This window comes from Rhinatrema bivittatum, unplaced genomic scaffold, assembly GCF_901001135.1.
Source record: "Rhinatrema bivittatum unplaced genomic scaffold, aRhiBiv1.1, whole genome shotgun sequence".
NCBI lineage: Eukaryota > Metazoa > Chordata > Amphibia > Gymnophiona > Rhinatrematidae > Rhinatrema > Rhinatrema bivittatum.
In genome coordinates this window covers 57704-129560 of record NW_021820345.1, presented here as the reverse complement: position 1 = coordinate 129560, position 71857 = coordinate 57704, and the positions used below count along the sequence as shown (strand labels likewise).

At 48.2% G+C, this 71857-nt stretch overlaps 3 protein-coding genes across 3 annotated transcripts; all 3 read left to right on the top strand.

Annotated features, from left to right (window-relative positions):
• The first annotated feature begins 11897 nt into the window (after nucleotides 1–11897).
• Nucleotides 11898–29487, top strand: LOC115081543 (oocyte zinc finger protein XlCOF6-like). Its single transcript, XM_029585978.1, has 2 exons — nucleotides 11898–11953; nucleotides 25557–29487. Exons 1-2 carry the CDS (start codon nucleotides 11920–11922, stop codon nucleotides 27815–27817), a joined length of 2295 nt encoding a protein of 764 aa, XP_029441838.1. The 5' UTR covers nucleotides 11898–11919; the 3' UTR covers nucleotides 27818–29487.
• A 25461-nt stretch (nucleotides 29488–54948) lies between these two features.
• On the top strand, nucleotides 54949–58151 carry LOC115081544 (gastrula zinc finger protein XlCGF57.1-like; the record flags this gene model as incomplete). Its single annotated transcript, XM_029585979.1, has 2 exons — nucleotides 54949–55003; nucleotides 56821–58151. Coding segments are annotated over exons 1-2 (1365 nt in total), but the record flags the coding sequence as incomplete, so codon positions are not given.
• A 63-nt stretch (nucleotides 58152–58214) lies between these two features.
• Nucleotides 58215–60656, top strand: LOC115081547 (gastrula zinc finger protein XlCGF8.2DB-like). Its single transcript, XM_029585981.1, has 2 exons — nucleotides 58215–58787; nucleotides 58953–60656. The coding sequence occupies exons 1-2, from the start codon at nucleotides 58215–58217 to the stop codon at nucleotides 59415–59417; spliced, it is 1038 nt and encodes a 345-aa protein (XP_029441841.1). The 3' UTR covers nucleotides 59418–60656.
• The last annotated feature ends 11201 nt before the right edge of the window (nucleotides 60657–71857 follow it).

Genomic DNA, 71857 nt, shown 5'->3' with positions numbered 1-71857 from the left:
AAGGAGACTCCCGACTCCGAAATCCGCAAGAACAGTTCCCTACAAGAAAGAGCCTGCAGTTCTGAAACATGACGCGCTGACGAAATGGCCACTAGGAACACCATCTTGAGAGTTAAATCCTTCAACGAGGACTTCTTAATGGGCTCAAAAGGTACTGCGCAGAGACCACGGAGTACCAAGTTCAAGTTCCAGGAAGGACAGGGCACCTGCACGGGAGGGCGCAAGTTCCTAACTCCACGCAAAAAATGAGCAACATCCGGGTGACACGCGAGAGAGAACCCTTCAATCTTACCTCTCAAGCAACCCAGAGCCGGTACCTGAACTCTAAGCGAACTGTAGGCCAAACCTTTCTTCAAACCCTCCTGCAGGAACGTAAGGATGTGCCCCACTGAAGACCGTCGTGGCGAGATCTTCAAGACAGCACTCCATGAGTCAAACACCTTCCATATTCTAGCATAAGTAAGTGTAATCGAAGATCTACGTGCTGAAGAAGAGTGGAAAAGACCATGTCCGGATAACCTTTCTTCCTCAACTGCCTCCGCTCATAAGCCAAGCCGCCAGACAAAAGCGATCCGCCAGATCGAAACATACCGGACCCTGTTGAAGGAGATTCGGAAGATGACCTAATCGTAGTGGCCCGTCCACCGCCAGAGTGATGAGATCCGCGAACCACGGATGCCACTCCGGAGCCACGAGAATCACTAGCCCCCGATGGGATTCGATGTGTCTCAACACTTTTCCCACTAGGAGCCACGGAGGAAACACATATAGGAGGATGTGAAGAGGCCACGGAAGCACCAGAGCATCCACGCCTTCTGAACCGTGCTCCCACCTTCGGCTGAAGAACCGCGCCGCCTTTGCATTTAGCCGAGTCGCCATCAAGTCCAGGTGTGGGACCCCCAATGCTGGGTAATGAGATCCATCGCCTCGGCTGACAGCTCCCACTCCCCTGGGTCTAGGTGTTGCCGACTGAGGTAATCCGCCTGGACGTTGTCCACGCCTGCAATATGGGTGGCCGTGATGCGGGACAAATGACGTTCTGCCCAGGCCATCAACGACGACGCCTCGGCCGCCACCGGACGACTTCTTGTGCCTCCTTGCCGATTGATATACGTCACCATGGTCGCATTGTCCGACAGAACTCGCACCGCTCGACCGCGTAACATCGGGAGGAGGAGACACAAAGCCAGCCGTACTGCCCTGGTCTCCAGTCAATTGATGGACCAAGTGGCTTGATGAGCAGACCATGTCCCTGCACCGCTCGGGACTGACAAACAGCCCCCCAGCCGGAGAGGCTGGCATCCGTCGTCACTATTATCCAAGACGGAGGCTCTAAGTCCACTCCTTGCAGAAGATGGTCTGGAATTAGCCACCATGTGAGACTGGAATGGGCCGGCTCCAGCAATGGCAACTCCAGGTCGTAGTCCTCGGACCTGGGATCCCAACGAGAAAGAAGCGCTCTTTGCAAAGGTCGCATATGCGCAAAAGCCCACGGTACCATCTCCAGAGTAGATACCATATGACCAATGACCTGTAAATAATCCCAGGCCGTAGGTAACGGGAGATCCAGCAGGTTCCGCACATGCGTCATCAGATTGTTCATCCGTTGATGTAGCAGAAAAACCTTGCCCACCAAAGTATCAAATCGGGCACCCAAGAACTCCAACTGTTGGGTCGGTTCTAGCCGGCTCTTCGCGAAGTTGACTACCCAACCTAACGACTGCAGTTACTGTACTACCAGCTGAACCGCCCGTTTGCACAATGCTTCCGACTTTGCCCGGATGAGCCAATCGTCGAGATAGGGATGGACCAGTATTCCTTGACGGCGTAGGAAAGCTGCTATGACCACGAAAACCTTGGTGAACACTCTTGAAGCAGTCGCCAATCCGAACGGAAGGGCACAAAACTGGTAATGGTTCCCTAACACCTTGAACCTCAGGAATCTCTGATGACGCTCCCGGATTCCAATGTGAAGATACGCCTCGGTTAGATCCAAAGAAGCCAAAAATTCTCCCTTGTGGACAACCGCAATAACAAACCGTAGCGTCTCCATGCAAAAACGAGGAACACGCAAAGCCTTGTTTACACGCTTTAAATCCAAGATCGGCCTGAACGTGCCTTCCTTCTTTGGAACCACGAAGTATATGGAATACCGGCCAGTCTTGCGCTCGGCCGGTGGAACCGGAAATACTGCCCCCAGTTTCCGCAATCGGTCCAAGGTTTGGGCGATAACCCGCTGCTTTTCTGGAGAACCGCATGGCGATGTCATAAAAAGATCCCAGAGGGGACGAGCAAAATCCAACTTGTAACCGTGCCTGATCACATCGAGGACCCATTGATCTGAAGTTATCTTGACCCATTCCTCCCAAAACCGGTCCCCGATGAACGGAAGAGAGGAATGGGTCTGCGCGCCTTCATTGCGAAATCTTGTTGGGGGCAAAACCTATTTTCAGTGCTAGAGGATAATACATCATCTTGAGGGCAGGTCCTAGCTACAGGATTGCTTCCTTCCTCATCAAGCTGATGCTCTCTTTCCAGATATAATGTATGAATCTGAGCTCCCAGTCTGCCAGTCCCAATATTCCTGAGAGTGCAGTCCCAGCTGATCCTGAATCCTGCAGTCTTGTGTGCAGCATCAGCTCCTGCTGTCAGTGTTGGGCGAATGAGGCAAAGGGCAGCAGTCAGAGGGGGCTCTCTCTCACATCCTCTCTTCCTTACCCTCTCCCTGATCCTTCCCAGCCTCCCTCCCTCCTGTGCCTCCTCACCCTGCTCTGTCCCCAGAATCCCTCCCTTTTCCCTCCTCCCCCCTCCTCCTTTCTTTTCCCCTGCTTCCCCTCCCACTGCTCCCCAGTCTCTCTGAAAGGCTGCAGAGTTACCCATTTTGGTTTGTATGAACGGAACTAGACTTGGCTTTATTAATCAGCCAATTGACAACAACCCACGCCCTAGGACTACATTTCCCACAATTCCCAAAAAACTCTGAGGAAAGCCAGTGCAAGACTACATTTCCCAGCGTCCATCCCAACTAGATGGGCCATAGGGTTTTTTTCTACCATCAACTTTGTGTTTCTAAAAGTTCCTTATGCAGCGGCTTCAGTTCCCACTTTCTCTTCCTTGGTGATGTCACTTCCTGCTGGAAGGAGGCGGTGCTTCCTGTACAGAACGTGGTGCTGAGTCCGAAAGCTGAAAAGCCTGACCGTGCGGGGAGGGAGCCGGGGCTGGAAATCCTGCTCTGGAGAAGGGGCGGGAGAATGGCTGCAGGGCTTTCTGCTCAGCAGGTAGGAGGGGGCAGGGGATGCAGCCTGGGACTGTTCCCATCCCCCCAGCCTCTCACTGAATCCATTCTTTGGGCTCCTCATTCTCTGCATCCGCTCAGGCTCTTCTTCCTGCTTCTCTCCCTCATACAGCAGCAGCTCCTCCTGCTTAAGGAGCCTCTCAGTTTCTGCTTCCTGTGACTTCTTTACCTTCCCCCTCTGCCTCCTCCTCTCACCTTTGCCTTTTTACACTGAGAGTTTGATGCTCCCAAGGGCTTGTCTGGGTAACTTTTTAGTTGCCTTTACAGAACTAGAGATATAAATTTCTCCCCCTACTCTCCTGCAAAACTTTGTTTGGGTTGCTCATAACTCATTATTTGTAGAAAAATTTAGCTGGTGGAGGTGCTCTGGGTAGGATACATTTTAGCTGGAGAGACTTGATATTCAGTGCTACCTGGGTAAAGTTAATCCGTTTGGAGAAATCGCTGTCCTGTAGTAACCCAGATAACTCTTCCTGGGTGTAGTTTGTTCTTTATTTTGTTTTTTTGTAGGCCAGAAAGGAGAAAAGTGCATGGGGGTAATAACTTGCTGGTGTAGCGGTTACTACCCTTAACCTGTAAGCCTTTATACTTTATTTATTTAATACATTTTATATACTGACTTTTCATGCAAGCATATCAAATCGGTTTACAGCAGTTAGCAATTAATCATTTAAAATTATTTGCATTTCCAAAGAAGAAAGAAGTAAATACATTATTTCCTAGCGTGTAGCAGATGGACTTAGGACCAATGGGTATAGTGCACTCCTGATAGCAGTTGGAGACGGATCAGATTTCAATCTGACGTCAGCCCTTAGTACATATACCCCTGCAGGAAGTGCAGCTCTCCAGTATTTTCCATCTCCATAGCAGTTAGGGACTGTCTGCACACTCTCATAGCTTGAGAACCAAATTCAGATAAGAAACTAAATTTACAGGAGAATCCTACCTGAAGACGAGCCCCGCTCTCCTGCGGTGATACCATCAGGTCCCTCCCCCAGTTGAGATTCCCGAGGTGATTTCCGTGGTCCCTTGGAGGTGAGCCTCGGTCCAGTGGCCGAATCGTGGCAGGGTCCTAGCCCCCGATCTTCGGGCGCGGCTGAGAGGCAGCAGGTGCACCTTGGAACGCAGCGGTGAAGGTATTTGCTCTCCCCCCCCCCCCCCCCCCCCCCGCAGACGGAGACGAAACCAGGAAGCGCCGAAGACAAGGTAATGTAGAAATCTTCTGCTTGATTCCGGTCTCCAAGGATCGAGGAGGAGCACAGGTTCACCAGCCGGGACCTGTGCCACCGGGTTGATCCGCTCTATAACAGGGCCAGGCCCCGGCTATTCCAAGGGTCTACCCACGTGGAGACCATCCGAAGGGAGTCACCATATTGCCCGCGTGCCTCATCATCGCCAGCTTGGGCCTCTTCGCAACGCCGTCGACCGAGCGCCACAAAACCGAGCTGAGTGCCAAAGCACAGTGTGCACATAGGCTTACACGCACTAATCCTTGTGCGCATAAGTTGCACGCAACAAGGGCCGGGCGCACAAGAATATTCGCACCCTGTACACATACCGAGCTGTGCGCATATCTACCCAGACGCACAGCTACGCGCATATCTCACGCTCAGCTTAGGCACACCGGAGCGCATAAGAATTTACGCGCCGACAGCCCATGGCACCCCCAGAAACCCCATTAACCGCACCTGCCAGAGGATAAGACAAAGAGAAACCAGTGACCCTTCCCCAGGTTCTCCGGGGCAGAAGTTCACAGTGCTTCAAACCCTTACAGGAGCAATTATTAAGCTCCCCGTTCCACAGGGCAGGAACCAGTCCTTTCGGAACAAGCACAACAAGAGGAAAACCAGCTCGGGTACAGGCCCCAGCCGAACCCCACAATGAGATTCGGCTGACCCGTCCAAGGAAAGAAGCCATAGGGGCAGACTAACCCTAAACCGAAGTGATTGGTAACATTGTTACCAGAACCTCGGTATATAAAAAATGTTAAATAAATAAATTAAATAAATAAATATTCTACCGCAGATGGGTCGAGAGAATTTCGGACAAGTGGGGTCCTAGCCATCATTCGGGAGGGGTACTACCTGGATTTTCTACGAACCCCTCCGGACAAGTTCATGGAGTCTCCCTGCCACAACCTCTTCAAGAGGGCGGCAGTGGAAGCTACATTGTCCAGATAATGGCCCTCGGGGCCATAACCCCAGTACCGCCTCCCAAGAAATAAATACTGGACATTATTCCATTTATTTTATCGTTCCCAAGAAAGAGGGAACATTCAGACCCATCCTGGACCTCAAGTCGGTCAAACCGCCACCTGAGGATTCCCCGCTTCCGCATGGAAACCCTACAATCTGTGATAAGGGCGATATAACCGTGGGAGTTTCTCACATCCCTGGATCTTTTGGAGGCCTACCTACACATCCCAATTCATCAGGAACACCAGCGCTATCTACGTGTCAAAATCCTGGACCATCACTACCAGTTCCGGGCACTACCCTTCGGGTTAGCCACAGCACCCCGGACGTTCACCAAGATCATAATTGGTGGTGGCGGCAGCACTGAGGAAGGAAGGAATCCTTGTACAAACCCTTACCTAGACGATTGGCTGATCAGGGCGAAATCCCCAGAGGAAAGCCGCCAAGCAACCAACAGAGTCAAACTCTACTGGAGAGCCTAGGATGGGTGATCAACACAAATAAAAGCTGTCTGCAACCCTCACAGGTCTCTAGAATACATAGGGATCCGGTTTCGACACCAAAGAAGGGCAAGGTCAACCGGACTCCCACAAGGAGATCAAAACTGTGGAATCTGTTACAAATCCTGCTGAGCGAACCTCGTCCCAAAGCATGGGATTACCTGCAAGTCCTCGGTCTGATGGCATCCACTCTGGAAGTAGTGACATGTGCGCGAGCTCACATGAGACCCCTGCAGCGCTCACTTCTATCACGTTGGAATCCACAGTCTCAGAACTACACCGTACATCTATCACTCCCGGGCAGAGTCCGGACCCAGCTACAGTGGCGGCTACAGGTCAGCCACCTGAGCTGGGGAACAAAACTATCGTCCCTAACCTGGACCCTGCTCACCACAGACACCAGCCTACGAGGATTGGGAGCACACTGCGAGGAGTTTTACCGCCCAAGTGCAGTGGAATGCAGAAGAGTCTGGATGGAACATCAACCGCCTAGAAGCGAGGGGCAGTCAGACTAGCCTGCCTACGATTCGAGCACAGACCCGGAGACAAAGCAGTCAGAGTAATGTCAGACAATGCCACAACAGTGGCCTACATCAACCGGCAGGGGGGAACCAGAAGCCAGCAGGTGTCCTCTGGAAATAGACCTCCTAATGGCGTGGGCGGAAGTAAACTTCCAGGCGATCTCAGCCATCCACGTTGCCGGGAAAGACAACATCACGGCAGACTACCTCAGCAGGGAAAGTCTAGACCCAGGAGAATGGAGGCTGTAGTCCGCAGCCTTCCAAATGATAGTGAAATGGTGGGGGGACACCGGACATGGACCTTCTGGCAAACAGATCCAACGCCCAAGTACCCAGAGTCTTCAGCCGCAGGTGGGAACTGCAGTCCCAAGGGATCGATGCCCTGGTACAGACCTGGCCACCGGGGACCCTATTATACGCCTTCCCACCGTAGCCCCCTATTAGGCGCAATCATTCACAAGATACAGCTACACAGGGGACTAGTTCTTCTGGTGGCTCCGGATTGGCCAAGAAGACCGTGGTACGCAGACATGAGAAGACTGCTGGCAGGGAAACCTCCCCCCCCCCCCCTCCCCACCTCTGCCTCCACACAGGGAACTGCTAAACAAGGTCCGATCCTCCACGAGGACCCAGCTCAATTCTCTCTTATGGTCTGACCATTGAGAGGGCTCGCCTGAGAGAGAGCGGATACTCGGGGGCTGTAATCGACACCCTCCTCTAAGCACGCAAGTTCTCCACATCGTTAACGTACATAAGGATTTGGAGAGTATTTGAAGCCTGGTGCGAAGACCACGACATCAAGCCACACTCATTTAAAGTTCCCGAGATCCTGGAATTCTTACAGAACGGACTCCAGAAGGGACTGTCCCTCAATTCCATCAAGGTACAGGTGGCCGCGTTGTCCTGCTACGGCTCCAGGAGCGAGGGGCGACAGCATAGCTTTTCACCTGGATGTCACTGTTGAAAGAGAGAATAGTGAACTATCTACAGTCGGGAGAATTGATGGACCAGAGGCAGCATGGATTCACCAGAGGAAGATCCTGTCAGACAAATCTGATTGACTTTTTTGACTGGGTAACCAAGGAATTGGATCAAGGAAGAGCGCTCGATATCATATACTTGGATTTCAGCAAAGCTTTTGATACGGTTCCGCACAGGAGACTGGTGAATAAAACGAGAAGCTTAGGAGTGAGTGCCGAGGTGGTGACCTGGATTGCAAATTGGTTGACGGACAGAAGACAATGTGTGATGGTAAATGGAACCTTCTCTGAAGAGAGAGCGGTTTTAAGTGGTGTACCGCAAGGATCGGTGTTGGGACCGGTCCTGTTCAATATCTTTGTGAGTGACATTGCGGACGGGATAGGAAGGTAAGGTTTGTCTTTTTGCGGATGACACTAAGATCTGCAACAGACTGGACATGCCGGAAGGAGTGGAGAGAATGAGACGAGATCTAAGGAAACTGGAAGAGTGGTCGAAGATATGGCAGCTGAGATTCAGTGCCAAGAAGTGCAAAGTCATGCATATGGGGAGTGGAAATCCGAATGAACTGTATTCGATGGGGGGGGAAAGGCTGATGTGCATGGAGCAGGAGAGGGACCTTGGGGTGATAGTGTCTAATGATCTGAAGTCGGCGAAACAATGTGACAAGGCGATAGCTAAAGCCAGAAGAATGCTGGGCTGCATAGAGAGAGGAATATCGAGTAAGAAAAGGGAAGTGATTATTCCCTTGTACAGGTCCTTGGTGAGGCCTCACCTGGAGTACTGTGTTCAGTTCTGGAGACCGTATCTTCAAAAGGACAAAGACAAGATGGAGGCGGTACAGAGAAGGGCGACCAGGAAGGTGGAGGATCTTCATCGGATGACGTACGAGGAGAGATTGAAGAATCTAAATATGTACACCCTGGAGGAAAGGAGGAGCAGAGGTGATATGATACAGACTTTCAGATACTTGAAAGGTGTTAATGATCCAAAGACAATGACAAACCTTTTCCGTAGGAAAAAAATCAGCAGAACCAGGGGTCACGATTTGAAGCTCCAGGGAGGAAGATTCAGAACCAATGTCAGGAAGTATTTCTTCACGGAGAGGGTGGTGGATGCCTGGAATGCCCTTCCGGAGGATGTGGTGAGACCAGAACTGTGAAGGACTTCAAAGGGGCGTGGGATAAACACTGTGGATCCATAAAGTCAAGAGGCCACCAATGAAGAGTGGGTGACTCGCCAGAATGATGGCTACTGCCTGGAGACAATACCCTTATTAAATAAACATACACATGCTTACTGTGACTCCAACATCGCTCTAAGCTTCAACATCAAGAGGAAATGTGGAAAAAGGATTCACACTCACAAAGAGGGGAGTAGCTGGCTTGTTACGGCGGTTACTACCCCCAAATCAAATAAGCCTGATACTTCACTTTCAATGCATATACAGCATAGTTTCTCTGCTTCAACGGCAGGGGAGAAAAAAAAACTGATACTTCACACATCCAGCAGAGCTCTCTGCTTCAACGGCAGGGGAGAAGAAAAGAGGGTTCGCACTCACAAAGCGGGGAGTAGCTGGCTTGTTACGGCGGTTACTACCCCAAACCAAATGTGCCTGATACTTCACTTTCAATGCATATCCAGCATGGCTCTCTGCTTCAACAGCAGGGGAGAAAAAAAGAAAACTGATACTTCACGCATATCGAGCATAGCTCCCTGCTTCAACGGCAGGGGAGAAGAAAAACAAACCAATAAGGGCTGTATAACATAGTCTGGGTAAAACAAATAAGCATGGGTGTAGCTTGCTTATTGTGGCGGCTACTACCCCTAACTAATCAAGCTAGATATTCACTTGGATGCAGCTCCATCACTGCTCTCTACATTAAAGGTGGGGGTGGAAGGGAAATAGAACCAAGAGCTAAGAGAAACAGATAAGTATGAGAGAAAAAATGTGTGAAGCTTGCTGGGCAGACTAGATGGGCCATTTGGTCTTCTTCTGCCGTCATTTCTATGTTTCTATGTGTCATGCTTCCTGAAAGGAGTCAAACACATTCGCCCACCACTAAAGTGGCCGGTGCCTCTGTGGAATCTCAATCTCGTTTTGGATTTCCTAGCGGGAACCGCCTTCAGACCCCTCCGAGGCCTGTCCGTCCGCCTGTTAACCTTAAAGACGGCGTTTTTCCTGGCAGTTTGTTCTGCCTGCCGCATCTCGGAGCTACAAGCACTGTTCTGCCGTGAGCCGTTCCTTAGGCTCACCCCGGGATCCATCCAGCTACGCACGGTCCCTTCGTTCCTTCCCAAAGTGGTCTCACACTTCCATCTTAACCAGACCATCTCGCTACCATCGGCGGATGACTTTGAAGAGTTCGAAAGAAGCCCGTAGTCTATGCCACCTCAACATCGGCAGACTCCTATCCAGGTATCTGGAAATGTCGGAACCCGTACAAAAAACGGACCATCTTTCGTCCTTCACAGCGGAAAGAGACAAGGGGAAGCGGCCTCGCAGGCAACCATAGCCCGCTGGATCAAGGAAGTTATCAAGGCGGCCTATGTAGAAGCAGGCAAGACACTGCATCTATAGGTCAAGGCCCATTCTACCAGAGCCCAGGCAGTATCCTAGGCAGAAACTAGAATGCTGTCACCCGCCGAGATCTGCAGGGTGGCGACATGGTCCTCCATCCATACCTTCTCCAGATTCTACCGTCTGGATGTTCAGGCTCGGGAGAACATGGCATTTGCAAGAGCAGTACTAAGTGGGTCACGGGCAGCCTTCCACCCAGTTCGAGAGTAGCTTTTATACATCCCATTGGTCCTGAGTCCATCTGCTACACGCTAGGAAATGGAGAAGTTACTTACCTGATAATTTCGTTTTCCTTAGTGTAGACAGATGGACTCCGCATCCCACCCTTGGCTGCCGTAACGCATGGTCTTTCAAATGATTCAGGGGTAAGCCACGTTTTCATTTACCTAGGGCATCCATCCTGCCGGGTGTCGACGCTTTCCGGTTCAGTACACTGGCGGTCTCCAGCTATAGTCAATTCAACCAGTTCAAGTTAATCAAGTTATTCAAGTTATAATGTTTAACCAAGTTATGAAGTTATCCAAGTTAATCAAATTAGTCAGTCACACATATATCCACAATGCTTTTCGAGGAGAATACTGAAGAGCTGCACTTCCTGCAGGGGTATATGTACTAGGGGCTGACGTCAGATTGAAATCTGATCCATCTCCAACTGCTATCAGGAGTACACTATACCCATTGGTCCTGCGTCCATCTGTCTACACTAAGGAAAACGAAAATATCAGGTAAGTAATTTCTTCATTGGACAAGTTCTTGGAGGAGAAGTTCATTACCTGCTATTAATTATGTTGACTTAGAAAATAGCCACTGCTATTACTAGCAACAGTAATATGGAAAAGACTTAGTTTTTGGGTACTTGCCAGGTTCTTGTGGCCTGGATTGGCCACTGTTGGAAACAGGATGCTGGGCTTGATGGACCCTTGTTCTGACCCAGTATGGCATGTTCTTATGAGCAGTTTGTACAGTTTGGCTTTTCTAGAGAATACTTGTAGGCTGATATTTCCTGTTCTCTGTAAGACTCACGTCAGTCATTTCAATAGTTGTCTGTAAACCGAAGTGCTTAGTGATTTTTGTCTCTAGAACCTCGGTATATAAAAAATGTTAAATAAATGATGTTGGGACAGGGCTATATGTTCTTGATGTCAGCTTTTACTCTGTCTCCACCTGCTGGTAGAGATGCATAACCCATTTGTGTGGATTGACCTGCCTGAATGTAGATGAAAGGAAATTATCAGGTAAGTATTAATTTCTCCTTTCCTTTGCCCTGCAGAGAATGAAACCAAACAGCTGTTTGAGATTTGGGGCACGATCCCTATGTGCCCATGGTTTGCAACACCCCTGAATACAGAATTCGTACATCACAATGGGAGATATGTCACTGCCCAGGACACCAAACTCTTCCTGTCCTGTTCGGATTTAGCACAGTGAGTCCTCCTGATGGAATAGAACCAGATGTTCCTGATGTTCTGGATAATGCTCTTATAGCTTCCTTTTTATTATAATGTGATTTATCCACACAATGACATTTCATATTCTGTGTCTCTGGTATTAGAGAATATTTTTCAGTTTGATTTGAAAACCCTGGGGTCTATGGAGGGAACTGATTCTAGGGACAACAAATCTGGCATTTCCTGGGGAAGAGGGGTCCTGGTATCCTCTTTTCCATGATAAAATGTTAGGAGAATAAATCAGGCTGAGATCTAATGCACCCTGAGCCCCTCCACGTGTCTCTGAGTGTTTCTGGTTTGTGTTTTAGGTGCCGGTGACGTTTGAGGACATTGCTGTCTCTTTCTCCCAGGAGGAGTGGGGGTATTTAGATGAAGGGCAGAAGGAGCTTTACAGGGAGGTGATGAAGGAGAATTATGAGACCCTCATCTCCCTAGGTAAAAATTGCATTATCTGCATGTTTAGCGGACTCTAGGACTGATTTACTGAAGGTCGTTTGTGACTTTCCTCCTGACTCCAGCTCCAGCATTGCTCTGTGTCTGAGCTGGCACCTGAGATTGGTTGTTTGTCTCTTTTCACGTGTACGGCCCCTTGTGAATCAGTCTAGGAATTTATCTCAGATGTGTTACGTGAGGCACCTGCTGGGGAGCATCCACAAAGTTTCTCAAGAGACTTAACTGAGCCCTCAGCAGCAGGCCCAGGACTACTGATCCCACCTGCCCGGTTACAGAACTGAATGGGCCAAATTTTAAAAGCGTTACTGGCACTAAAAGATGAATACGTGGCCGCATGTGAGCGACATGAATTTCAAAAGCTGCTAATTACTTGCTCGTGCTAAAAAAGGGGCGGGGCCAGCAGTGCAGTGTGTAAATCCGGCAGCCACTGCTCGTGGCACGCTGTTAGCTGCGTCTATTTCCTGTTTCTCCTGATGAGGTGTAAGTCTGCAGAAATCACTTTTTTAGGACTAACACAATAGGGTGAGGGGTCTTGCTCAACTGGGGGGAGTGCAGGATGAAGAACTGGAAGCATCTGGATGACCCCGAGAGAGACTGGGCAAGCTGGTAGGCTAATGGGTAAAACTGGGACTGGCTTTAACCTGAGCATGTTTTAAAATCCTGTTCCCTGTAAGCGTTAAAGCCGACAAATTCTTAAGGAAGAAATGTGCTTTACATCTGCTCGAGTACATATGCTAGGCCTATTTTACATCATACCCACGTACTTGTGCACGAGATTTAAAACTCTAGCGTATCTTTGCTCACTGGCTCCCACGTGCACGTACAGTCGCTTACATTCTTGTTTTACAATTAGCTGAACATGAACAGCAGTAACAAGAGGCCTGAGCTTGCTTCATGAATGTCATTACCCCATGCACTGATACAATAGGGAGGTTTCAGCTTGTCTGCATACTTCTAGCTGTCTCAGGGCCATTTTTCCCTTCTCTCCTACCTACGGATCCATTCTCCTTCCTCTTCCTAACACTAACCCTACCCAATCTCATTCCCCACTTCTGTCCATTGAGAACATCAGTTGCCTGTCAGCCTCCCATATTCTTCATATCCTCGGCCATTCTGTCTTCTGCCTTGTCCATTGCTTTACAAAGTTTTCTTCCTCTCATTAAGCCATCACCTTTCACGCTAAGAGAATCTTCCTGTCTTTACTGTCATCACACCGGCCCTTCTCTGGATAACTCAGTCCTGTCCCTCCATGGTAACTCTCTTCCTTTCCCTCCAAGCTTATCCTACCCCCACTCTCCTCCCTCTTCTCTCCCTCTCAGGTTTTATTTATGGAGTATTCGCTCTGTTTTCAGCAAGCTGCTTATATTCCTGACCTCTTATCTCTCATTCTCTCCATCTCTCGCTTCTGTGTTTATCCCGCTGTTATTTTTTATATTCTTTTTTTTTTTCAGAATAATTTTTTTATTGGCAGAAACACAACCAACCTGCCAAGTAAAAAACATAACGTGACAAAAAGCAATCCCACACAATGGGGGAACTACAACAAGAAGGCATATGATATTCCCAGATAACAGTAGCCGCCTAGGCCAGTAGATGCTCTCTGCCCTTATCTTATTTCTGAATTTACCACCCCTCCCCCCTCCTTCCCACCCTCATACACCACAACCATCCCACTCATACTTCAGTCACACCGGGCCCCCCCCCCCTTGCTCAGCCCCTTCCCCCCAGAGACCATATTGTCAATCCAATCATTAGTATACCCACTCTCCCGCAGACCGGCCTGGACTGAGGCCGGCAACAATAAGACACATTGAGTCCAACAAGCACCATACAGTTTGTCAATCTTTCGATGGCCTTTCAAAAAATCCAAACGTTCCATCTGCAAAACCAAGGCCATACGCTGGAACCACTCGACTGAAGTGGGGGCCGTCACGGGTTCCGCCCATCCGGACAGTATGGTGCGGCATGCCAGCATGGCCGCAATGCGTCCAAAGCGGTCTTTTCATCGGCTGACCTCGGCAGTGCAGGCTTGTGGGCTAGAGAGAAGAAACTTCCCCGTGATAGGCGGCGGCGCTCCAGTGCACGTAGAAATCACGCCCACCACCGTGGCCCAAAAAGAGTGGAGAGTAGGGCAAGAATACAGTCTATGCACCAAAGTGCCCTCCTCTTGGCCACATTTAATACAAAGAGGAGAATCAGTACTCCCCATCTTGAAGCGTCGCACATCGTCACAGTTTATCCGCTCAAGTATGCGAAACTGTACTTCGCGCAGTCCAATGTCCGGTAGCTGTCGGTGTACCGCTGCAAAACAGTTCACCAAATATTGCACGGTAATGGGTTCTCCAAATGTAGCAGTCCATTTTACCGCCAGCACATCCAATCGCGGGTTGAGACGCAGCGATCTGCCAAGCGTAGCCCAACCCGTTATGGTATTGGCAAGGTTAGCCGTGTCAAATATCTTGTTAGCATAGGAGCATTCCAAGCTCACCCTGTCCGATGTCCAGTGAAAGGAGGTCAAATAGTGCCTGGTTTGCAGATACGCAAAAAACTGATGAGTCGGTAGGCGATATGTGCGAGCCAAAGTAGCAAAGTCCAACAGTGTATGAGTGTCAGTGTCATAGAAATGAAAGGCAAACATCGCTCCATTAGACGCCCACTTATGAAACAAAGCCCCACAGTCCCGTCCCGGCAGAAATCCCACATTGCCAGTCAGGGGCAATAGTAGGGAAGCCACCCCAACCAAACCCCGCTGCCCCCGTAACCACCGCCAGGCCGCAATGCAAGGAGATAGCAAAACTCTAGGGTATGCAAGCCTGCGACGCTCCGTGGCACTGGACTGGATGAGACTCAGGGGCGACCAAGGGGCAGCCATACCAGATATAAGCCCCTGTGCACAGAATTTATAGTCCCCCCCGTAAGCCCATTCCCCTATGAAGCGCAGCTGGCATGCAGCGTTGTACAAACGAAAATCAGGCAGGCCACATCCCCCTTGATCTCGTGAGTAAGTCATAGTCAAATAACTAAGACGGGCTTTCCGTCCCCTCCAAAGAAAGTGCTGAATGGCCGCATACAACCCTTTTAAGTCCTTATCCCGCAACCAACAGGGAACCATAGACAGGACATATAATATCTTAGGGGCAATGATCATTTTGATGAGAGCGCAGCGACCAAATAGGGACAAGGGAAGCAGGGCCCAAGCCTCCAGCTGTGAGCGTATCCGCTCCAAGAGGCTAGTAACATTCAACTCATACAAATGCCTTAAATCCCTTGGAATCCAAATACCTAAATATTTCAGCCTATCTGGCGCCCATCGGAATGGAAAAGAGCCCACCCAGGAAGATTGCAGCTGGGGATTCAAGGCCAATGCCTCCGACTTCCCAAAATTAAAATGCAGACCCGCCCCCGCCGAAATTGGTCAAATAGATTAATAATGACGGGAACACTGGTTTGTGGCTTGCCAACGAAAAGCAAAATATCATCAGCAAAGAGAGCGGTATGAAGGGACTGTTGGCCCACACGCAGTCCCCAAATCTGAGGCTCCTCCCTCAACCGAATGGCCAATGGTTCCAGAGCTAAAACAAAAAGCAAGGGGGCACCCCTGCCGGACTCCACAATGCAAATCAAACGGGGAGGACACTGCCCCATTCAATAAAATAGTAGCACTGGGGTTGCTATAAAGAACCTCCGCCCACTGTACAAAAGCCCCCTCAAAGCCATACTGGCGCAGCACCCAAAAGAGAAAGTCCCATGACAATGAGTCGAAGGCCTTCTCCGCGTCAAGACTCAGAACAACCGCGTCAGCCCCAGCAGAATAACTGAGAGGCCATCAGGCGGCGCACATTCCGAACCCCGTGTCGACCCCGGACAAAACCAGTTTGATCGTCCTGAACGAGTTTAGGAAGAATCACATTAAGTCTAGCAGCCAGAATAGCTGCGAAGAGCTTAATATCTACATTTATCAAGGAGATGGGTCTATAGGACCCTACCTCCTCCGGGTCCTTACCTGGTTTTGGAAGAACAACTATAACCGAGTGATTGAGCGCAGGGGAGAGGGCCCCCTCCTCCAACAGTGCATTATAGAAAGCCACTAGTGGTGAAAGCAATTGGAATTTTAAGATTTTATAAAACTCGGAGCCGAACCCATCCGATCCCGCTGCCTTGCCCAACTGAAGAGAGTGGATAACCCGATGCACCTCCTGGTCCGTAATGGGAGTATTGAGAGCATTCAACTGATCGAGAGTCACCCTCAGCCATTCGATCGGTTGGAACAGAGCCTCCCGAACCAGCGGATCGCTGCAACGCTCCGCATACAATTGTCGGTAGTATTCGAGAAACCTAGCCTCAATATCCCCAGAGGACGTTCGACGTACGCCCCGGCTGTCTTTTTTTTTTTTAATTTATAATTTTTATTGCCATGACGAAACTACAAAACAATGTGGAAACAGGAAGTACAAGAACAAGGAGTACATGGCATGTTTACAATGATACAATGGGCACCCTCCCCCCCTCCCCCCCTCCCCCCCATCATGCTACTCAAACTTGTGTGAGAAAATATAGAAGTCCAATATAGAAGTCCAAGAAATCAGGCTTGCATTGAATATGAAGAGGCTGTCGGCAGATGCCCGGCATTACTGCGTGCATCCGTGCAGTCAGGAAGGATAGGAAAGTGGTGGCAGCGGGATCGCCCTCCACGAAATATAGGGATTCCATATGTGATAGAATTTAGCGAGACGGTGGCATTTAAATGCAGTCAAGCGATATAGAGTACACGTCTTGTCCAAACGTGACAGTATCTCAGTGGGCGTAGGCGGATGAGCCCTCTTCCAGGAGAATGCAATTTCCATAGCAGTTGACGTGCATACCAGCTGGATAAATGTCTGCGCCGGAGGTGGAAGATCCCCGTCTGGAAGATGAAGAAGGGCCTGAGCGGGTTGGAGAGCGATCGTCCGGCCCAGGATCTCAGAAACCATGTGCGAAACATAGGACCACACTTTCTGTATCAGAGCACAGTCCCACCACATGTGATAGAAAGTGCCTAGATGGCGGCAATTACGCCAGCAGTTGGGGTCGTGACTAGATGAGAAGCGGTGGAGACGCAGCGGGGTATAATGCCACCTATATAATAACTTGTAGTTAGCTTCTGATATCCGAGCAGAGACTAGGCCTCGTGACATGCGAAGGAAGACAATGTCCCATTCCTCATCAGATAAGGATCTGCCCAGATCCGCTTCCCATGCTCGCAGGTGCGCTGGTTTGGCCGTAGGGCGGGACGCCAGTAGCTTGTAGAGTTTAGAAACCAGACCCCTGATTAGCTGGGTAGAGGAGCAGTATCCTTCAAAAAGGGAGCGCCGTGTCGACAAGATCCCCTGGGATTGTAAATGAAGTAGAAAGTGGCGCACTTGCATATAGGGTAAGAATTCAGCACTGGAGAAGTGAAAAGTGTCCTGCAGTTGAGTAAAGGAACAGATTGCTCCTTGGTGGAGTACGTGGGAAATTGTGGAGATGCCTCTCGTCTTCCAAGTTGAATATGCGTGACGGGGAAGGCCCGGTGGAAAGAGCGTATTATGGAAGAGGGAGCTCTGTAAAAAGTAGAGATCCGAGCCCACCAACTGGCATTTCCACTGGCGCCATACGTTGAGAGTGTGGCGGGCGCAGAGGGTAAGAGTCAGTGGCGACCTCCAGGTGTTATTGGGTTGCCAAATCAGCGCCGACAACGGCATAGGAGATAGCCAAGCTTGCTCAAGTTGAACCCAGGGCTTGCCGTCGAGTGGGCGATGCCAGTCGATAAGAGGTCGTAGTTGGGCAGCCCCGTAGTACCAGAGTAGATTGGGGAGAGCTAAACCACCCTGCGCTTTGGACTGGTACAGAACCATTCGTGCCACGCGAGGGGGTCTGCTCCTCCACAAAAACCGTAGCAGCTTCCGTTGCCAGGTTTTCAGAATGTCCGGGCGGATCGGTATAGGTAATGTTTGGAAGAGATACAGGAAACGAGGTAGAACATTCATTTTGAGGGTGGCAATCCGCCCCAGCCATGTCAAGGGTTGAGAGTTCCAGCGGATAAAATCCTGATCAAGCTTTTGGATAAGGGGAGAATAATTAAGCTGAAATAAATTAGAGAGGTCTCGACCAATATTCACACCTAAATATTTCAATTTAGCAGTAGCCCATTTAAATGGATGGAGAGTTTGGAGAGTCTGAGCCAAATCCGGAGAGCAAGAAATGTTGAGAATTTCAGACTTATCCCAGTTTATCTTGAAACCAGAGACAATGCTGAAACAGGCCAGTTCGTCTTCAATTTCCTTTAAGGATTGCAGAGGATCACTGACGGTAAACATGATGTCGTCAGCAAATAGTGACAATTTATATTGATGAGAATTTAAGGAGTACCCTTGGACCCGGGGGTTATGTCTAATACGTATGGCCATGGGTTCGAGAAATATGGCAAACAGCAAGGGTGAAAGGGGACACCCCTGTCTGGTACCTCTCTGAACTAAGAAGGGATCTGAATAAGTACCATTGATTTTTAGACAGGCCGAGGGGGAGGAATAGAGAGCCTGAATCCAATTAAAGAAAAAAGGACCAAAGCCCATGCGAGTGAGGGTCCCAAACAGGAAAGGCCAATGGACCATGTCGAACGCCTTTTCGGCATCAATAGCTAAAAGAACATGAGCCTGGTCCTGTTTGGAGACGCCCCAAAGAATATCTATAATCTTGCGTACATTGTCGCAGGCCATCCGTCCAGGTATAAAGCCGGCTTGGTCCGGATGAATGATCTGGCCAATAAAACCATTCATGCGGTCGGCGAGAATTTTGGCTAATAGCTTGAGATCTAAATTGATCAGGGAGATGGGTCTGTATGAGGCACATAAGGTGGGATCTCGGCCCGGTTTCGCAATAATGGAAATACCAGCCTTGTTGGATTCAGGTAGTAGGGCTCCCCCTTCACGAAGGTGGTTAAAATGGTTCTGAAGGTGTGTGACCACCGCCGGACCATAAAGTTTGTAAAATTTAGCCGTGAGGCCGTCGGGGCCCGGAGCCTTTCCCACCGTGAGATGTTTGATAGCCTGGAGGATTTCAGGACTCGTAATTGGAGCATTAAGAAAGTCCCGCATAGCCGGGGTCAGGGAGGGGAGATCAATAGATTGCAAGTATTGTTCGATATCTGCACTCCGGATTTGAGTTTCAGCTGCATATAATTTTTTATAAAAATTAAGAAATTGGGCCGTGATATTTTTATTGGTAGTTTGCAAATGGCCCTGAGCATCCTTAATCTTAAGAATGTGATTTTGACAAGAGACTTTCTTTAGCTGGTGTGCTAACAATTTCCCAGCTTTGTTGCCCCCCTCAAAGTAACGTTGGCGAGTAATATTCATGGCGTGTGCTATACGGTCGACCTCTAGCCTATGCAGATCCTCCCGGGCTTTAGTGAGCTGAGCAAAAATCCTAGGAGAACCCTCACTGACATGGCGGGCAGTCAGTACAGCGATTCGGTCCCGAAGGGTGGAGCAGGCCACTTCTCTCTGCTTCCTGAGATAAGAGGTTCGGGAAATAAAGTGACCTCTGATGAAGGCTTTAAAGCTTTCCCAGAGGAGAACTGGGGATTGCACCGCGTGTGTATTGTCCTGGAAATAATCCAGAATAGTCTGTGTGGAGGACTGTATATATAGAGGGTCTTGTAGGATGGAGTCGTTTAATCTCCAAAAACGGGTGCCGTGATCGTCTCCCTGTAGTCTGAAAGTTAGACGTATGGGAGCATGGTCCAACCAGGAAATAATGCCCAGGTCAGTGTGTGTAACCGCATGATATAAGGATTTATCCAGGAGGATATGGTCAATACGGGAGTATGAGTCATGGGCTGGAGAATAGAAGGAGTAAGAACGAGAATGAGGGTACGTCACCCTCCAAGGGTCAATCAGTTCATGAGCCTCCATCAAATCTTTAAGAGCTCTGATATGAATCGGAGACGTGTGAGAGTGGCCTTTAGAGTTGTCTAGGGATGGGGATATAGTAACATTAAAGTCGCCTGCTAACACCAAGTGACCCACTGTATGTTGAATGAGTAAGGGGCATATGGTTTGGAAAAAAGTAGCCTGCTCCCGTGGTGGTGCATAGATGTTAACCAATGTAAAATCACAATCATGAATAGTAATACGTAACAATAGGTAGCGACCCCCAGGATCCTTAAGACAGAATTTACATTCGAATACAATATGAGAAGCAAATAATATGCCAACGCCAGTATATTTAGCATTTTTAGATGCCGGGGAATAGTATTGATGGTTAAATTGGTGGGACTTCATAAGGGATTCATATCGGGTCTTGAGGTGAGTCTCCTGTATAAAGACAACATCAGGTTTAGAAGAAGCTAATTCTCTGAAGAGCAGGGCTCGTTTTTGAGGCGAGTTCAAACCTTTTGTATTTACGGAGAGAAGGTTTAGATTCGCCATAATCAGAGATAAGAGGAACATAGCGCAGACTGTAGGCGCTCAAAATAAGAAGGCTGAAATGGAATACCATCAATGGTAACCCCCGCCAATACATAGAACAACACAATAAATGAGCACGGGCAGCTGAGGCTGTGTAGCAAGCGTAGCAATAAAACATATATAGTGAACACAAACAGCAAGCAATACCTGACATGAGACTGCACAATAAAGACATTTTGAGTAGCATGAGACCCCTGAGGACTAAAAAGGGTCCTCAAAACAGAGCAATCACCTGCCTTAACCTCCATGCAGGCGCTAAACACCCCCTGTGTGGGGGGGGATAACGACACAACCAGATTCTAAAAATGAAAAATAAAAACAAAAAAAAAAATGGTGGAGAGGAGTAACACCCTCTCCCGCTTCCGCTATTATAGCGGGACTCATAAGGTAAAACCAGAAATTAGCAGAATCAACACACCCATACAAACATGAAAAGATTGATGTGTGGACCCAGTATTACGCTGTTGGTAGAAAAAATACAGCTATGAAAAAGCGCAAAAGGAGAGCACTGAGGAACTGATAGCTTTAGATGATCCTACAGCATGCTCAGCAAAACGACTCTTTAGAAAGAGGCAGGAGCTTCAGGTTGGATCACGGCTGGGAGAGGGAACTCCCAGAGTGGCGACGGAGCCTACTATTGCGTTTTCCCACTCTCTGCCATGCTGGGACTGACAGCCGAGAAGAGCGATCTCCAGATGGCTTGGGCATGGTTGAAGAAGCGGCGAACCCACAGGAGGAAAGGTGGGGTACGGCTTCAGACGGATAAATATATTTATGAGTTGAGCCTTCCATATTGTATGACAAGCCGAAGGGGTGCAGCCATCGGTATTTTATGTTTTTGCTGCGTAGGAAGGTGGTGATTTCACGAAAAGACTGCCGGCTTTGCAGAGTGGCGGCGGAGAGGTCCGGGAAAATAAGGATGTCGTGGGTCTCCCAAGCCCGTGCGTTACGCGCCCGGGCCGCCTGCGCTACTTGTTCCTTGATATTGAAATCTGCAAAAGAGACAATGATGTCTCGGCTGCGATTTGGTTGCGGAGCTCTCAGGGCTCTGTGCGCCCGATCAAGTCGTATGTCTGAAGGAACGTAGTCGTCCGAGCGGTTTGACTCCCTTAATACATGAGAGCAGAATTTAATTATTAATTCCGTGCAGTTCTCGGGCCCCTCGGCCTCAGGAAATCCTCGGAATCGAAGATTATTGCGCCGCATGCGGTTTTCTAAGTCCGCTATCTTGGTAGTGAGGGCCTGGGTTTCGGAGCTCAAGGCAGCACAAGATTGTTTGTTGGCAGCGGTTATCTCGGCCTGGCCCTCCATGCGAGTGTCCATTTCATCCACCCTGCGCCCAAGGCCCGTAAGATCTTCTCTCATCTCCTCCATCCGTTCATACAGTTCCTTACGATAAGTTTTAATATCGGCACGGAGGAGGGAGAACCATTCGCGGAATTCCGCACGAGTGGGGTGAGTCGAGTCAAGAGCAGGCAGCGGCTCGCCGGAACTGCCGGCTAAGTCCGAGTCGGGAGAGCTCGGATCAGCGCCATCTTGATCCCCTACCTCGCGGTCAGGCATATCTGAGAAGGCCCGGGCTCCTTCTTTCGAAAAGGAGAAGCGCTGGAGGTCAATATTTTTCTTTTTGGCCGTCATGCTGGTTGTTAACGCCGCCAAAGCAGTACAATTAAAGCGCGTGCTGCCTCGGATGGGTGCGGATTCCGCTGCTTTTAGCGGGAGATAGTGGGAGCTCCCAAATTATGCGTCCATCTTGGTATGTGACGTCAGCGCCCCCCCCCCCCCGCCCCGGCTGTCTTTAATACTGACAATGGCCTTCCTCTGGCCCCTAGGTCGAGCCAAGTGGGCCAACAACCGACCGGCCCGATTGCCATATTTATAAAGTTGGTATTGATAGTATTTGAGTGATTTAGACGCCCTTTGATGGAGCAAAGAATTGAGCGTGGCTCGCGCCTGGTCAACTTGACCCTTAGCGTCCGGGGTCATATCAACCACGTGACGCTGTTGTGCCGTTTTAAGGACCTGAGTAAGACGGACTATTTCAGCGTTCCGTTGACGGTTCGTCTTGGCCACGTACGCAATGATTTCCCCACGCATCACCGCTTTCCCTGCCTCCCACAAGGTAGCCGCGGTAATATCCGGTGTAGAATTATGTGTGACATACTCCTTCCAACACCCTTGTAAGTGGTCCCGAAACTTCTCATCATGGTACAAGTCAGGGCGCATACGCCATGAGAATAGGGGCCTCTCTCCCATATCACTCCGCAGCAAGACAGACACTGGGGCATGATCAGAGATTGATCGTACACTGATGGACGCCTCCTCCACCCTGGCAAACCACTTATCGGACACCAGCAAGTAGTCCAAGCGGGAGTAAACCTGATGTGGGTTAGAATAGAATGTAAAATCAAGTTCACCAGGGTGAAGAACCCGCCACACATCTAACAGCTGAAGTTCGTCGCACAAAAATTGAACTCCCAATGAGCAGCCACGGGCTTCGGCCGGTTTGGGCGGCTTTCTATCCAGGAGATTATCCGCTACAACATTAAGGTCACCTCCAACCACCAACACATGATCCAAAAACTCAGTAAGCAAGCCCGCCAGGGACGAAAAAAATTCCTGAGAAAAAACATTGGGCCCATAAACATTACAAAAGGCTATCTTTTGGTGACCTAAAACCCCAGCTGCAATCACGTAGCGCCCCTCTTTATCATGACAAGTTCTAATGAGGCGAAAGGGCAGGTGCTTATGGATAAGGATGGCCACTCCCCTCTTACGAGAGGTGTAAGATGAATATATGCATTGACCCACCCACTACAGTTTGAGTTTAAGGTGTTCCGCATCATTCAAATGTGTTTCCTGAAGGAAAACGACTTGTGAATGCATGCGACTAAACATAGTTAATAACTTTTTCCGCTTAACCGGGGAGTGTATACCATCTACGTTCATGGTGGTAACTCTAACCTTCGCCATGGCGTGCTATGACCCGCACAAAGTTTATGTGAGCCCAACATGTGGGCTCTAGTAGCATACACCACCTCCCCCCATGGCCCCCCAGCCTAGACCACAAGGAGATATGAAAACCAACAAGAAAGTTGTGACACCCTGGTCCCTGGACCCGTCTCTCCCAACCCCCTACCTCCCCACCCCTCCTATCCACCCCCCCACACAGTGTCTCACCCCGAACCCACATGCACACCCACACACACACCCCCACGCATACCCAGAACCGCTCAAGGAGGTACAGAGGTATCTCACCCGCCAACTCCAGTGGGACAAGAATACCCCCCTCCGTCCCGCCCCCAGCCCCACGATGCCCCCATCCAACGTATAAAGTAAACAAGTTCAATGCAACAGAACACACTCTCAAACACCAAGTCAATTGAAACAAGTCCATGAGCCGAGTATCATCCATGGGTACTCAGGTCCCCAGCAAAGAAAAAAAAGGAGAATTTTTTGTTTTGTAAGCCCTGCCATGAAGTGAAATAAAAAGGAGAAAAACAAAAAGACTGGTGCACGGCGGAATAGAGCCAGTGATGATAGTCACTCCAACTGTAAGAGCCAGTCCATATTAACTTCAACCCCCCCTCCACGGAGTGGGGGCCAGCCAGCACACAACCGCAACGGTTGAAAAAGGATGTAGCTTGAATCCTGTGTGATCCCTAGCCCGCTCATTCCCCTGCTGCCCTAGGTAGGCCAGCGATGAATCCATCGGCTTCCTCCTTGGTGTTAAAAAAGAGGACTTTGTTATTATGATACACACGGAGTTTAGCAGGCTACAGCAGTCCAAATTTTATGCCCCTCTTATAGAGCTCCGAGCAAGCCAGCGTCATCAGTTTCCTTTCGAAGCAGTAGATGCTGAAAAGTCATTGAATAGTAAAATCCTGTGACTGTTATATTCCACAAGATCCTTTTGCTTGAAGGCTTGCAGCATTTTGGTCTTGTGATCCCAATTCAAGATCTTTGCCATCACCGGCCGGGGTCCCGCAAGGGCCCGACCCGGTGGACCCGCTCACATTTCAGCTCCCCTGGAGGCAAGTTCAGGCCTATTTGGGCAGGGAGCCAGTTCTCAACCCAGTCCAGGAGCGCGGTATCCTTTACCGCCTCCGGAAGCCCCACAATCTTAAGATTATTGCGACGCCCACGATCTTCCAGATCCTTCTACCTTATCTAGCAGCTCTCTTTGTTGTGTGCGCAGCTCAGCCACGTGGCGCTCGGCCACCGCCATCCGATCTCCATGATCGGAGAGAATTTGTTCCGCCTCATCAAGGCGCTTAGACTGGCCCTCCACAGCCGCCTTGAGGTCCTCCATCGTGGATTGGATACGTATCAACCGGGCATCCAGAGCCGCAGTCACACTTTGGGAGATCTACATCAGTGCATCTTCCGACACCGCTTCCAAAACTTTCGCGCCCGAGGGGGGGGAAGGGGCCGCCGCCATCTTGGGACAGCAAGGTCGTCGCACCGCAGCCTTGCGGAGGTTTCTCTGCCGCATCCCCCGCGCCTCCCACTCCGGTCAGGCCCGCTGCAGTCGTCCCAGGTAAGCTGGCGAAAGAATTTGGGGGCGTTCCGCCGCGATTTTTGGGGGCTTTTTCGCCGAGGCAGGGAGCGGGACTCCGGAGCTCAAAACCCGTGCTGCCGGCACCTCTACGTCATCGCCGGAAGTCCTATTTTTTATATTCTGTTACAGTTTTCATCTCCAACGCTTCCATGAGGTAATTCCAGGCATCCACCACATTTTCTATGAACAAAAAATATCTCCCCCCTTGGAACTTTATAACATGACCTTTGCTCTATAAATTATTTTCCATTCAAAAGAAGTTTACTTCTTGAGCATTATTACCTTTCAGGTATGTAAGTGTCTCTATCATATTTCCCCCTTTCTCCTCTCCTCTAGGTTATACATATTTAGGAGCTCATCTCATAAGGCTTTTGGTGCAAACCCCATTGTTAGATGTTTTTCATGGTCACCAGTGGTTGGTCAAAAATGTGCAGCTCTATCACTGTGCGACACTGCCAGAGCAGTGATTATAGGATCAGAAACCCAGATCCACTTGCATGGTCACTAATGCATGATTAATGTCTTCTTCTATCACCAGCAAGTGTTGAGGTCACACAGCACATAAAGGAGGAGAATCGAGAAGAATATCCTATGGAAGAAGGACTGATCCCAAGAGCATCAGGAACTGTCTTTGAAAATGTTTCACAGGGGACTGAGAGAAGAAACACAAGGATTAGTCAGCAGGAGTCAGAGAAGCAGAGAGACCCTGCAGGAGGCTCACAGGATGGAGTCACTGCATGTGAGATGGAGGTCAAAGTCATCCCTGAGCACCAGAGACATGTGAGCACAGAGAGCCCCTTCCTGAGCAATAACAGTGATCAAAATACTTCTGACCTTCACCAGAGGGAGGGGAAAGGGAAGAAATCCTTTCTGTGTGACTTCTGTGGTAAAAGTTTTGGTAAGGAATCGCATTTACTATTGCACCAGAAATCCCACCCCCTCCACACACTATTTCTTTGTAACAAATGTGGCAAAACCTTCAGGCAGAAGAAAAATCTAAAAGTGCACCTAAATATACATAAACCAGAGCTCCCCTTACCCTGCAGTAAAAGGAGGAAAAGTTTAATTAGTAAGTATAAACTAAAATTACAACGCACAATCCACACCGGAGCACGACCATTCTCATGCAGTAAAGGTGGAAAATATTTTTTAAGAAACAAAAACTTCACCCATCGCCAGCAACTCCACACTCAAAACAAACCGTTTACCTGCATGGAGTGTGGGAAAACCTTTACTCAAAAGAGTATGCTAATGTTGCACCACCGCATCCATACAGGTGAAAGACCATTCTCATGTAGTGAATGTAATAAAAGATTCACGGTGAAGGGCACCCTCACAAGTCACATGAGAAGCCACACCGGTGAGGGACTATTCTCATGTACTGAATGTAATAAAAGCTTCCCTGTGAAGAGTGCCCTCACAAGTCACATGAGAATCCACACAGGGGAGCGACCATTCTCATGTACTGAATGTAATAAAAGATTCACTTTGAAGGGTGACCTCACAAAACACATGAGAGTTCACACAGGGGAGCGACCATTCTCATGTACTGAATGTAATAAAAGCTTCCCTGTGAAGAGTGCCCTCACAAGTCACATGAGAATCCACACAGGGGAGCGACCATTCTCATGTACTGAATGTAATAAAAGCTTCCCTGTGAAGAGTGCCCTCCCACGTCACATGAGAATCCACACAGGTGAGCAACCATTCTCATGTACTGAATGTAATAAAAGATTCAGTGTGAAGAGTGCCCTCACAAAACACATAAGAATCCACACAGGGGAGCGACCATTCTCATGTACTGAATGTAATAAAAGATTCATTGAGAAGGGTGCCCTCAAAAGTCACATGAGAATCCACACAGGTGAGCGACCATTCTCATGTACTGAATGTAATAAAAGATTCATTTTGAAGCGTGACCTCACAGGTCACATGAGAGTTCACACAGGGGAGCAACCATTCTCATGTACTGAATGTAATAAAAGATTCACTTTGAAGAGTGGCCTCACAGGTCACATGAGAATCCACACAGGGGAGCAACCATTCTCATGTACTGAATGTAATAAAAGATTCAGTGTGAAGAGTAATCTCACAAGTCACATGAGAATCCACACAGGTGAGCAACCATTCTCATGTACTGAATGTAATAAAAGCTTCCATGTGAAGAGTGCCCTCACCGGTCACATGAGAATCCACACAGGTGAGCGACCATTCTCATGTACTGAATGTAATAAAAGATTCAGTGTGAAGAGTACCCTCACAAGTCACATGAGAATCCACACAGGTGAGCAACCATTCTCATGTACTGAATGCAATAAAAGATTCATTGAGAAGAGTGCCCTCACAAGTCACATGAGAATCCACACAGGGGAGCGACCATTCTCATGTACTGAATGTAATAAAAGATTCACTTTGAAGGGTGACCTCACAAAACACATGAGAGTTCACACAGGGGAGCGACCATTCTCATGTACTGAATGTAATAAAAGATTCATTTTGAAGGGTGCCCTCACAAGACACATGAGAATCCACACAGGTGAGCAACCATTCTCATGTACTGAATGTAATAAAAGATTCATTGAGAAGAGTACCCTCACAGGTCACATGAGAATCCACACAGGTGAGCGACCATTCTCATGTACTGAATGTAATAAAAGATTCATTGAGAAGAGTGCCCTCACAGGTCACATGAGAATCCACACAGGGGAGCAACCATTCTCATGTACTGAATGTAATAAAAGATTCAGTGTGAAGAATACCCTCAAACATCACATGAGAATCCACAAGGGAGAGAAATGACTGCAGAAAAATACCAAACGGCCCATCCACTCTTCCTAGCAAGCTCTCACACTTATTTTCCCATACTTATCTGTTTCACCGATTGCCATATTCAGGGCCCTTGTTGGTAACTGCTTGATTCCAATTTCCTGCCACTCCCTTTGCCATTGATGCAGAGAGTAATGTTGGAATTGCATCAGTACCATTGATGCAGAGAGTAATGGTGGATTTGCCTCAGTACCGTTAATTCAGAGAGTAATGTTGGAGTTGCAAACTATGTAATATATGTCCGGTGACGCTTTCAGGCCTTCCCCCCTTCCCTCCCAGTTTATTAAGGAGTGAAGTGGGAGAGAATTCCCTATCCCCCTACCTACACTTCTTCCCTCTACCCGTCTCCTCTCCCCCCCACCCCTAAACCTAATCTACCTTTCCCTAAATTTTATTTTATTACTTCCTGCTCTTCCAGGGCACAGGAGAGGCCATTGTCTTGTACTGAGTGTGAGTAAAGCTTCATTAGTAACTATATACTAATCTCACACCAGAAAATCCACACAGGAGAGAGACCATTGTCTTTTACTGAGTGTGAGAAAACCTTCATTAGTAAATATATACTAATCTCACACCAGAAAATCCACACTGGAGAGAGACCACTGTCTTGTACCGAGTGTGATAAAACCTTCATTAATAACTATATACTAATCTCCCACCAGAAAATCCACACAGGAGAGAGACCACTGTCTTGTACCGAGTATGATAAAACCTTCATTAATAACTATATACTAATCTCCCACCAGAATATCCATACAGGAGAGAGATCATTCTCATGTAATGAATGTGGAAAATGTACATTAGGGAGTCTGAGCTCTCACGACACCAGAAAGTCCACACTGGAGTCCTGAGTGGAGGAAAACCTTCCTTGCTAAGTTTACATTAATCTTGCACAGGAAAGTTTAAACAGATGAGACCTTTTTCATATAATGAGTGTAATAAAACATTCTCACAGAAGACACATGAAAATCCACGCAGGGGAGACATGAGATCATCCTCAATAAATCCTGGCATACAAATGAGGTTCATTCTGATAAAGCTCTGCACAAACAAACACATATGGAGACCCTGCCCCGAGAGAGACCATTCTCATGCAATAAATGTAGAAGATGCTTCATAAGGAACGCTCGCCTCTCACCATGCCTGAAAATGCACACAGGTGACACGTGATGACTTAACAAATGATGCAATCAAAGACCAAGAAACTGTGCCAGAAGGATACTGTTTGAATTATACTGAGTGCCACGTGTCTGATGCATCGAGACGCTCCCTGTGCATAGAACTCCCCATGGACTCCAGCAGGAAATTCCCTTTCACACAATGCGAGTGCTAAGGGGGCATTAGCAGTGAATTGGGGAGACTAATATCAGACTTAGTCAGGGCCACTTTCACCCAGCAGTCTCCTCCATCTCTCCTGCCCCATTAATCTTTTTTTTTTTTTTTGTTTAAGCAATTTTTTATTGGCAACCAAGAAGAACATATACAACAGGTATAACATTAAAAGTTAATAGGCACACTGATAAATCCAGTTTTCTACAGTACAGGAGAGCGATACATGTAGTACTGATTGTAACAAAGAGTCACCAAAGTTTTAATAAGATTGAGGAAAGAAATATCCCCACCCATCCCGTTATCCCACCCCCCACCCACCCACATGGTCATATTCGCTACTATCGTGAAGTAAGGAAGCCAGTGGTACCTCAGCAAGGATTTCAGCAGAGAAGGAGAGAACAAAAGTGATCAAAAGAGGACAAACAAGGGCATAAGAGGACAGGAGAGGTCAGACTACAGCGGTGCTCGGTTAGGAGACACCGCTGGACAGACCTGTGACAGAGATCGGAAGGGACCACGTACCCCTGATGTAGGGAAGGTGTATCAATAACCCACATGTGTATACTTGATGCGTTACCTAAATGAGAGCACAGAAAAAGGCTCTATCAGGCAAGCAAGGATTTAAGGCGTGGGTGATGAGCAAACCTCACCCTGAGTCTGTAACCAAGCACTATATGGTTCCCAAACTTTGTGAAAAGCTCCAATTCGATCCCGATGCACAGCTGTCAACCGACCCAGGTGGTAGTATGAATGTATGCGTTTATGGACATGTGCCAAGGAGGGAGCGTGATCCCTCTTCCAATGTAATGCGATCTCTGCCCGTGTTGTAATAAAGACTTGTAAAAGTAAATGCTGTGTGTGTTTGGGAGTGTCGTCGTCAGGGAGACCAAGCAAGGCATGACAGGGACGAATCCGAGGGGGAGCAGGTAAAAGCCGACTCACCCAGTCTATAACCTGCGACCAACAGTCCTTGACCCTCGGGCAATCCCACCTGATGTGATAATAAGTGCCCTTGTCACCACATCCCCTCCAAAAAACATCAGGGATCGATGGTACAAATTTATGGAGGGCCTCAGGTGTTCTGTGCCACCGATATATCAGCTTATAGCAATTTTCCTGGAGACCAGCTGAGATAGATCATTTAGCAGCGGCTAAGTATATTTTTTCCCAGTCTGCGTCTTCTTGTGGAACCTGATGGTCTGCCTCCCATAGTGTTCTATGTCGTTGTACCCCTTATCGGCGACCACTAATAAGAGCGTATATTTTGGATATAACTCCTTGAATGGAAGAGGCATTCTTGCAGTACGTTTCAAATAGGGTGTTCCTCGTTCGCAGTGTACCCTCCCGCAGCCCCTTACAGACAAAATGGGAGACTTTAGCATACAAAAGGAAGTCCATGCTGTCTAGGGCATATTTATCACATAACTGGTCCTTGGTCAGCAGGGCCTCCTGTTGGAACACATGTCCCACCCTGAATATTCCAGCTTTCTCCCATAGATATTGTGACCTGGTATGTTCATGACCCCCAACAGTAAGGTGTGTGAAAATATGCGTCATCAAAGAATAGGGTTCAGTACCCACCATAGTGGTATGCCACCGCCGCCACACCCTCAGCGTTGTGCGTAGTGCGAACGGGATAGTCAAGGTCTTAGACCACCGTGCTGGAGGTTGCCAAGGGAGCGCATCTATGGGAAAGGAACCGATCTGGGCCTGCTCCAGTCGTACCCACTGGGGTCTATCGTGGGTGCTATGTATTGCTACTAGTGCACGCAATTGCGCTGCGCAGTAAAACCATTCCAGATTGGGAAGGTGAAGACCCCCCCTAGCCTTGGGTTGATACAATGTGGCCCTCACAATCCTTGGCGGACGTCTACGCCAGATAAAACTGCATAAAAGCTGTTGCCATTGCTTGAGCTGCTGGGAGGGAATACAAATAGGTATAGTGGTGAAGAAGTATAAAAAACGTGGGAGTATATTCATTTTAACAATAGCCAACCTTCCCAACCAGGAATGAGCATTGTCCATCCACTGGTCTAAATTACCGCCAATGTTCTTGGTAAGCGGGCGGTAGTTCAAGTCATAAAGCTGTTTATTATGCGATCCTATTCGAACCCCCAAATACTTAAGAGAGGAAGGGGCCCATTTAAAGGGAAAACGTTGTTGTAGCTCGGTGGCTAACTGAGGAGGCAGTGTCAAATTAAGTATCTCTGATTTGTCAAAATTGATTTTCATCCCCGATACCGCTGTAAACTTATCTAATTCCCCTAGAAGCCCTTCCAGCGACCGGTCTGGGTCGGTGAGGGTAAACATGATGTCATCAGCGAAAAGAGAAATCTTAAAATGGTCATTCCTCACCTGCACCCCGTGAATTGCTGCAGCCCCCCTAATCCTTATTGCAAAGGGTTCTAGAAATAATGCGAAAAGCAAAGGAGAAAGTGGGCAGCCTTGCCTGGTCCCTCTCTTGATTGGAAAAGGGTTCCCATAGCTACCATTAACTTTCACCCTGGCTGCCGGGTTCTCGTAAAGTTTACATAGCAGAGAAATAAAGGGCGACCCAAACCCCATCGCCCGCAGCGACTGGAATAAGAACTCCCAATGGACAAGATCGAAAGCTTTTTCAGCGTCCAGTGCTAAAAGCACTGAGGGCAAGTTATGCCTGTGAACTATGTCTACTATGTCAACTATCCTGCGGACATTATCGGCCGCTAAGCGCCCCGGTACGAAGCCCACCTGATCATTATGTACTAAACCAGGAAGAACCCCATTTAAGCGTGCTGCCAGTACCCTGGCCAGGATCTTAAGATCGAGGTTAATTAAAGATATCGGCCTGTAGGAGCTGCATTTGGTGGGGTCCCGGCCAGGTTTTGCCAGTATGGTAATACCCGCAGTGTTGGCATCTGTGGTTAAAGAGGAACCCGTCAGTAGGGAATTAAATGCAAGGGTTAATGGGTCCACTATAAGCGGTGCAAATCTGCGGTAAAACTGACCCGTGAAGCCATCCATGCCAGGGGCCTTGCCGGGTTTCAGCTTCTTAATAGCCGCCAAAACTTCCCCAGGTTCAATGGGCCTGTCTAAAAATTCCTTTTGCATGGGAGTAAGTTGTGGTAATGACACCTCCGAGAGATAATCTAGTATAGCTTCGGGAGAAATAGCCTCGTCCTTACTATATATAATTGGGAATAGAAATCAGTAAAGGCAAGCCGAATTTCTTCCTCAGAGGTAACTATCTGTCCAGTTTGATTATACACCTTGGCCACAACTGTTTTAGCTTGCGCTGCCCTGAGGCGCCTGGCTAAGTATCTCCCGGCTTTATTGCCCCCCTCAAAGTGTTGTTGTTTAAGCCTAGTCAGATAATGACTAATAGCAGTATCCTCAAGGGCCCGAAGCTGATCCCGGACTGCTAAGATCTTCTGGTATAACCCCGCAGACTTCGTAGCGCTATGACGCTGTGTAAGGTTAGCTAACTCGCACAGTAACCTCCGCCGTTGAGCGTCCCGTGCTTTGTTACAGTACGCAGCCCTTGCAAGGCAGGTTCCCCTTAGCACAGCCTTTGCACATTCCCATACGGTAAGAGGGGAGATACCCACTGTCTGATTGTTCCGAAAGTAATCTTTCAATTGGTCCTCCACCTTAACCCAGAAGGACCGGTCCTTAAGAAGGCAATCGTTAAGTCTCCAGGAACGGAATCCCAGACCTGCGTCCCCCAATCTGCACGTCAGCCACACAGGAGCATGGTCCGACCAGGTGATGTTCTCTATGTCTGCAGTTTGGGTCCGGGGTCGCAGGGAAGAGGAGATAAAAAAAATAATCAATCCTCGTATAAGAGTCGTGCGGGCACGAATAAAATGTGTAGGACCTGGAGTGGGCATGGCTAACCCTCCATATATCCACAAGGCCCCGCTTACTCAAGAAGGCACGCAACTCTCTTCTCCCTCCAGAGTGGGAGCAACGACCGGAACTGGAGTCCGTCGCCGGGTCCATCACTAGATTAACGTCCCCACCCACTATCAACTCCCCATCCGCATGTTGAAGTAACAACGTGTGAAGGCGGTGGATAAAAGGCTCCTGGTGAGTGTTGGGGAAATACACATTTAGCAAAGTAATGATTTTTTTGTCTGCTTTAAGTTTAACCAGAAGGAACCTGCCTTGCGGGTCCCGCTCAACCGAGAGCAGCTCGTGAACGAAAGAAGAGGATAGGAGTATCCCCACCCCCCCATATCTAAGGCTTGCAGTACTAGCTGCCCAGAAAGCAGTTGGATATTGTGAAAAAACCAACAGCCTTTCATGATGTTTCTGGATATGGGTTTCCTGAACAAACACTATCCCCGCTGCTTGTCTCTGCATTTCCCTTTTAAACAATAAACGCTTCCGTGGCGTATTTAGGCCCTTAGCATTTAAGGAGAACAATTTAGTGGCCATTTAGCACATGTAAAAGTGTCCCTCACTCCGTCCGCCCCCGAACAGCCCATAATCCCCCCTCTCAATGAGCTGTAGCCTGAGAATCCTTCCCCGATATAGGGATCCAGCAATTGTGTCCATCACTTCAGCTAGACAAAAGAGCATATTATTGACCATGGCCCCACAATATCCTATAAGATCCCAGAATCCTCCATGGGATCCCCTGCTCCAGTGGACCTGCTGTATCAATCACGGAGCCCGACCCGCCTCACCCTCCCCCCTCCCCCCCCGAGCACTCGCTTATAATCCTATACAGGATAAGCTAGAACAATATTTAACCCCTTCACAATGAACCTGTAAGAAGTGGCATCCCAGCAAACTTTATATAACTAACACCAGTCAGCAAAAACCAACAATGAAAAACCTCATGATCTTAAGTCCTGAACCAGAACCCTTTCAGGTCTCCAACATCTGTGAAGCTGGACCCTCAAGATCCACGCAGTATCTCAGTGGGCATGTGAGTCCATGTGGCTTCAACCCTGGTCCACGTGTGGTACATGGCCCTCCTCTGGCTGACGTCGAAGCCTTTTGCCCCCTTTTCCGGCTCGCTGCCACCGAGGTGCCGTGTCCCTGGCAGGGGTCTTATCCATCGGTTTGAGGGGTTGAAAGGTAATGGGCAGCTGGGCCTTGTGAAAAGCTGCAGTGGCCTCCGCGATGTTTGTAATCCTATGGGTTATCCCCTGAACCTGAAAGGCCAATCCGAAAGGGAAAGTCCAGCGGTATCTGATGTCCTTCTCCATGAGAGCTGTAGTAACTTCCCTGAGCTCAAACCTTTTCTTTAGCGTGATTGGTGCAAAATCCTGGTAAATAGAAATATGAAGATTGCGCCACTGGATATCCTTCATTTGGCGGGAGAGTGTATAAATACGCTCCTTCAACGTAAAACTGGTGAAACACAGGACAATGTCCCTTGGCTTTTGGTCTCTGCGGGGTCCCAGGGCGCGATGTGCCCGCTCGAATTGCACTGCAGAGGGTGTACTCTCGTGGTCAGATGTGCCTTCACCTCCTTGAAGCAAAATGTCTTTACAAATCAGGGCTGCCGTGCCTGCCACATCCGCAAACGCCGGATCCTCTGGAACCCCCCCGGATCCTTAAATTATTTCGTCTGCTCCGGTTTTCTAAATCTTCAACTTTAGCTTGAAGAGCTTCTATGCCGGTTGCAGAAATGTCATGCCGGGCAATCAGGGAGTTGATCGCGTCTCCATGGCCGTCTATCCGGGTCTCCGTTTCGTCCACGCGGCGTCCCACAGCTGCCAGGTCTTCTTTTATTTCAGCCATAGACGCCATGAGGTCGGATCTGTGCTGCTTTAAATCCGCCCGCAGGTCGATGAACCACTGGCGGGCCTCCTCCCGGGTGAGAAGAGAAGCTAGGCTCGCCGCTCCGGATCCCTCCGAATTGCAAGGCCCTAAGCCTGAGTCTGCCGTTTCTGCCTGTGCTGAACTCGGCAGGTCGGTGCCATCTTGAGCGAGCTCCGCGGCGGCCTTACCATAAGAAAATTGTCGGAGGTCCGTTGGATTTTTCTTGGATGTCATTGTGAACGGAACGGTACTCTCCCCGACGGGGTTCTGGTCTGAAATTGCTGGGATCCGCTGCGAAAAACGGCTGTCTATCGGGGTTTTTAGGCTCGGGGAGGGAGGAGCAGAGCCGACACACGTCCTCTCACATGAGCTGCAAACAGCGCCCCCCGGTATTTTTAATTTCTGGGGGAATCACGTACCACATCTCTCACAGATACTGCGTCCTCTGTATGCACTGTGTAAAAAGAAACGTGTATTTCAATGGTCGGCAGAGGTGCAGCGAGTCTGTGGTATTTTTAATTTCTGGGGGAATCATGTACCGCATCTCTCACAGATACTGCGTCATCTGTATGCACTGTGTAAAAAGAAACGTGTATTTCAATGGTCGGCAGAGGTGCAGCGAGTCTGTGGTATTTTTAATTTCTGGGGGAATCATGTACCGCATCTCTCACAGATACTGCGTTCTCTGTATGCACTGTGTAAAAAGAAACGTGTATTTCAATGGTCAGCGGAGGTGCAGCGAGTCTGTGGTATTTTTAATTTCTGGGGGAATCACGTACCGCATCTCTCACAGATACTGCGTCCTCTGCATGCACTGTGTAAAAAGAAATGTGTATTCCAATGGACAGAGGGGGAATCGTGTGCCACATCTCTCACAGATACTGTGTCCACTGTATGCACTGTGTAAAAAGAAATGTGTATTTCAATGGTCAGCGGAGGTACAGCGAGTCTGTGGTATTTTTAATTTCTGGGGGAATCACGTACCACATCTCTACAGAAACTGCGTCCTCTGTACGCACTGTGTAAAAAGAAATGTGTATTTCAATGGTCAGTGGAGGTGCAGCGAGTCTGTGGTATTTTTAATTTCTGGGGGAATCACGTACCACATCTCTCACAGATACTGCGTCCTCTGTATGCACTGTGTAAAAAGAAACGTGTATTTCAATGGTCAGCGGAGGTGCAGCGAGTCTGTGGTATTTTTAATTTCTGGGGGAATCATGTACCGCATCTCTCACAGATAGGGGCGGATTTTAAGAGCCCTGCTCGCCTAAATCCGCACAAATCCGGGCGGATTTTGGCGAGCAGGGCCCTGCGCGCCGGTGAGCCTATGTTACATAGGCCTACCGGCGCGCGCAGAGCCCCGGGACTCGCGTAAGTCCCGGGGTTTTCTGAGGGGGGCATGTCGGGAGCGTTTCGGGGGCGGGCCGGGGGGCGTGGTTACGGCCAGGGGCGGTCCGGGGGCGTGGCTGCGCCCTTCAGACCCACCCCCAGGTTGCGTCCCGGCGCGCTAGCGGTCCGCTGGCGCGCGGGGAGACGTAAATCCCCCGACAAAGGTAAGGGGGGGGTTTAGACAGGGCCGGGCGGGTGAGTTAGGTAGAGGAAGGGAGGGGAAGGTGAGGGGAGGGCGTTAGGGAATTCCCTCCGAGGCCGCTCCGATTTCGGAGCGGCCTCGGAGGGAACCGGGGTAGGCTGCGCGGCTCGGCGCGCGCCGGCTATACGAAATCGATAGCCTTGCGCGCACCGATCCAGGATTTAGCGGATACGCGCGGCTACGCGCGTATCTACTAAAATCCCGCGTACTTTTGCTTGCGCCTGACGCGCCAGCAAAAGTACGCCAATTCGCACGGTTTGAAAATCTACCCCATACTGCGTCCTCTGTATGCCTTGTGTAAAAAGAAATGTGTATTTCAATGGTCTGGACTGATTTTGGTACGTACAGGGAACCAGGGGGGTTTGGGGAAACTCTAGACCAGTGAGTCTGAATTCAATGCTGGTATAACTCATGGAACGTTTTCTAAAGAACAAAATCACAGAACATATAGAAAAACATGGTTTAATGGGACACAGCCAGCATGGTGAGCTGATGGATGTATTTTTTTGGATTTTCAGATTGTTTGATAAGTGCCAATGAGAGAAAACTGTAAAGTCATGGGATATGAGGTAATGTCCGGTTGTGGATTGCAAACTGTGTAAAAGAAAGGAAACAGGGAGTAGGACTAAATGGTCTTTTTTTCTCAGTGGAGAGCCCCAGGGATCTGTTCTGTGACCATTCCTTTTTAATATATTTATAAATGACCTGGAAATGGGAACAATGAGTGTGAAGTCATCAAATTTGCAGACAACACTAAATTATTCCAAGTTGTTATATCACAAGCAGATTATAAAAAATTGTAGGAGGACCTTGTGAGACTGGAAGGCATCCAAATGACTGATGAAATTTAATGTGGACATGTACCAAGTCACGCCCATGGGGAAAAGTATCCCACACTGTAGTTGCAAGATGTTAGCTTCCATATATAAGGTGTTTTCAACCAGGAAAATGTTCTGGGTATTATAGTGGACAATACTTTGAAATCCTTGGCTCAGTGTGTGGTGGCAGACAAAAAATCAAACAGAGTGCTAGGAATTATTAGGAAAGCAATGGAGAATAAAATGTAGAATTAATAATGCCTCTGTATTGCTCCATGCTGAGGCTGCACCTAGAGTACTGTGTGCAGTTCTGCTCGCCGTATCTCAAAAATGATATAGTTATATTGGAAAAGGTTCAAAAAAATGGTAAAGTGGAAGGAATGGCTCCCCTATGAGGAAAGGCTAAAGAGGTTAGGGCTGATCAATTTGGAGAAGAGATAGTTGCAAGGGGATATGACAGATGTATATAAAATCATGAGTGGACTAGAATAGGTAAATGTAAAGCAGTGTTTTACAAAGACAAGGGGACACTCCATGCAGTTAGTAAGTAGCACATTCAAAACAAATAGAAAATTCTTTTTCACTTAATGCACAATTGAGCTGTGGAATTCATTGCCAGAGAATGTGGTTCAGAAAATTAGCATAGCTAGATTTAAAAAAAGGTTTAGACAAGCTCCTGGAGAAGAAGTCCAGAAATTGTTATTAACCAAGTATAGAGAATAGCCACTGCTTCTCACTGTCGGGCCGATACAGTTAACCCGTCATTGGACGCACGTAATCCCTTACCCCTTATACAGTAAGGGGTGGAAAACGCACGTCCAACCCGCCTAACCTAATAGCGCCCTCAACATGCAAATGCATGTTGAGGGCGCTATTAGGTATTCCCGCACGATTCAGAAAGCAAAATGTGCAGCCAATCCGCACATTTTGCTTTCAGAAATTAGCACCTACCCAAAGGTAGGTGCTAATTTCTTCGGACACCGGGAAAGTGCACAGAAAAGCAGTAAAAACTGTTTTTCTGTGCACCCTCCGACTTAATATCACGGCGATATTAAGTCGGATGTCCCGAAGGATAAAAAAAGTAAAAAAAAAATAAAAAAAATTTGAAGTCGGCCCGTGGCTGTCGAGCCGAAAACCGGACGCTCAATTTTGCCGGCGTCCGGTTTCCGAGCCCGTGGCTGTCAGCGGGCTCGAGAACCGACGCCGGCAAAATTGAGCGTCGGCTGTCAAATCCGCTGACAGCCGCCGCTCCTGTCAAAAAAGGAGGCACTAGGGACGCGGTAGTGTCCCTAGCGCCTCCTTTTGCCCGTTTCTACCGCCAGGCCTAATTTAAATACAGAATTGCGCGCACAGGCAAGTGACCTGTGCGTTCGCCCGCTCTCCCACGTACTTTACTGAATCGGCCTGTGTATGATAGCAGCATGGGAGCTATTTACTGGTTGGGATCTTGCCAGGTACTTGTGTCCTGGATTGACCACTAATGGAAGCAGGATACTAGGCTTGATGAACCCTCAGACTGACCCAGTATGGCAATATTTATGTTCTTATGTTGCATATCTCCCCTAGTCAGGTTTCATTTGTGGTCTGGTGGCAGGATAGCATGTATTTTGCTGCTATAGCTGTTGTTTTTTTTTTATACAATGAGATTATAGAGTTTCGCCTGCTCATTGTATAATGTATGAATCTTCCCTCCTGGGCCCGTGCTCCTGGAGAACTATTCTCAGTGCTAGAGGATACTACATCATCCTGAGGGCAGGTCCTAGCTACAGGATTGCTTCCTTCCTCATCAAGCTGATGTTCTCCTTCCAGATATAATGTATGAATCTGAGTTCCCAGTCTGCCAGTCCCAATATTCCTGAGAGTGCAGTCCCAGCTGATCCTGAATCCTGCAGGGTTGTGTGCAGCATCAGCTCCTGCTGTCAGTGCTGGGCGGGGGAGGCAGAGGGCAGCAGTCAGAGGGAGCTCTCTCTCACATCCTCTCTTCCTTACCCTCTCCCTGATCCTTCCCAGCCTCCCTCCCTCCTGTGCCTCCTCACCCTGCTCTGTCCCCAGAATCCCTCCCTTTTCCCTCCTCCCACCTCTCCCCTCCTCCTTTCTTTTCCCCTGTTTCCCCTCCCACTGCTCCCCAGTCTCTCTGAAAGGCTGCAGAGTTACCCATTTTGGTTTGTATGAACGGAACTAGACTTGGCTTTATTAATCAGCCAATTGAAAACAACCCATGCCCTAGGACTACATTTCCCACAATTCCCAAAAAACCTCTGAGGAAAGACAGTGTAAGACTACATTTCCCAGCGTCCATCCCAACTAGATGGGCCATAGGGTTTTTTTCTACCATCAACTTTGTGTTTCTAAAAGCAAGTTTGCTTACCGTAAACGGTGTTTCCGTAGATAGCAGGATGAATTAGCCATGCTGTAATGAGACCTGTCCGTCAGGCACAGGAGGCGGAGCTTTCCAAAGTGAAGTCAGAGCTCTGCTCTGAGGCTGCGCGTGGGTTCCCGCGCTGGATCAACGACTCTCCTCAGTCTGTGAAATAGCAAGCGTGAGCACGTAAAGGTTCGACTGACAGGGAGGCGGGCGGGTCAGCATGGCTAATTCATCCTGCTATCTACGGAAACACCGTTTACGGTAAGCAAACTTGCTTTTTCCCGTCGATAGCAGGCTGAATTAGCCCTGCTGTAATGGGAGTTCAAAGCTATGCATCACGTTATTTGTTTGTTTGTGTGTATCGTGATGCCAGAGTGTGTCAGTCGAGTTATGTATTATTCGTTAGTAACGTTTGTAAAACTGCTTGTCCCAGTCTCGTGTCCTCCTTCGACTGCTGGTCCAGGCAGTAATGAGCTGCAAAGGTGTGAAGAGATGCCCACGTAGCCGACTTGCAAATGTCTAACAGAGGCACGTGTGATAGATATGCCGTGGAAGCTGCTATCGCTCGTGTTTGATGTGCTTTCGGTCGAGAAGGTAAAGTTAACTGTTGTTTGGTATGACAGAATTGAATGCATTGTGCGATCCAACTCGCTATGGTGCGTTTAGCTACTGGTTTCCCCGGCGAATTTGGATTAAAAGACAAGAATAATTGGGAAGGTCTGGTAGGAGATTGAGTTTGTAAGGTATACAGTGCCAATGCACGTTTACAATCTAGAGTGTGTAACTGTCTTTCTCTCTCTGAAGCGTGTGGTTCTGGAAAGAAAATCGGTAGGTCAATGGATTGGTTGAGATGGAATGGAGTTACTACTTTCGGAAGAAAGGAGGGATGTGTCCGTAGGCCTACCTTGTGAGGGTAGAACTGCAGGTACGGTGAATAGTGTACTAAGGCTTGCAGTTCACTCACACGTCTTGCCGATGTGATGGCCACCAAGAATACCACCTTCCAGGTGAGGTACTTCAGGTGAGCCGTCTGTAGAGGTTCGAATGGCGACTGCATCAGTTGTTCTAATACGATGTTTAGGTCCCATGGTATCGGTGGTTTAGCGATTGGCGGACGTAAGTGCGTTAATCCCTTTAGAAACCTTGATATGGCAGGGTGTAAGGAGATGGATTGTCCCTTAATACAACCTATGTCGTGCCGCGATGGCACTCAGATGCACTCGTACCGAGGTAGTGGCTAGACCTGAGGTATATAAAGTATGTAAGTAGTCTAACAGACAGGCTGGAGGGCAGGATAAGGGATCCAAGCACTCAGACGTGCACCAGTGGACATATCTTTGACATTTGGCGTGATAATTCCGTCGTGTAGACGTCCGTCGTGACGCGAGGATAACGTCCTGAACATTCAAGGATATCCCTTGTTCTGATAGTAGGATCCGCTCAGCCTCCACGCCGTGAGATGTAGGGTGTGATGGAGCGGATGAAGAAGTGCACCTTTGTTCTGTGAGAGGAGATCTACTCGTAGCGGAAGGCGGATATGTGGCTTCACAGACATGTGGAGCAGATGTGTGTACCAGTGTTGACGGGGCCACGCTGGTGCGATGAGAATCAGCTGCGCTGCGTCCAGTATGCATTTTTGCAGCGTACGTGTGATCAGCGGAATTGGAGGAAAGGCGTACAGGAGCTGCTGCGTCCACGGAAGGAGAAAGGCGTCTTGCGCTTTCCTTAGGGAACTGGGCCAGACTGAACAAAAGTTCTGTACTTTGCGATTGTGTTCGGTCGCAAAGAGGTCTATGGAGGGCGTTCCCCATTGTTGGAAAATGAAGTTCGCTACCTCTTGATGGAGTTCCCACTCGTGTGGATGAAAGATTCGGCTGAGTCTGTCCGCTTGTGTGTTGGCTATGCCTGGAATGTACGTGGCTTGTAGGTGAATTGAGTGTTTGCACGCCCATTCCCATATCCAAATTGCTTCTCTGCATAGGGGCCAGGATCCCGTGCCGCCTTGCTTGTTTATGTAAAACATTGCCACTTGGTTGTCGGTGTAAACCATGAGTCTGTGGCCCTGTAGGTACGGCAGAAAGGTGCGTAGCGCATAGCGTATTGCCCTTAGTTCTAGAAGATTGATCTGAAATGTTTGTTCCGTTAGCGTCCACAATCCCTGTGTTTGGCAGTCGTCCAAGTGGGCTCCCCAACCTTTCCTGGACGCATCCGTAGTGAGCACCGCATTGTGTGGAAGGATTGTGAACGGGGCTCCTCGTAATAAGGTGTGTCGTCGGAGCCACCACTGAAGTTGGTTGACTATCGCCGTGTTCATCTGGATTCTCCAGGACAATGGTTGCGAGTGTTGCTTCCACTGACGTCGGAGATGCCATTGGACTTGACGCATTTGTAGGTGCGTATTTGTAACCGCGTGTATCGCCGCCGCCATGTGGCCCAGTGCGACCAGGACTTGTCGGGCCGTTGGTCTTTGTGTTCTCTGTAAACTGTGAAATATGTTCCTCATCGTTTTCCTTCTTTCTGGGGGAAGGAAGACCTTGTGTTCGACAGTATCCAGGAGGACTCCTAGAAATTGTAGAGTCTGAGTTGCTTGAAACTGCGACTTTGGTAGTTGATGAGGAGACCAAGGCTGTGGAGGCAGAGGATGGTTTGTGAGAGATTGTGGTGTAAGGTCGTTGGATCTGATGCTATCAGCAACCAATCGTCTAGATATGGAAAGATAATGATTCCCTGTTGGCGAAGGTGTGCCACCACCATTGCCATGCATTTGGTGAAGACTCTCGGTGCTGTGGAGAGACCGAATGGAAGCACCTTGTATTGATAGTGGGTACTCAGGGCTTGAAAAGATAGGTACTTCCACGAAGAGGGATGCATTGGAATATGAGTGTAAGCGTCCTTGAGATCGATACTGCACATCCATGCATTGCGGTGAATCAAGGGTAAGATTGATTTGAGGGATATCATCTTGAATTTTTCCGTGAGTATAAATTTGTTGAGTTGGCGAAGGTCGAGGATTGGACGTAAGTCCCCTGATTTCTTTGGAATGAGGAAATAGGGGGAGTAAAATCCAGTGTTCCAGGCTTGTCGTGGCAGGATCTGTATCGCTTGCTGTTGTAGCAATTTTGTCAACTCCTGTCGTATTTCTACCGTGTTCGTCTGGTATGTACTGGATGTGGGATGAGAAAGAGTTGGCGGTTGTTGGAAAGGAATCATGTACCCGTGTTGTATGATACTGAGGACCCATCGATCTGTGGTGATGGAAGCACACTGTTGATAATAAAGGGATACTCTTCCCGCTTGCATTTGAAGTGGTGGTGGCTGAGGCAGTGTTAAAAAGACTGTGAAGGCTTGGTTGATGTGGTTTGTTGTTGTTGATTTTGCTGTGGTCGCTGAGATCGTCCGCGTCCCCTCCGGGTTTGGTTTTGTGGGATGGTCGGCCGGTTATAAGTCTGGTAAGGAGGTGGCCGGTAGGAAGAGTACTGTCGATACGGCTTTCGTTGAAATGTTTGACGTCTATACTGGGAGAAAAAACGCCTGGTCGGTTGGTAAGATGGTTGGGTTGTCAAAGATTGCACCGCTGCGGATTGTTCCTTTAACAGGGCTACCGTCTCCTGTAGCTTCTCCCCAAAGAGGTTGTCTCCCTTGCAGGGAAGGTTAGCCAGCTTAGTGTGGACGTCCTCTCTAATGGAGCTGGCCTTTAGCCAGGCCAATCTTCGCGCTGCAATAGCACTTGCCGATACTCGTGAGGCAGTGTCAAATCCTTCGTAGGTGGTGCGGAGGAGGTGTCTGATTCCTTCCTCCAGATCTTGTACCGGAGATAAATCTGTGAGTTCCGGCTCTGTCTTTATGCGCTGTACACAGCCATATAAATATTGCGCTAAATAGAACTGGTGGTGGTGTATTCGTGCACCTAACATGGCCCCCTGATATGCCTGTTTTGCGAAATCGTCTAACGTCCTCATATCCTTCAAGGGTGGAGACGAGGAGTATAATTTATTCTTCCGGGCTTTCCCCATCGCTGATTCCACCACTAGTGAGGTGTGAGGAAGCTGTGTGGAAGAATAATAAGTAGATTTCTGTAACCTGTATTTAGTGTCAATTTTCCTTGACACTGCCGGAACTGCGAATGGAGTGTCCCAGGACTTCTCTAACAAGGCGTGGAGAACTGCGTGCGGGGGTAACGCCGTTGGCTCGTGGGGAGTATCAAATATTTTTAAGAGATCCAGAGTTTCCGCTCTTGGGTCTGGTACTTTTTGAATCGTGGTGATCGCTGGCGGGTGAGAGTAGTGGGTCTACCAGTTGATTGTTATGCGGTATTTTGCTGGAGGTAGATGGTGATTGAGGTATGGCTTGAACCGAGGGTGATCGGATTATAGTATCCGATCCCTGAGGACTCATCGACCTGGGTGAAGTGGCTGTTGAGCGTACCGGCGAAAGGGTTCCCTCTGTCATTGGAGAAGTAGGCATATCATACGTCTTCGTCATGTTGTCATAAAACCCCGCAAGGGCGTATGACAACGTCCTGAAGGCTTCTCTCGTATCTGAAGACATGCTCTTTCTCAATTCTGTTTTGGCATGTGACATAGGAATTTTTTTCTTTCAAACCCTGTGAAGCCTGTTGCGGTTGAACAGCTTTGTATGTGAGGGTTTCGGAGGGTAGTGCCCGCTTTTTGGTGCAGGGTTTTTGGAGTGGATTAGACTTCTCACGTTTCTCGGAGTGGTGGGAGAAGTCAGAGTAAGCTTTCTCCGAGGATGATGGCGAGGTATATAGAGAGCGACTGTCTCCCTTGTCTATCTCTGAATATAAATGTTTAAAATTTTTTGACATCGGATTGCGGCGTAAATTTTGAGTCTTAGCGGTGTTTGACACCGTGGTATGGGGCAATTGAGGAGTAAGGGTTTGAGCTCTTACTGTTCTTTTTCCCCGTGTGTCCACTGATGGAATCAGCTTAAAAGTTAAGGCAGATGGTTGTGTAGTAGCTGGATACTCAGGTTGTTCCGCTGCTGCAAGTTTGGCGCGTTTTGAACCGCTTCTCGCCCTGTTCGCCGTTGCGCCCCGGTCTCTGTGCGCCGTATCATGCCGTGCCGTGTGCCCCGTATGTGTCCTGTCACGCCGCGCCGTACACTCAGTCTCGCGCCGCGCCGTATGCGCCGTTCCCCGTCCCGTTTTTTGCTCTGTGTGGCGCCGCTCCGTATGCGCCGTGTCGTGCTGCGTCAAAAATGTGAAGTTTGATGACGTCATGTGCGTCGCGCCGGGTGCATCACAGTGAGACGCAGAGGCTGGCGGCATTTGCTTCGCTTCCAGCGGTGCCGTACGAGGCTTGGTTTGCGGCTCAGCAGGTTTGGCGTGCTTTATTGGTGACTTTTGATTTTTGTGCAGAACGGGGCCCCGTTCTGAATCGCGTCTCGATCGAATTGACTCCTCCGAGTGCTGCTCATGAGAGTAAGTTCGTTTTCGCGGGCACTGCCCGATCTGGGAACGTTTTGAAGTTGTTTCTGAGGCTGAGGGCGATTGAGATGATTGTCTACGCTCCTCCTGCCTTTCACGTTTATAAGGCCTGCCAGAGCTTGTATCAGTTGAATCTTTCTTACGATCTTGGGATGGGCTGGATGCGGAGGGCCCCGGGAAAGAGGGAACATCGGAACCCGGCTGGGAAGCATCTTGTGGGGAACGTAGGGAGCCCATGTGTTCCGCTCGAATTCTACGTGCCCTAGGGGACATACGCCCACAAGATGCACAGTTCTTCGTGTCATGGTCAGCCCCCAGACATCTATAGCATTTATCATGCGTGTCTGTAATAGACATTACTTTGCCGCATAGGCAGGGCTTGAACCCTGATGGTCGGGTTTTTTGGTTTTCTGACATTCTTACTTGAGATTCTGAGGAGGTCTTGAAGCTCCGCGTGCGATTCCTGCGCACGGAAAAACAGACTGAGGAGAGTCGTTAATACATCGCGGGAACCCACGCGCAGCCTCAGAGCAGAGCTCTGACTTCACTTTGGAAAGCTCCGCCTCCTGTGCCTGACGGACAGGTCCCATTACAGCAGGGCTAATTCAGCCTGCTATCGACGGGAAAAAGTTCCTTATGCAGCGGCTGCAGTTCCCACTTTCTCTTCCTTGGTGATGTCACTTCCTGCTGGAAGGAGGCGGTGCTTCCTGTACAGAACGTGGTGCTGAGTCCGAAAGCTGAAAAGCCTGACCGTGCGGGGAGGGAGCCGGGGCTGGAAATCCTGCTCTGGAGAAGGGCGGGAGAATGGCTGCAGGGATTTCTGCTCAGCAGGTAGGAGGGGGGCAGGGGATGCAGCCTGGGACTGTTCCCATCCCCCCAGCCACTCACTGAATCCATTCTTTGGGCTCCTTTTTCTCTGCATCCGCTCAGGCTCTTCTTCCTGCTTCTCTCCTCATACAGCAGCAGCTCCTCCTGCTTAAGGAGCCTCTCAGTTTCTGCTTCCTGTGACTTCTTTACCTTCCCCCTCTGCCTCCTCCTCTCACCTTTGCCTTTTTACACTGAGAGTTTGATGCTCCCAAGGGCTTGTCTGGGTAACTTTTTAGTTGCCTTTACAAAACTAGAGATATAAATTTCTCCCTCTACTCTCCTGTGAAACTTTGTTTGGGTTGCTCATAACTCATTATTTGTAGAAAAATTTAGCTGGTGGAGGTGCTCTGGGTAGGATGAATTTTAGCTGGAGAGACTTGATATTCAGTGCTACCTGGGTAAAGTTAATCCGATTGGAGAAATCCCTGTCCTGTAGTAACCCAGATAACTCTTCCTGGGTGTAGTTTGTTCTTTATTTTGTTTTTTTGTAGGCCAGAAAGGAGAAAAGTGCATGGGGGTAATAACTTGCTAGTGCAGCGGTTACTATCCTTAACCTGTAAGCCTTTATACTTTATTTATTTAATACTTTTTATATACTAACTTTTCATGCAAGCATATCAAATCGGTTTACAGCAGTTAGCAATTAATCATTTAAAATTATTTGCATTTCCAAAGAAGAAAGAAGTAAATACATTATTTCCTAGCGCAGAGCTTTCCAAACTTTTCATGTTGGTGACACACTTTTTAGACAAACACAATTTCGGGACACAGTAATTCAGTCTACTAGCAAACCAAAGGTTAAAGGTTAAATGAATGAAATGTATTTTGACAATTTATGTATGTTTCCTTAAATACATACATAATAAAATGATTCACGACACAACCTATCTTGTGAAAACCTTTCATTTATATTAAAAATATATAATATTCCAAGATTAATGTTATTGTTATAATTTATGAATAACAATAATAAAACAACGTTATTGTGTTATTCAATTTACCTCTTTAATGAGATATATGAGCTTGATGGGATGAACACAGCTTTTGAATATTTGGTGTTAATAAGAAAGTCCAAAGGGTCTTCTGCGTAATTTTAAAAAGCTGGCCAGTTTCACACTATATAATTATTTGATAGCCTCATTCAACTAATTCAATATGGCTATGAGAGTGAAGTCTGGAATTTATAGGAAGGGACAATGTCAATATAAATCCTGCACCTCCAGTTCTGTAACTCTGCATCCACTGAAAATCACCCAAACAATGGAGCTTGGATGTTTCCCTTACAGCTCATCATACTAAAAGATATTTTCAAATTCTGGTGTCACCTCACAGTAACAGCAGCACAAACACCTTCCACTGCCAGGCATATTGTGAACTAATACAAAACCTCGCAAAAAAGACACTCAAAATCTAAACTGCAATCCCATTGTAACACAACAGAAATAACACCAAGGACTCAAACAACAATAACCCTACCTGTGAAAAAGCAAGGGTAAATATTACATGGGTCCTAGAATACCAATACACCACCTACTGAAGAAACAAAACAAACCAGATTGCTATAGATCCCTATGCTAGCAGAATCTCTCATCATGGTCACACACACAAGGAGCAGAGACAGACCCTCACCAAATACAGAATACAAAATAAAGGAGCACAAATTAGACAAAAACTAACCAGACTCTGTGTATTACCAATGGAAAAACAGAACCACCATTCCTCATAAGACAAATAAAATCAAGAAACATAAAGCATCAGTTATAATAGTAAAACCATACTAATAAAAGAATATTTTAAAACTACTGATAAATAGAATTTCTATTAATTAAAATCATATACATTTTTTACCATTTCCCAAACACCGATAAAATATTTCAAAACTGCACATATATCAAACACCACCCAATAATTAAAACTAATAAGGATTTTAAAAAGCCCCTGCTGTCCAGAGGATTAGGAGGTTATCCTCTCTCTCTCACACATACATGTCCATTCTCTCTCACGCATACACTGTCACATACATACACATTCATACTCTTATACCCACCATAACCTCTCGCTCTCACAGACACTGACACACTCTCAGGCTCTAAGACACTCTCCCCCCCCTCCACACACACCCCCCACACAAACTCTTACTCCCCTGGATTTTCTCATACACACTCATGCTCTCACACTCTCTGGCTCCCTCACATACACACAAACACACACACCCAGGCAAGTTCCCAATCATTCTCACACAAACACACACACCCAGGCAAGCTCCCAGTCATTCACACACACTGAAACTGACCCCCAGGCAGGCTCCCATTCATTTTCACATCACTCACTCACTATCCCCCAGGCATGCACACATTCATTCTCACACACACAGACCCCAGGCAGGCACCAATTCATTCTCACACACACAGGCAGGCACCTATTCTCACACATACAAACCCCAGGAAGACACGCATACATTCTCATACACAGACACCCTCAGGTAGGCACCCATGCATTCACACACATACAGCCTCAGGCAGACTCCCATTCATACACATGCACACACTAAAGGCAGACTCCCCTCTCTTTCTTTTGCCATCTCATACAAGCACACAATCTCTCAACTCATCTCATGCATGCACAGACGCACAATCTCTCAACTCATCTCATACACGCATTCTACGGGCCCTCCGCCTCTCTCTTACCTCTGGGCCTCCTCTTCACAGGTCGCTGCAGGATGGGCTCTGCAGCGGCTCTGATCTTCACGGGCCGATCCGCGGCAGCGGCGGCCCTGATCTTCACGAGCCGATCCGCGGCGGCCCTGATCTTCGCGTGCCGATCCACGGTGGGGACCCTGCTACCGGGCCTCCTCCTCTTCTCAGTCCGCTGCTCCTCTTCTGCACGTGGCAGATGCTCCATCTCCTTCCTACCCGTGCGGCTCCGGCAACATTTGTCTTCCGGGGCCGCGTGGGCAGGAAGGAGGAGGAGCACCTGCACATTTAGACGTGACTTTTTCTTCGGGTCGTGGTGACGTGAGCTTCACCAGGCCGTTCCGATCTTCCTGCTGTGCGTCCTCGGCACAGCCCAGCCGAGCAAAACTTCACTGCTCAGCCGCCAGTGGGATGAGGTCCACCGGCAGCCGCATTGGCTCCCACTTGCCGGTGTGTCATGTGCACCAGGCTTGCGCGACACACACTTTGGAAAGCTCTGTCCTAGCGTGTAGCAGATGGACTTAGGACCAATGGGTATAGTGCATTTCTGATAGCAGTTGGAGACGGATAAGATTTCAATCTGACGTCAGCTCTTAGTACATATACCCCTGCAGGAAGTGCAGCTCTCCAGTATTTTCCGTCTCCATAGCAGTTAGGGACTGTCTGCACCCTCTGACAGCTTGAGAACCAAATTCAGAGAAGAAAACTAAATTTACAGGAGAATCCTACCTGAAGACGAGCCCCGCTCTCCTGCGGTGATACCCTCAGGTCCCTCCCCCAGTTGAGATTCCCGAGGTGATTTCCGTGGTCCCTTGGAGGTGAGCCTCGGTCCAGTGGCCGAATCGCGGCATGGTCCTAGCCCCCGATCTTCGGGCGCGGCTGAGAGGCAGCGGGTGCACCTTCGAACGCAGCGGTGAAGGTATTTGCCCTCTCCCCCCGCAGACGGAGACGAAACCAGGAAGCACTGAAGACAAGGTAAGGAAGAAATCTTCTGCTTGATTCCGGTCTCCAAGGATCGAGGAGGAGCACAGGTCACCAGCCGGGACCTGTGCCACTGGGTTGATCCGCCCTATAACAGGGCCAGGCCCCGGCTATGCCAAGGGTCTACCCACGTGGAGACCATCCGAAGGAGTCGCCATATTGCCCGTGTGCTCACCATCGCCATCTTGGGCCTCTTCGCCACACCGTTCGCCCGAGCGCACAAAACCGAGCTAGACGCACAAAGCACATGTGCACATAGACTTACACGCACTAATCCTTGTGCGCATAAGTTGCACGCACAAGGGCCGGGCGCACAAGAATATGCGCACCCTGTACGCATACCGAGCTGTGCGCATATCTACCCAGACGCACAGCTACGCGCATATCTCACACGCTCATCTTAGGCACACCGGAGCGCATAAGAATTTACGCGCCGACAGCCATGGCACACCCAGAAACCCCATTACCGCACCTGCCGGAGGATAAGACAAAGAGAAACCAGTGACCCTTCCCCAGGTTCTCCAGGGGCAGATGTTCACAGCGCTTCAACCCTTCCAGGAGCAATTATTAAGCTCCCCGTCCCACAGGCAGGAACCAGTCCTTTCGGAACAAGCACAACAAGAGGAAAACCAGCTCAGGTACAGGCCCCAGCCTCACCCCACAATGAGATTCGGCTGACCCGTCCAAGGAAAGAAGCCATAGGGGGCAGACTAACCCTAAACCTAAACCGAAGTGATTGGTAACATTGTTACCAGAACCTCGGTATATAAAAAATGTTAAATAAATAAATAAAATAAATAAATATTCTACCGCAGATGGGTCGAGATAATTTCGGACAAGTGGGTCCTAGCCATCATTCGGGAGGGGTACTACCTGGATTTTCTACGAACCCCTCCGGACAAGTTCATGGAGTCTCCCTGCCACGACCTCTTCAAGAGGGCGGCAGTGGAAGCTACATTGTCCAGACTAATGGCCCTCGAGGCCATAACCCCAGTACCTCCCCAAGAAATAAATACTGGACATTATTCCATTTATTTTATCGTTCCCAAGAAAGAGGGAACATTCAGACCCATCCAGGACCTCAAGTCGGTCAACTGCCACCTGAGGATTCCCCGCTTCCGCATTGAAACCCTACAATCTGTGATAAGGGCGATATAACCGGGGGAGTTTCTCACATCCCTGGATCTTTTGGAGGCCTACCTACACATCCCAATTCATCAGGAACACCAGCGCTATCTACGTGTCAAAATCCTGGACCGTCACTACCAGTTCTGGGCACTACCCTTCGGGTTAGCCACAGCACCCCGGACGTTCACCAAGATCATAGTGGTGGTGGCGGCAGCACTGAGGAAGGAAGGAATCCTTGTACACCCTTACCTAGACGATTGGCTGATCAGGGCGAAATCCCCAGAGGAAAGCCGCCAAGCAACCAACAGAGTTAAAACTCTACTGGAGAGCCTAGGATGGGTGATCAACACAAATAAAAGCTGTCTGCAACCCTCACAGGTCTCTAGAATACATAGGGATCCGGTTCGACACCAAAGAAGGTAAGGTCAACCGGACTCCCACAAGGAGATCAAAACTGTGGAATCTGTTACAAATCCTGCTGAGCGAACCTCGTCCCAAAGCATGGGATTACCTGCAAGTCCTCGGTCTGATGGCATCCACTCTGGAAGTAGTGACATGGGCGCGAGCTCACATGAGACCCCTGCAGCGCTCACTTCTATCACGTTGGAATCCACAGTCTCAGAACTACACCGTACGTCCATCACTCCCGGGCAGAGTCCGGACCCAGCTACAGTGGCGGCTACAGGTCAGCCACCTGAGCTGGGGAACAAGACTATCGTCCCTAACCTGGACCCTGCTCACCACAGACACCAGCCTACGAGGATGGGGAGCACACTGCGAGTAGTTTACCGCCCAAGTGCAGTGGAATGCAGAAGAGTCTGGATGGAACATCAACCGCCTAGAAGCGAGGGCAGTCAGACTAGCCTGCCTACGATTCGAGCACAGACTCCGAGACAAAGCAGTCAGAGTAATGTCAGACAATGCCACAACAGTGGCCTACATCAACCGGCAGGGGGAACCAGAAGCCAGCAGGTGTCTCTGGAAATAGACCTCCTAATGGCGTGGGCGGAAGTAAACTTCCAGGCGATCTCAGCCGTCCACATCGCCGGGAAAGACAACATCACGGCAGACTACCTCAGCAGGGAAAGTCTAGACCCAGGAGAATGGAGGCTGTAGTCCGCAGCTTTCCAAATGATAGTGAAACAGTGGGGGACACCGGACATGGACCTTCTGGCAAACAGATCCAACGCCCAAGTACCCAGAGTCTTCAGCCGCAGGCGGGAACTGCAGTCCCAAGGGATCGATGCCCTGGTACAGACCTGGCCACCGGGGACCCTATTATACGCCTTCCCACTGTAGCCCCCTATTAGGCGCAATCATTCACAAGATACAGCTACACAGGGACTAGTTCTTCTGGTGGCTCCGGATTGGCCAAGAAGACCGTGGTACGCAGACATGAGAAGACTGCTGGCAGGGAAACCTCCCCCCCCCTCCCACCTCTGCCTCCACACAGGGAACTGCTAAACAAGGTCTGATCCTCCACGAGGACCCAGCTCAATTCTCTCTTATGGTCTGACCATTGAGAGGGCTCGCCTGAGAGAGAGCGGCTACTCGGGGGGGCTGTAATAGACACCCTCCTCCAAGCACGCAAGTTCTCCACATCGTTCACGTACATAAGGATTTGGAGAGTATTTGAAGCCTGGTGCGAAGACCACGACATCAAGCCACACTCATTTAAAGTTCCCGAGATCCTGGAATTCTTACAGAACAGACTACAGAAGGGACTGTCCCTCAATTCCATCAAGGTACAGGTGGCCGCATTGTCCTGCTACGGCTCCAGGAGCGAGGGTGACAGCATAGCTTCTCACCCGGATGTGTCATGCTTCCTGAAAAGAGTCAAACGCATTCGCCCACCACTAAAGTGGCCGGTGCCTCTGTGGAATCTCAATCTCGTTTTGGATGTCCTAGCGGGAACCGCCTTCAGACCCCTCCGAGGCCTGTCCGTCCGCCTGTTAACCTTAAAGACGGCGTTTTTCCTGGCAGTTTGTTCTGCCCGCCGCATCTCGGAGCTACAAGCACTGTCCTGCCGTGAGCCGTTCCTTAGGCTCACCCCGGGATCCATCCAGCTACGCACGGTCCCTTCGTTCCTTCCCAAAGTGGTCTCACACTTCCATCTTAACCGGACCATCTCGCTACCATTGGCGGATGACTTGAAGAGTTCGAAAGAAGCCCGTAGTCTATGCCACCTCAACATCGGCAGACTCCTATCCAGGTATCTGGAAATGTCGGAACCCGTACGAAAAACGGACCACCTTTTCGTCCTTCACAGCGGAAAGAGACAAGGGGAAGCGGCCTCGCGGGCAACCATAGCTCGCTGGATCAAGGAAGTTATCAAGGCAGCCTACGTAGAAGCAGGCAAGACACTGCATCTATAGTCCAGGCACATTCTACCAGAGCCCAGGCAGTATCCTAGGCAGAAACTAGAATGCTGTCACCCGCCGAGATCTGCAGGGTGGCGACATGGTCCTCCATGCATACCTTCTCCAGATTCTACCGTCTGGATGTTCAGGCTCGGGAGTACATGGCATTTGCAAGAGCAGTACTAAGTGGGTCACGGGCAGCCTTCCACCCAGTTCGAGAGTAGCTTTTATACATCCCATTGGTCCTGAGTCCATCTGCTACACGCTAGGAAATGGAGAAGTTACTTGCCTGATAATTTCGTTTTCCTTAGTGTAGACAGATGGACTCCGCATCCCACCCTTGGCTGCCGTTACGCATGGTCTTTCAAATGATTCAGGGGTAAGCCACGTTTTCATTTACCTAGGGCATCCATCCTGCCGGGTGTCGACGCTTTCCGGTTCAGTACACTGGCGGTCTCCAGCTATAGTCAATTCAACCAGTTCAAGTTATTCAAGTTATTCAAGTTATAATGTTTAACCAAGTTATGAAGTTATCCAAGTTAATCAAATTAGTCAGTCACACATATATCCACAATGCTTTTCGAGGAGAATACTGAAGAGCTGCACTTCCTGCAGGAGTATATGTACTAGGGGCTGACGTCAGATAGAAATCTGATCTGTCTCCAACTGCTATCAGGAGTACACTATACCCATTGGTCCTGCGTCCATCTGTCTACACTAAGGAAAACGAAAATATCAGGTAAGTAATTTCTCCATTGGATAAGTTCTTGGAGGAGAAGTTCATTACCTGCTATTAATTATGTTGACTTAGAAAATAGCCACTGCTATTACTAGCAACAGTAATATGGAAAAGACTTAGTTTTTGGGTACTTGCCAGGTTCTTGTGGCCTGGATTGGCCACTGTTGGAAACAGGATGCTGGGCTTGATGGACCCTTGTTCTGACCCAGTATGGCATGTTCTTATGAGCAGTTTGTACAGTTTGGCTTTTCCAGAGAATACTTGTAGGCTGATGTTTCCTGTTCTCTGTAAGACTCACGTCAGTCATTTCAATAGTTGTCTGTAAACCGAAGTGCTTAGTGATTTTGTCTCTAGAACCTCGGTATATAAAAAATGTAAAATAAATAAATGATGATGGGACAGGCCTTCATGTCCTTCACATCAGCTTTTATCAGGTAAGTATTAATTTCTCCTTTCCTTTGCCCTGCAGAGAAGGAAATCAAACAGCTGTTTGAGATTTGGGGCACAATCCCTATTTGCCCATGGTTTGCAACACCCCTGAATACAGAATTCGTACATCACAATGGGAGATATGTCACTGCCCAGGACACCAAACTCTTCCTTCCCTGTTAGGATTTAGCACAGTGAGTCCTCCTGATGGAATAGAACCAGATGTTCCTGATGTTCTGGATAATGCTCTTATAGCTTCCTTTTTATTATAATGTGATTTATCCACACAATGACATTTCATACTCTTTGTCTTTGGTATTAGGGAATGGTTTCCAGTTTGATTTGAAAACCCTGGGGTCTATGGAGGAAACTGATTCTAGGGGCAACAAATCTGGCATTTCCTGGGGAAGAGGGGTCCTGGTATCCTCTTTTCCATGATAAAATGTTAGGAGAATAAATCCAGCTGAGATCTAATGCACCCTGAGCCCCTCCACGTGTCACTGAGTGTTTCTGGTTTGTGTTTCAGGTGCAGGTGACGTTTGAGGACATTGCTGTCTCTTTCTCTCAGGAGGAGTGGGGGTATTTAGATGAAGGGCAGAAGGAGCTTTACAGGGAGGTGATGAAGGAGAATTATGAGACCCTCATCTCCCTAGGTAAAAATTGCATTATCTGCATGTTTAGCGGACTCGAGGGCTGATTTACTGAAGGTCGTTTGTGACTTTCCTCCTGACTCTAGCTCCAGCATTGCTCTGTGTCTGAGCTGGCACCTGAGATTGGTTGTTTGTCTCTTTTCACGTGAGACCGGCCCCTTGTGAATCAGTCTAGGAATTTATCTCAGATGTCTTACATGAGGCACCTGCTGGGGAGCATCCACAAAGTTTCTCAAGGGACTTAACTGAGCCCTCAGCAGGAGGCCCAGGACTACTGATCCCACCTGCCCGGATACAGAAATTTTAAAAGCGTTACTGGCACTAAAAGATGAATATGTGGCCGTATGTGAGCGACATGAATTTCAAAAGCTGCTAATTACTTGCTCGTGCTAAAAAAGGGGCGGGGCCAGCAGTGCAGTGTGTAAATCCGGGAGCCACTGCTCGTGGCGCACTGTTAGCTGCATATATTTCCTGCTACTCCTGATGAGGTGTACGTCTGCAGAAATCACTTTTTTAGGACTAACACAATAGGGTGAGGGGTCTTGCTGAACTGGGGGGAGTGCAGGATGAAGAACTGGAAGCGTCTGGATGACCCCGAGAGAGACTGGGCAAGCTGGTATGCTAATGGGTTAAACTGGGACTGGCTTTAACCTGAGCATGTTTTAAAATCCTGTTCCCTGTAAGCGTTAAAGCCGACAAATTCTTAAGGAAGAAATGTGCTATTTTACATCATACCCACGTACTTGTGCACGAGATTTAAAACTCTAGCATATCTTTGCTCACTGGCTCCCACGTGCACGTACAGTCGCTTACATTCTTGTTTTACAATTAGCTGAACATGAACAGCAGTAACAAGAGGCCTGAGCTTGCTTCATGAATGTCATTACCCCATGGGGAGGTTTCAGCTTGTCTGCATACTTCTAGCTGTCTCAGGGCCATTTTTCCCTTCTCTCCTACCTACGGATCCATTCTCCTTCCTCTTCCTGACACTAACGCTACCCAATCTCATTCCCCACTTCTGTCCATTGAGAACATCAGTTGCCTGTCAGCCTCCCATATTCTTCATATCCTCGGCCATTCTGTCTTCTGCCCTGTCCATTGCTTTACAAAGTTTTCTTCCTCTCATTAAGCCATCACCTTTCACGCTAAGAGAATCTTCCTGCCTCTACTGTCATCACACCGGCCCTTCTCTGGATAACTCAGTCCTGTCCCTCCATGGTAACTCTCTTCCTTTCCCTCCAAGCTTATCCTACCCCCACTCTCCTCCCTCTTCTCTCCCTCTCAGGTTTTATCTATGGAGTATCCGCTCTGTTTTCAGCAAGCTGCTTATATTCCTGACCTCTTATCTCTCATTCTCTCCATCTCTCGCTTCTGTGTTTATCCCGCTGTTATTTTTTATATTCTATTACAGTTTTCATCTCCAACATTTCCATGAGGTAATTCCAGGCATCCACCACATTTTCTATGAACAAAAAATATCTCCCCCCTTGGAACTTTATATCATGACCTTTGCTCTATAAATTATTTTCCATTCAAAAGACGTTTACTTCTTGAGCATTATTACATTTCAGGTATGTAAGTGTCTCTATCATATTTCCCCCTTTCTCCTCTCCTCTAGGTTATACATATTTAGGAGCTCATCTCATAAGGCTTTTGGTGCAAACACCATTGTTAGATGTTTTTCATGGTCACCAGTGATTGGTCAAAAATGTGCAGCTCTTTCACTGTGCGACATTGCCAGAGCAGTGATTATAGGTTCAGAAACCCAGATCCACTTGCATGGTCACTAATGCATGAATAATGTCGTCTTCTATCAACAGCAACTGATGAGGTCACGCAGCACATAAAGAAGGAGAATCGAGAAGAATATCCTATGGAAGAAGGACTGATCCCAAGAGAATCAGGAACTGTCTTTGAAAATGTTTCACAGGGGACTGAGAGGAGAAACACGAGGATTAGTCAGCAGGAGTCAGAGAAGCAGAGAGACCCTGCAGGAGGCTCACAGGATGGAGTCACTGTATGTGAGATGGAGGTCAAAGTCATCCCTGAGCACCAGAGACACGTGAGCACAGAGAGCCCCTTCCAGAGCAATAACAGTGATCAAAATACTTCTGACCTTCACCAGAGGGAGGGGAAAGGGAAGAAATCCTTTCTGTGTGACTCCTGTGGTAAAAGTTTTGGTAAGGAATCGCATTTACTATTGCACCAGAAATCCCACCCCCTCCAAACACTATTTCTTTGTAACAAATGTGGCAAAACCTTCAGGCAGAAGAAAAATCTAAAAGTGCACCTAAACATACATAAACCAGAGCACCCCTTACCCTGCAGTAAAAGGAGGAAAAGTTTAATTAGTAAGTATAAACTAAAATTACAACACACAATCCACACCGGAGCACGACCACTCTCATGCAGTAAAGGTGGAAAATATTTTTTAAGAAACAAAAACTTCACCCATCGCCAGCAACTCCACACTCAAAACAAACCGTTTACCTGCATGGAGTGTGGGAAAACCTTTACTCAAAAGAGTATGCTAATGTTGCACCACCGCATCCATACAGGTGAAAGACCATTCTCATGTAGTGAATGTAATAAAAGCTTCCCTGTGAAGAGTGCCCTCACAAAACACATGAGAATTCACACAGGGGAGCGACCATTCTCATGTAGTGAATGTAATAAAAGATTCACTTGGAAAGGTGCCCTCATAAACCACATGAGAATTCATACAGGGCAGCGACCATTCTCATGTAGTGAATGTAATAAAAGATTCACTTTGAAGGGTGCCCTCATAAGTCACATGAGAAACCACACTGGTGAGCGACTATTCTCATGTAGTGAATGTAATAAAAGATTCACTGTGAAGAGTGCCCTCACAAAACACATGAGAATTCACACAGGGGAGCAACCATTCTCATGTACTGTATGTAATAAAAGATTCACTGTGAAGAGTGCCCTCACCCTACACATGAGAATCCACACAGGTGAGGGACTATTCTCCTGTAGTGAATGTAATAAAAGCTTCCCTGTGAAGAGTATCCTCAAAAATCACGTAAGAATCCACACAGGGGAGCGACCATTCACCTGTACTGAATGTGGAAAATGTTTCATTAACAAATCGCACCTCTCCCAACACCAGAAAATCCACACTGGTGAAAGACCATTCTCATGTAATGAATGTAATAAAAGATTCGCTAGGAAAGGTGCCCTCACAAAACACATGACAATTCACATAGGGGAGCAACCATTCTCATGTAGTGAATGTAATAAAAGATTCACTGTGAAGGGTACCCTCACAAGTCACATGAGAAGCCACACCGGTGAGGGACTATTCTCATGTAGTGAATGTAATAAAAGATTCGCTAGGAAAGGTGCCCTCACAATTCACATGAGAATCCACCCAAGGGAGGAACCATTCTCATGTAGTGAATGTAATAAAAGATTCACTGTGAAGGGTACCCTCACAAGTCACATGAGAAGCCACACCGGTGAGGGACTATTCTCATGTAGTGAATGTAATAAAAGCTTCCCTGTGAAGAGTGCCCTCACAAGTCACATGAGAATCCACACAGGGGAGCGACCATTCTCATGTACTGAATGTAATAAAAGCTTCCCTGTGAAGAGTATCCTCAAAAATCACGTAAGAATCCACACAGGGGAGCGACCATTCACCTGTACTGAATGTGGAAAATGTTTCATTAACAAATCGCACCTCTCCCAACACCAGAAAATCCACACTGGTGAAAGACCATTCTCATGTAGTGAATGTAATAAAAGATTCGCTAGGAAAGGTGCCCTCACAATTCACATGAGAATCCACCCAAGGGAGGAACCATTCTCATGTAGTGAATGTAATAAAAGATTCACTGTGAAGGGTACCCTCACAAGTCACATGAGAAGCCACACCGGTGAGGGACTATTCTCATGTAGTGAATGTAATAAAAGCTTCCCTGTGAAGAGTGCCCTCACAAGTCACATGAGAATCCACACAGGGGAGCGACCATTCTCATGTACTGAATGTAATAAAAGATTCACTTTGAAGGGTGACCTCACAAAACACATGAGAGTTCACACAGGGGAGCGACCATTCTCATGTTCTGAATGTGAGAAAAGATTCACTATGAAGGGTGCCCTCACAAAACACATGAGAATCCACACAGGGGAGCGACCATTCTCATGTACTGAATGTAATAAAAGATTCATTGAGAAGGGTGCCTTCACAAGTCACATGAGAATCCACACAGGTGAGCGACCATTCTCATGTACTGACTGTAATAAAAGATTCACTTTGAAGAGTGCCCTCACAGGTCACATGAGAATCCACACAGGGGAGCGACCATTCTCATGTACTGAATGTAATAAAATATTCAGTGTGAAGAGTACCCTCAAAAGTCACATGAGAATCCACAAGGGAGAGAAATGACTGCAGAAAAATACCAAACGGCCCATCCACTCTTCCCAGCAAGCTCTCACACTTATTTTCCCATACTTATCTGTTTCACCGATTGCCAAATTCAGGGCCCTTGTTGGTAACTGCTTGATTCCACTTTCCTGCCACCCCCTTGCCATTGATGCAGAGAGTAATGGTGGATTTGCCTCAGTACCGTTAATTCAGAGAGTAATGTTGGAGTTGCAAACTATGTAATATATGTCCGGTGACGCTATCAGGCCTTCCCCCCTTCCCTCCCAGTTTATTAAGGAGCGAAGTGGGAGAGAATTCCCTATCCCCCTACCTACACTTCTTCCCTCTACCCTTCTCCTCTCCCCCCCACCCCTAAACCTAATCAACCTTTCCCTAAATTTTATTTTATTACTTCCCACTCTTCCAGGGCACAGGAGAGACCATTGTCTTGTACTGAGTGTGAGTAAAGCTCCATTAGTAACTATATACTAATCTCACACCAGAAAATCCACACAGGAGAGAGACCATTCTCATGGACTGAATGTGGAAAATGTACATTAGGGAGTCTGAGCTCTCACGACACCAGAAAGTCCACACTGGAGTCCTGAGTGGAGGAAAATCTTGCTAAATTTACATTAATCTTGCACAGGAAAGTTTAAACAGCTGAGACCTTTTTCATATAATGAGTGTAATAAAACATTCTCACAGAAGACACATGAAAATCCACGCAGGGGAGACATGAGATCATCCTCAATAAATCCTGGCATACAAATGAGGTTCATTCTGATAAAGCTCTGCACAAACAAACTCATATGGAGCCCCTGCCCCGAGAGAGACCATTCTCATGCAATAAATGTAGAAGATGTTTCATTAGGAACGCTCGCCTCTCACCATGCCTGAAAATGCACACAGGTGACACGTGATGACATTTAACAAATGATGCAATCAAAGACCAAGAAACTGTGCCAGAAGGATACTGTTTGAATTATACTGAATGCCACGTGTCTGATGCATCGAGACGCTCCCTGTACCTAGAACTCCCCATGGACTCCAGCAGGAAATTCCCTTTCACACAATGCGAGTGCTAAGAGGGCATTAGCAGTGAATTGGAGAGACTAAGATCAGACTCAGCCAGGGCCACTTTCACCCAGCAGTCTCCTCCATCTCTCCTGCCCCATTAATCTTTTTTTTTTTTGTTTAAGCAATTTTTTATTGGCAACCAGGAAGAACATATACAACAGGTATAACATTAAAAGTTAATAGGCGGTTGGCCACGTGACGGGATGGCTGCTTGAACCAGGGGCTCCAGCCCTGCTCCTCCCTGAAACATACAATACTTGCGAGAATTGTGCCAAACCGCAGTTTCGATTACATATTTGGAACCAGCGAGCGATGCTGATTGCGTTGAGTATAAATATTCAATAAACTGACCTGAGTCGGGGGGGAAATCGGAGCGTTGCCGGTGAGTGGATGCTGCACAGGAGATTCCGCCCGCCATTTTAGAAGCGCCACCAGAAACTTAGATTTTTGCAGCGGCGCCGGATTCAGTGCCAAACGCATGAAAAGCTTTCCCCCCGCGAGAAATAGCATTCAGGGAAGTGCCTGAATTTTTTTTTATTATTATTCTGTTGGGGTTGAGAGAGCTGCGAGGCGTCCCCCTGCTAGTGGGATTGTTTTGTAAATGAGCCTGAGTGGCGGATCGCGGCCGCACCGCATGGCAGCAACAGCTGGACCATTTTTATTTTGGGCCGCTTCGCCGGGCGAGACATAAAAACGGGGGTAGCCCCTGAATTCGCTAGCTAGGGGGACCGCTGGTGTGCAAATACTTGGAGTGGATTATCAGTTTCCTCCCGTCTGGCTAACTTTTCGGCACGCTGATTTTGAGTGTGTGGACTGCAGGATACAGGACTTTGCTCGCCATTTTGATGCACAGCGGGTGAGCCTTTCAGGTGAGCTGAACATGTCAGGCGCTGCTGGACACAGAATCCCTGGGAGTGATATCTGTTAATGCTCAGTGACGTTCACAAGCGATTTTAAAGCCAAGTGAAGGAAGACAGGTTTAAAACAAAGCAGAAAAAAAAAAAAAAGGGAAAAGGAAATAAACAAATGACATTTTCAAGGCAGAAAGACTTGCAGTGCCTCTGAGGGGATGCAGATTAGCCCCTAATTCTACCCCAGCAGCCTTTGATGGTGTGAAACTAATACGTGAGCTCAGGTTTGGGCGGTGAACTTTTACAATAATCTTCGTTCGCGCTGCTTGCTGAGGCGGGGGTTGAGTGAACCCGCAGCTCTGAATAAACTGCGTGTCATTCTTGGGGCACGAGTCTGAGAGAGGCGCTGGACCCGAAATAGCAAGGCTGTTAGCCCGCTTAAGCCCTGTAGACGGGAAGAGAGCGAGGAACGTGGAGATCCCACATTAGGGCCTGCGTATAAAATTCTTCCCATGCTCCTGCATCAGTGGGACTGCCGAGGGTGCGGGAGTACAGTCTGACGGGCCTATAAAGGGTGGCTGACTCTGATGTCCTATAGCCTTTTTGGCTTCCTCTTCTCGACAACAGTTCAAACAGAAAGTGTACCAAGTCTATAACAGCTTTTGGAGTACTAATCACCTAAACTGATGGCTGCTAGGAAAAAAGGGGACTTGCAAAAATTTTCTTTTACCAGAATGGCGGCTGAGATCTGGCAAACGGGGTCCGACATAACAGAGGATGCTGATGGGAATGGAGGAGGGGGATCAGACCCTGAGGCTCCGCTTTTATCCCCCCAAGCATCAATGGAGAGGACGCCGTCCCTGTTGGATTTACCAACTAAAGATACCATGAGAGATTGGTTTGTGGAGCTTCGTGCAGATATGAAGAAGAATAAAGAGGAGCTGCTTCATTCCTTCTCTGAACTGAGGGAGGATTTTTTGGCGCTGGGACACAGGGTAGATGATCTACATGTACAAGTGGAAGGCCATGAGGCTGTGTTGACTTCTCTCACTCAGAAAACCAACGAGACTCACAGTGAACTGCTTATTTTGCAAGATAAGCTTGAAGATATGGAAAATAGGTCGCGGCGTATGAACATCAGACTGTGGGGTGAGCCAGAAACAACAGAGTTTAAAGATACCATGGCTGCTGCACGATCCATTTGCTCCTTCCTGCTCGAACAAGAGACAGAGAGGTCGTTGTCTACAGAAACGGATGGGACACAGACTTTGCTTACCATAGAGAGAGCACATAGAGCGTTAGGAGCATGCAGGGATAACAAACCACGAGATATTATAATCAATTTTAACAGCTATTTGCAAAAAGACAACATCTTGGCGGTGGCGCGCAGGAAGAAACAGTGGAATTGGCGAAACGCCATAGTGACGGTTTACCAAGATCTCGCAGCCAGCACACTAAGAAAGAGATATGAGTTGAAGGATGTCACGGCAGCATTGCGTACAGCGGATATCAGATACAGATGGAATTTTCCTTTCTCTTTGTCTTTTCAAAAAGATGGACAGACATTTCGTTTGAAAACCCCGATGGAGGCCACTGATATTTTTCAGCAGGCGGGTTTGACACCCCCTCCACGCGCTACGGAGAGGCCGGTTGAGGGGGCCTCGTGTGCAAGCCTCATCAAGTTGGAGGCGGGTGGAACGCCTGAGGAGAAAGGCAGCTCTCAGGGTTTTGTCAACAGCGGAAAAGGCTCTGGAACAGGGCTGATATGAACAATCAGGATGAATTCGTTGTTTATAGGGTATAATGTTCAGTATGATGGCTCTAAAGTACAGTTATCTAACATGTTAACTTACGTGATGTTTGGTTATAAGAGGTTATGCACATTCTTGTTTGCGCTATGTTTCAGCGCACTGAACATGAAGGGAGGGGAGGGGAGGGGGGGGGGCTATTCTGTCTGTGGTACTCCCTCGAGGGCAGATCCGAGTGGGGAAGGTAATGGATCTGACGCTTAAGGATAGGCGTAAGAAACCAGAGGTTGAGGGGGCAGCTGTAGAGAATATAGGGAGGGGGGGGGTTGGGGAACTATGGGGGAGGGAAGGGGGGACGGGAGGGTGTGGAGGGAGAGACGATTGTTGGCTTTTTTAAGCCGTTCCATGCTATGTATTCCTTATGTACACAGGAGTAGTCTCAAGGGGGTTTTTTGTCCAGGAGTGGGGGTTGTTATGTGCGGAAGTCTTAGCTGGGGAGGCTTTCGTATGGATTCCACAATTAGCCAATATGCTGTGTTTTTTCCTAGGGATGAATGTCTAGTACACAGACTCGCATAGTATCTTGGAATGTCTGTGGCATTCATACCCCGATTAAGAGAAATAAGATTTTACAAGCTCTAAAGCGTAAAGGGACAGATATTGGATTCCTGCAGGAGACACACCTTACAGATACTGAACACACCAAATTAGGTGGCGGTTGGGTGGGGGGGGGGGGGTCTATTATGCTTCCGCTACTACATGGTGGGCTGGGGTGGCGATTCTAGTTAATAAACTTTTGCCATATCACGTTCATAAGGAGATTAAAGACCCGGAGGGCAGGTATCTTATATTGATTGGCGAACTCCATAATCAACCCTTAATCTTGTGTAACTTGTATGCCCTGAACACTTTCAGTCAGACATTTTTTCAGGATTTGTACACTCACCTTCTCCCCTATATATCTGATACTATTGTTGTGGGAGGGGATTTTAATACGATTCGAGATCCTCAGCTGGATGCTTCACAAAACCGCCGTAGAGAATATGGTATGGGTAAGGGACCTGCTCAATTAGAGAAAAATTTGCACTTGGTGGATGCGTGGCGCACTCTTCATCCAGGGGAAAAAACGTTCACGCACTTATCTAGGGCTCATGCTATTTATTCTCGTATAGACTATTTTTTAACTAGTGCCCATGTGTTCCCACGGGTTCAAGAAGCCGGTGTTGATGATATCTTGATATCGGATCATGCCCTGGTCTGGGTGGATCTCCAGGCTGTGTCTCCAATACAAGGGGCCCGGATGTGGAGATACCCTTACTATTTGGCTGAGGATGCACAATTTAATGCGTACTTGGCTGAACGATGGGCTGACTATGCCTCTCTGAATCAGGCTCATTCTGAGCAGCTGGTGCTGTACTGGTATACCGCTAAGGCAGTGCTTCGGGGAGATATTATTTCATATGTAGCGCATCGTCGTAAGGTTTTAAATAACCAAATTTTATTGTTAACCAATCAGCTCCGCAAGGCTAGAGCCAGTCTGATACATTCCAACACGAGGCAAAATAGGGATAATTACATGTCAATACAAAGTACGCTAAACACAGTATTGCATCAGAGGGCCAAGAAAAGTATCTTGTATTATCAGCACCGGCTTTACCAACATAGCAATAAGGCAGGTAAATTAATGACTCATTTGATAAGATCCTCAAGGGCACCTCGCTTTATTACGGGGTTAAAGAACAAACATGGCCAAGTGGAGACAAATATGCGCTCTATATTGCGCCTTTTTCGCAATTTCTATCAACATTTATACAGGGCAGAGGGTTGGTCAGAAGAAACATGCCGGCGTTTTTGTGGGCCTCTTCCGATTCCTAAACTCACCAACAAGCATTAAATATGCCGATTTCCGAGACGGAGGTCCGTATGGCTATACATAAATCCAAACGTTTGAAAGCCCTAGGACCTGATGGCCTCTCCGCAGAATTTTATAAAGGCTTGATTGATAGAGTGACAGGGCCCTTAACTCAATTGTTCTCCTCTTTAATCCGCCAGGGGCACTTCCCTCCCCAGATGAATGAAGCCCATATAACTCTTATTCCTAAAGCAGGGAGGGATCCACTATTGCCTGAGTCGTACCGTCCCATCTCCTTATTGAACTTTGATCAGAAGTTGTTGGCCAAAGTGTTGGCGGATCGCTTGGCCGTTGTTTTGCAGTCCCTGGTGGGATCGCATCAGGTGGGGTTTGTTCAAAGGAGATATGCCCTTTCAAATATTAGGCGGATTTTAGTGGCCATGGAAATGTGTCGCCATACGGTTACGCCTTACTTGGTCATTAGCTTTGACGCCGAAAAGGCGTTCGATAGAGTGGAATGGAGTTATTTGTTTTACATTCTAAGACACATGGGTTTTGACGGTATGTTTTACGAGGCAGTGCAATTACTATATAGGGATCCCCAGGCCACCATTTTGGCTAATAGGGATAGATCGGATATGTTCCCTGTCGGGAGAGGCACTCGTCAGGGGTGTCCTTTGTCTCCGCTTCTTTTTCTGTTACAATTAGAACCTATGTTGCTTGCGATACAGGGGGCCCCTACTATCCGGGGAGTGAGGTTTGATAGGGAAATATTTAAATGCGCGGCTTTCGCGGATGACCTTTTGGTTTTTTTGACTGATCCTGTTACCTCTCTGGATTCCTTGCTAGGGGTGATGGGTTCCTTTGGGATTTTTTCGGGATTTCGGTTAAATGAACATAAGTCGTCTGCCCTGGCGTTTCCGGACGCCTTGCGGGAGCGATAGCGTGGCTTCTTTCCACTCCGTTGGGCTACGGATTCTTTCCGATATTTGGGGGTTCGGGTGCCTGTAGACCCCTCCTTGGTCTACAAGGCTAATGTGCCGAATTTATTGCGGTTTACCCAAGACACTCTTATTACCTGGCAGCATCTTCCCTTGTCCTTATATGGCCGAGTAAATTTATTTAAGATGGTTATTCTTCCCAAATGGTTGCACCTATTCCAAAATCTGCCTATACACCTTCGACGGGAAGATGCGTCTCAGCTGGATAGTTCTTTGCGGAAGTTTCTGTGGCGGGGTGGCAAAGCGAGGATCCCATTGGTGTGGTTACAACAACGGTGGGGGATGGGAGGACTGGGGGTTCCGAATTTGATAATATATGCAGAAGCCTGTAACTTACATATCATAAGAGATTGGTTGCTGGGTACTTCCTCACATACCAGCTTTATGGCTGAGAGTGCCCTCTTATATCCTGTGAATGTCAGTTATGTCTTGCAGATGGAACCGACGAAACTATCCCCCATGTTAACCCATTCTAAGGTCATACAGCCAATCAGGCAGGCGTGGGTTGGTTTGACAAAAACTCTTCAGGTGCCTAGAGTTAGTGCATACTTGCTTCCAGTCACTGGCAACCCTGATTTTTCACCGGGGACTACTTCTCCAGCATTTCAGGCCTGGAAAAGGGAAGGTATTAACTATTTAGGGCATGTGTTTACGGATAGGGGGACTTTGATGTCCATTTCTGACCTGCAAGAATGTTATGGGACGAAGGTGATTATTGCGTTCCCCTACTTGCAACTCAGACATTATGTTCAGGCCGTGCCCGCAGCGTTTAAGCAACTCTCAACCTTTCAGAAATTGGAAAAATTGCTGGCCCTGTCGAGGAATAAAGCACCATCCATATCCTATTATTATAAGACACTGTGTGGATTGAAGAGGATGGAGATGTATTCCACATTGGCTGATCGTTGGAATGCGGATGGGGAGTTTGTGGTCACCTCCTCTGTGTTAAAGATTTGCTATGGACGGATCGCCAGGATCTCGTATAATATTTATTATAGAGAATTGCAGTATAAATTTTTGGGAAGGGGATACATTTCGCCTCAGATGGCGCAGAGACAGCGTATTGCTGCTTCGGGTTCGTGCCTGCGTTGTCAAAAAGAGGGGGGCACTTTGGCTCATGCTTTGTGGGCGTATCCTGTGGTCCAATCTTTTTGGGCTACGATAGCACATTATTTAGCTACAATATTACATGTTTCTATACCGGTTGCGCCCTTGTAGATTTTATTCGGTTGTATACCCCCGTTGAGAATACGAGATCCTGGCACCAGGTTGCTGATACAGAAGGCCAGTGTGGTTGGGAAGCGGGTAATCTTTATGACTTGGCGCACTGCTGCGCCCCCTTCTTATTGGACTTGGAGGAATCTTTTTTATATGATGATGCACATGGAACAGATGTCCATCCGAGGATCTCCACAGCGGCGCAAGCAGTTTCTGAGTGTCTGGGATCCATATATCCAAGCTCTTCCTCATGCTGCCAGAAGTCGGATTCTTAATGACTGTGCTTGACTAAAGGACGGTGCTGCTCTGTGGGGGCTCATTCCTGACTCGTGCGTGCATGGTTTGATGTCTATCAATAATGGATTGGAATACATGGCTGGGTGTTATTGAATGTGGGGGGGGAGGGGTGGGGGGGCAAGGGAAGATGTTCGTTTCAATTTGAGGTATATGGTTTGCCAGGGACTGGACGGTTAAATAACCGGTTCAGAAGGTTGGAAGCCGGTTTAGTGTTGAGGTTTATGCTTAAGGGGTGGGGGTCGGGAAGGTTGAGGAGGGGATTTAATGGGGAACCATTTGGTTACAATGAAACGATGTAACATTTGGGCTTTTTAATGCTTTATTACCAGTTGATATGGATTGTAATGAGGGCTTAATTGCATAGTAGCCTACAGGTGGGGATGATGTACTCTCTACTTATATTTTGGACAGTTGGTTATTACGCTTACTTATTGTCAAGTGTACACATTGATTGTGTCTGTTGGTTTCTCAATAAAATATTTCAAAAAAAAAAAAAGTTAATAGGCACACTGATAAATCCAGTTTTCTACAGTACAGGAGAGCGATACATGTAGTACTGATTGTAACAAAGAGTCACCAAAGTTTTAATAAGATTGAGGAAAGAAATATCCCCACCCATCCCGTTATCCCACCCCCCACCCACCCACATGGTCATATTCGCTACTATCGTGAAGTAAAGAAGCCAGTGGTACCTCAGCAAGGATTTCAGCAGAGAAGGAGAGAACAAAAGTGATCAAAAGAGGACAAACGAGGGCATAAGAGGACAGGAGAGGTCAGACTACAGCGGTGCTCGGTTAGGAGACACCGCTGGACAGACCTGTGACAGAGATCGGAAGGGACCACGTACCCCTGATGTAGGGAAGGTGTATCAATAACCCACATGTGTATACTTGATGCGTTACCTAAATGAGAGCACAGAAAAAGGCTCCGTCAGGCAAGCAAGGATTTAAGGCGTGGGTGAAGAGCAAACCTCACCCTGAGTCTTTAACCAAGCACTATATGGTTCCCAAACTTTGTGAAAAGCTCCAATTCGATCCCAATGCACAGCTGTCAACCGACCCAGGTGGTAGTATGAATGTATGCGTTTATGGACATGTGCCAAGGAGGGAGCGTGAGCCCTCTTCCAATGTAATGCGATCTCTGCCCGTGTTGCAATAAAGACTTGTAAAAGCAAATGCTGTGTGTGTTTGGGAGTGTCGTCGTCAGGGAGACCAAGCAAGGCATGACAGGGACGAATCCGAGGGGGAGCAGGTAAAAGCCGACTCACCCAGTCTATAACCTGCGACCAACAGTCCTTGACCCTCGGGCAATCCCACCAGATGTGATAATAAGTGCCCTTGTCACCACATCCCCTCCAACAAACATCAGGGATTGATGGAACAAATTTATGGAGGGCCTCAGGTGTTCTGTGCCACCGATATATCAGCTTATAGCAATTTTCCTGGAGACCAGCTGAGATTGAGCATTTAGCAGCGGCTAAGTATCTTTTTTCCCAGTCTGCGTCTTCTAGTGGAACCTGAAGGTCCGCCTCCCATAGTGTTCTATGTCGTTGTACCCCCTAATCGGCGACCACTAATAAGGGCATATATTTTGGATTTAATTCCTCGAATGGAAGAGGCATTCTTGCAGTACGTTTCAAATAGGGTGTTTCTCGTTCGCAGTGTACCCTCCCGCAGCCCCTTACAGACAAAATGGGAGACTTTAGCATACAAAAGGAAGTCCATGCTGTCTAGGGCATATTTATCACATAACTGGTCCTTGGTCAGCACGGCCTCCTGTTGGAACACATGTCCCACCCTGAATATTCCAGCTTTCTCCCATAGATATTGTGACCTGGTACGTTCATGACCCCCAACAGTAAGGTGTGTGAAAATATGCATCATCAAAGAATAGGGTTCAGTGCCCACTATAGTGGTATGCCACCGCCGCCACACCCTCAGCGTTGTGCGTAGGGCGAACGGGATAGTCAAAGGCTTAATCCACCGTGCTGGGGGTTGCCAAGGGAGCGCACCTATGGGAAAGGAACCGATCTGGGCCTGCTCTAGTCGTACCCACTGGGGTCTATCGTGGGTGCTATGTATTGCTACTAGTGCACGCAATTGTGCTGCACAGTAATACCATTCCAGATTGGGAAGGTGAAGACCCCTCCTAGCCTTGGGTTGATACAATGTGGCCCTCGCAATCCTTGGCGGACGTCTACGCCAGATAAAACTGCATAAAAGCTGTTGCCATTGCTTGAGCTGCTGGGAGGGAATAAAAATCGGTATAGTTGTGAAGAAGTATAAAAAACGTGGGAGTATATTCATTTTAACAATAGCCAGCCTTCCCAACCAGGAATGAGCATTGTCCATCCACTGGTCTAAATTACCGCCAATGTTCTTGGTAAGCGGGCGGTAGTTCAAGTCATAAAGCTGTTTATTATGCGTTCCTATTCGAACCCTCAAATACTTAAGAGAGGAAGGGGCCCATTTAAAGGGAAAATGTTGTTGTAGCTCGGTGGCTATCTGAGGAGGCAGTGTCAAATTAAGTATCTCTGATTTGTCGAAATTGATTTTCATCCCCGATACCGCTGTAAACTTATCTAATTCCCCTAGAAGCCCTTCCAGTGACCGGTCTGGGTCGGTGAGGGTAAACATAATGTCATCAGCGAAAAGAGAAATCTTAAAATGGTCATTCCTCACCTGCACCCCGTGAATTGCTGCAGCCCCCCTAATCCTTATTGCAAAGGGTTCTAGAAATAATGCGAAAAGCAAAGGAGAAAGTGGGCAGCCTTGCCTGGTCCCTCTCTTGATTGGAAAAGGGTTTCCATAGCTACCATTAACTTTCACCCTGGCTGCCGGGTTCTCGTAAAGTTTACATAGCAGAGAAATAAAGGGCGACCCAAACCCCATCGCCCGCAGCGACTGGAATAAGAACTCCCAATGGACAAGATCGAAAGCTTTTTCAGCGTCTAGTGCTAAAAGCACTGAGGGCAAGTTACGCCTGTGAACTATGTCTACTATGTCAACTATCCTGCGGACATTATCGGCCGCTAAGCGCCCCGGTACGAAGCCAACCTGATCATTATGTACTAAACCAGGAAGAACCCCATTTAAGCGTGCTGCCGGTACCCTGGCCAGGATCTTAAGATCAAGGTTAATTAAAGATATCGGCCTGTAGGAGCTGCATTTGGTGGGGTCCCGGCCAGGTTTTGCCAGTATGGTAATACCCGCAGTGTTGGCATCTGTGGTTAAAGAGGAACCCGTCAGTAGGGAATTAAATGCAAGGGTTAATGGGTCCACTATAAGCGATGCAAATCTGCAGTAAAACTGACCCGTGAAGCCATCCATGCCAGTGGCCTTGCCGGGTTTCAGCTTGTTAATAGCCGCCAAAACTTCCCCGGGTTCAATCGGCTTGTCTAAAAATTCCTTTTGCATGGGAGTAAGTTGTGGTAATGACACCTCCGAGAGATAATCTAGAATAGCTTCGGGAGAAATAGCCTCGTCCTTAGTATATAATTGGGAATAGAAATCAGTAAAGGCAAGCCGAATGTCTTCCTCAGAGGTAACTATCTGTCCAGTTTGATTATACACCTTGGCCACTACCGTTTTAGCTTGCGCTGCCCTGATGCACCTGGCTAAATATCTCCCGGCTTTATTGCCCCCCTCAAAGTGTTGTTGTTTAAGCCTAGTCAAATAATGACTAATAGCAGTATCCTCAAGGGCCCGAAGCTGATCCCGGACTGCTAAGATCTTCTGGTATAACCCCGCAGACTTCGTAGCGCTATGATGCTGTGTAAGGGTAGCCAAGTCGCTCATTAACCTCCTCCGTTGTGCCTCCCGTGCCTTGTTACAGTACGCAGCCCTTGCAAGGCAGGTTCCCCTTAGCACAGCCTTTGCACATTCCCATACGGTAAGAGGGGAGATACCCACTGTCTGATTAATCCGAAAGTAATCTTTCAATTGGTCCTCCACCTTAACACAGAAGGACCGGTCCTTAAGGAGGCAATCGTTAAGTCTCCAGGAACGGAATCCCAGACCTGCGTCCCCCAATCTGCACGTCAGCCACACAGGAGCATGGTCCGACCAGGTGATGTTCTCTATGTCTGCAGTTTGGGTCCGGGGTTGCAGGGAAGAGGAGATAAAAAAAATAATCAATCCTCGTATAAGAGTCGTGCGGGCACGAATAAAATGTGTAGGACCTGGAGTGTGCATGGCTGACCCTCCATATATCCACATGGCCCCACTTACTCAAGAAGGCACGCAACTCTCGTCTCCCCCCAGAATGGGAGCAACGACCGGAGCTGGAGTCAGTCGCCGGGTCCATCACTAGATTAACGTCCCCACCCACTATCAACTCCCCATCCGCATGTTGAAGTAACAACGTGTGAAGGCGGTGGATAAAAGGCTCCTGGTGAGTGTTGGGGAAATACACA

Bases quoted from the DNA above. Each gene is read 5' to 3' on its own strand.
- LOC115081543 (XM_029585978.1), top strand. From the start codon at position 11,920: ATGAAGGAGAATTATGAGACCCTCATCTCCCTAG. The intron at 11,954-25,556 runs GTAAAAATTGCA...TTCTATCACCAG, and splicing joins TGAGACCCTCATCTCCCTAG to CAAGTGTTGAGGTCACACAG.
- LOC115081547 (XM_029585981.1), top strand. From the start codon at position 58,215: ATGACAATTCACATAGGGGAGCAACCATTCTCATGTAGTGAATGTAAT. The intron at 58,788-58,952 runs GCCCTCACAATT...TTCCCTGTGAAG, and splicing joins AAAGATTCGCTAGGAAAGGT to AGTGCCCTCACAAGTCACAT.